The sequence below is a fragment of the Centropristis striata genome, chromosome 11 (genome assembly GCF_030273125.1).
Source record: "Centropristis striata isolate RG_2023a ecotype Rhode Island chromosome 11, C.striata_1.0, whole genome shotgun sequence".
Taxonomy (NCBI): domain Eukaryota; kingdom Metazoa; phylum Chordata; class Actinopteri; order Perciformes; family Serranidae; genus Centropristis; species Centropristis striata.
In genome coordinates, this window is record NC_081527.1 from 3,501,388 (window position 1) to 3,573,476 (window position 72,089).

The following is a 72,089-nucleotide window of genomic DNA, read 5'->3' on the forward strand; positions in this document are numbered from 1 at the left end:
TTTGTCATTTTGTGTCTTTTTTTGGGTGATTTTGTTTCTTTTTTGGGTAATTTTGTGTCTTTTTTGGTAATTTTGTGTCTTTTTGGTCATTTTGTTTCCTTTTTTTGGCCATTTTGTTTCTTTTTTTCAGTGATCTGAACTGTGCGTGTGAGATTGTGTTCAGTGAGTGGGGGTCGCAGACAACATGCATGTTAAATTGGGGGTCGCGACTCAAAAAGGTTGAGAACTACTGCTCTAAGGACAGTGGAGATGATGGTGGACTTCAGGAAGAGCCCAGCCTCACCTGCCCCCATCACCCTGTGGGACTCCCCAGTCACCACTGTGGAGTCATTCTGCTTCCTGGGCTCCATCATCACCAGGACCTGAAGTGGGAGCTCATCAAGAAAGCACAACAGAGGATGTTCTTCCTGCAGCAGTTGAAGAAATTCAACCTGCCAAAGAGGATGATGGAGCACTTCTACGCTGCCATGATGGAGTCCCTCCTCACCTCCTCCATCACCATCTGGTACACTGCTGCCACTGCCAGGGACGAGGGCAGACTGCAGCGTATCGTTCCCTCTGCAGAGAAGGTGATCGCTGCAATCTGCCGTCCCTGCAGGACCTGTACGTCTGCAGGCCAGACTGTAGCCGAGCCCTCCCACCCTGGACACAGACTGTTGGAGGACCAAAACCTCCCGCCATAACAACAGTTTCTTCCCCTCATCAACAAGGCCAGAGACCCCCACTGACTCTCCCCCTGCACCCTCTATATGTTACATTAACGTGGACAGCCACCTGACCTGATATCACACATTGGAGACATGAATTCTGTATACTTGCACGCTCCTATTTACACAGCTCCTTCCCTCATCTAAATAATTCCATAATGGCACATATTACTGTTTATAATTCATTTTTAAAAACATATTTTTAGTTTGTTGACTTTTCTATTCTTCATACTTTCTGTTTAAGTTGCTGAAGTACTTGCCTTAATGTATATCTATATTTTAGTACTTTCTTTGTTTGTTCTTATGCACCAATACATCACAGGAAATTCCTTCTATGCCAAAATCTACTTGGCAACAAAAATGATTCTGATTCCGATTGTGAAACTCATCTCAGCCGCTTGTATCTGTGATCTCATTCTTTCTGTCACGTACAAAGCTCATGAGCAGAGGTGAGGGCTGGAACATAGATGGATGGTAAACCCAGAGCTTTGTCTCCAGGCTATCTTTATATCTTTGCACAGCAAATGGTTGTATGCTGCTGTATTAATGTTGTCAGATGTTGTTTAGGTCACATTTAAGGTTTGGAAAAGATCATGATTTGACTAAAATAAGTACATTTCAGTCAGACAACTCACGTGATGCATAATGTGTTCATTGGACAATGAACATAGATTAGATTTGGCGTCTAGGCTCCGACCTCATCACTCCTCATCAGTTACATGAGGTGTTGAGGAGTGATGGAGTAAATCCCCCGTGGGAGCCTACAGGTGGTGCTGGGTGATGGTTGGGCTGAGAAAGCAAGCAGCAGTACAGATGCAGCAGCAGCATCAGCAGCAGAGGAGAGCTGAGGATTACTCTCATCTTAAATAGAGCTCCAGACTGGATAGAGGGAGTGTTTAGGTGGAGGAAGTATGAGGAGTGGAGCATGCCCTGAGTATGGCAGCACAGCTCCAGGTGCCTGCCTGAACTAGCTCGCAGACATCGCTCCATTTCTTGGTGAGTACAAGCTGGACTCTTGAGGCTCATGTGTGTGTGAGTGGAGTAGATCTGGTTCTGGTCTCTGGTTCTGGATCGAGGCTCTGCTAGGTGGAGTCTTCACCTGCAGCGACTGGATGTAGAACCCCATAATGTAATAAAGTATAACATTAATGGAGGTTATTACATTATCAGGTTAGCCTTCATTTCACAAGTCCTGATAATGTAATAATTCCCCAATATTGTAATAATTTAACAGCAGACCACCCATTACTTGGGTTCAAGTGGTGATACTGTGTATCAACTCTAGCTCAAGAGCTCTAGCGCCACCAACAGGTCAAAGTTGAATGTTTATTCACTTTTGACCCGTTCATCCGTTTTTCACCAACGAGGTATCCATGACAACCGAATGCATTCAACAGCTTCTTGAAATCTAAAGGTGCTTGGTGTTATACTTTATTACATTATTGGTAAAAAGTGTATTACATTATTGGTAAAAAAGTGTATTACATTATTGGGAAGTTATTACATTATCAGGTTTTATTACATTTTCAATGGACTGAAGTGCAGATTTTTATTACATTATCAGGGTTATTACATTATGGGGAATTTATTACATTATCAGGTTCTACAACTGGACGACAGTCGTCATAGAGCTGAGGAAACAAACAAACAAACAAACAAACAAACAGATATCTGAGAGAGAGCACACCTAAAAGTTAGAGTTACAGTTAGACATTGAAGTCATTTTTTTGAGGCGACCAAAGACAGCAGGAGACAGGAAATAAAAAACAGCCTCAAGTGGATTAAACTAAAGTAGTTTGGGCTCTGTTGACATTTTGTTGTGAAAATAGTCACGACTTGAGTTCATTGTTACTGCTTCCATTTTCTGTGAACTCCAAGAACACTATTTGAATTTCTATTTTCCTGTTTTATTTACCAGTTAATACCTCTATTTATCAGTTCTTGTTTCCAGACTTAAATCTGAGTCAATCAGTCAAATAGTATCAAAATATGTTGCAGAGGGGGGGCGGAGGGTGCTTGACCTTTGCTCCTTGATGCCCAAAGTGCCCTTTTGTCAGTGTGGGTTTTTTTTTTTTTTTTTGTATGTGTGTCCGTACAAGTCCGTCTGTGTGGCCCAAAATAATAATAAATGAAACAAAATAGTAATAATTTAGATCTACCTTGTCCGGTCACATGATCCACAATGTGCCCTCACTGCCCTGACGCGCCCAGGCACGCGCCCTGCTGCTAATCGCTAAGTTGCTGGAGACGGCCACTGCGAGTCTCGCGTCAACAACTGGTCCGGTGAGCAAGTTTTGCAGCGGTATTCGTTTGTGCACAGTGTGTTCTTGTAAGATGACTGACGAAGTGAAGTGAGCAATGAGCATCCTCTGTGTCGTACAAATCTGCACACACACCTCTCACAAGTTCTAGCTGCTAGTTAACCACACACAGCGTGCTGTGGGGAAAAAGTACGTCACTCTTGTTGTTGTTGTTGTTTCTGTATGTTTCTCTTGTCATGGGCAAAGTGCATTAGAGAGATATCATGTGTTATTTCACTGTCAAGCTGTTTTCCCCTATGTTTCTAGAGGCAACGAGGCATAGACTATGTTATTTCACTAAAACTATGCAATATGCATATTCACATAATTTTGGACTATTACAGTATAAACACAACAATATTAGAAGAATATGAGTCTTTCTCTGTTTTACAGAGTCATATCACTTAATATAAATAATATTGTTTTAGTATAATTATTAATAATTGTGAAAAAAACTTTTGAACCGTGAGACCCACACAAGTGTTGCTCAGGTTGGAGGCAGATGAAAACCCCAACAGTGTGCACAGCAGCAGATATGAATCTGTTCTCAGTGGTTATTAAGGCTCATAAAACAAACTGTTGGCAGCGAATCAACACTTCCTTTCCTGCAGCAGACGGGCTGTGTGGGTTTCTGCTCTGCAGCCTTTCTCACGTTAATAACACAATGACAGTTACAACCGTCCACTCTGGTTAAATAATCGTTAGAGGAAGTTCAGTTAGATTTCAGCACTCAGTACTCACTGTCTCAGGAACAGGAACTTAATGACAGAAATAAACCATTAATGCTGTATTCCATAACATGGTACAATTACCTCTAAAATAACTGCAAGAGTTTTTATCACACTGTAAAATAAAGTATAGTACCATACTGATATTTATTGTATAATAAATTATGGGACTGAAATCATACAATAATCTATTTTACAATGCTAATCTATAACCTACAGTATATAATATTTTTTTTATTCCTATAAAACACTTTTATTTAACTCCTGATGTAAAGTGACAAAAAGAAAAACACTCAACTGCACAAAAACTGTTGTATTAACACAGTAAACATTAGATTATAATTTCTCGAGTATTAATTGTCACTAATCACAAATGAGATATTTATCACTACAAAGAGTGTGTAACAACAAGAAAAAGACTGAAGGAGATCAGAATTCAATTCACTCTGGAAATACCCTGAAAAACCAGGACCAGAAATAGATCAGAACAGCAAGTGCAAGTTCAACTTGTTCTGGGGGGAATTTCAGTTTTCAGTAGGAGCAGCCCCACATGAGGTCATGGAGGTGGAGCGCACCAAAATTAAAACAATATGACAGATTTGTAACGGGGGAGAAACTGCTAATTTTAGAAAATAATGTTGAGACTAACCAGATAGTAGGAGGGAAGATTAGAGTTATATAAACTGATGCAAAATGTTACATTTATAGTTTATTCTGGTTTAAACTCTTTTAGAATAAACTCTTAACTGTTATCTCAGTGGAACCTCCAACATAATTAGATAATTATCTGTGATTTGAACAATGCAGTAATAATTAGACAGATGAATAATACTTCCATACCACAATATAAACAGACATAAAGCAATAAAGCCAGTAATCTCAGTGGGCATTTGAACTTTTTCCTGGAACTGCATCATTCATTCATTAATTAATTAATTAAATTATGTATTTATTTAATGTTTAAATGTTTATTTATTTCATATATATTTTTTAGATTTAATAAAAAAAGTAAAATTAAATTTCTTTGTACTTGACTATTGAGTACTTTAAGTCTTTATATTTTGCTATTTTACTCCTACTTATCCATAGCTATATAAATGTAGATATATAGATACTTTTTACTTTACTTAACTACAGTGAAACCAAATTTCTTTTTAAAATAATAAAAGAGCTTTGTAACCGGGAAAAAAAGTGATAATTACAAAAAAATTCCCCAGATAGTAGGAGGGAAGACTATAGTTATATAAACTGATGCAAAATGTTCAACTTTTAGTTGATTCCAGAGTAAAGTCTGGTTTAAACTCTTGTTTGAGAATAAACTCTGTTGCCTTCAACTCTGACCGTCTCCAGTGAAGTTCTTGAGGTTTTTTTCCAGACATCAGTAGTAAATCAATTTTTAAAGACTTGTTTCAGAATATACTCTTAAGTATTGTCTCAACGAACTTCTGACATAATTAGATAATTAACTGTGTAATTTGAACAATACTATATATATCCAAGAGATTCTGTTTCTGATTATTTGCTCTGAAGTTAAACTGAAATACATCAAAACAAGGAGGTTTCAAAAACAGACACACCGTGATTTTTCACTTTATTGAGAATGTTTCACTCAAAGAATTTGACAAACTAGATGAAAATTAATCAAAGAAACAGAAAATACTAAACAATAATACGTCTACAAGAAGCTAATGATTGAGAATAAATCTCTATTATTATACAGGTCGCAATTCAAAGTGGAAATTAACTAAAATATCAAAATAACAGCAGACAGAATGTACACTTAGGAACTGCATATTTATACGTGTATATATGTATTTATATTTTTAGGATGACTGTATCTTCCTTTTCCATAATAACCACAACACGTCATCATTGATATTTGTGAATACTAATCAGCGTGATGAATGAGATGAATTGATGAGATTTGATGGTGAGAAAAGGCAGAAAATAGTCAGTCAGCATGTATGCAGTTGGTGGACGGTCCCTTGTTTCTGAGGATCATCAGCAGAAAGATTCCACAGCAGAACACCAGACTCTTCACTATCAGCACTGTGTACAGCAGGCAGAGCAGCATCACCCTGCACTGAATCTGGAAAAAGTTCCCTGGAACCTCTGAAACAGAAAAGGAGTGAAATGTTTGGAGTTGCAGTGAGAAATGTCAGTCCTCTGCTCCTCTGCTCTCTTTGACAGCGTCTCCACATGAAGCTGAATCACTGCTGAACACAGTCAGAGAGCCTTCATTACCTTGTTCTGTTGGGGCCTCCACTTGGCCCCCCTCGTGCTGGACGTAGCAGCGGTATTTATACGTGCTGCTCTCTTGCTGAGGGAGCAGCAAGATGGCGGCGGTGCGTCCCGACTCTCTGAGCTCCAGCTGCTCTCCCTCAGCAGGGGGCAGCTCCTCCAGAGGACCGTTCTCCTTTCGTCTTTTCCAGGAGAAGCGGACCAGAGGAGGAAACATGGCTGAGGCCAGACACAGCAGGGAGCTCTTCCCCTCCAGGTGGGCTCTGGGTGCTGCTGGGTACACGCTCACCACGGGCTTCACTACCTGCTCACCTGAAGTTTGACAGCAGCAACAAGCAGCACAGACACACATTGACACAGTCAACAGCAGCTTACAGCACTGCACTGCATTCAGTGTGATCCTGGAAACTACATGGACTCTGATCACTAAACTACTCATCAATACAGCACAAAGTTCACTACATATACTGTATTCACCTTCATATGAAACACACTCAGCATCTAATGTCAGCATGGATTATATGGGGACACAAGATCACATCTTTCATTTCACATTATTTATCATTCATTTTTCTTACCTGTAGAAATTCATTTCATATAATGATGACTTGTACCTTCATACAATGGAAATGTCTTTTTAAATGTGACACAGTTGAAATATTGAAATATTATTTTCATGTCAGGGAACACAACATATTGAATGTTGACGCTCCAGTCCAGTGTCTAGTTATTGAGAGGCGAGGCTCCCAGTCACTGCTTTTTGTTAGTGTCCTTGAAGGAGCCACAGGATGGCGGCTTTGCTTTAACTCTGTGTTCATTCACTCACATTGACATTACTGATGTTACTGACTGACACACTCCACATTTGGACTGATTTCTTTACTTTATCACAATAAATCTCCTTTAATTTATCATCATTCTTTGTGTCCATTCCCGTTTTTGTCATGGCCCAGGAGTCGGGTTATGACTAAATGGGGGCTCGTCTGGGATATTAACCACATATTTATCACAATAAACCTTTTACAATTCATATAGGAACAAATCAAGACATAAATCATTTTATGACTTTTTTCATTGCATTTTTTCATAACTTCCTGCAAAAATAGTTGATTCTTTCAAATGTGAATGAAAATGTCCACTTAATAAAATAAAATAAAGTACATATGATATTACAATATCATAATTATATAATATATTACAGTATTAATTTAGCATGATGTGCAGAACATATTTCAAAATACATTTACATTAAATTCCAAAATCGCTTTGTCCGATTATCCATTTTAACATTTAATGTATTTTCTTTGTACACTTTTTAATTGAATATGTTTAAGAAATGATCTGAAAATCTCATTCTGTTTCATTTTCAACTTAGAAAATGTCCAAATTTGTCAGTGTCAGGTTTAAAATATATTTTAATAACATAATATAAAATAATGTAATATAGCATAATGTAATATCAAACAATATAATATAATATAATATAATATAATACAATATCATATAATAAAAAGACGGTCTTGATCCTTTAGGATGAAGTCAAATATTATATTATTGTGAAAGTGTAAAACAATTTTTCTTCATCATTTTCTACACATGATTATAACTTACATATTTAATCAAATGCAATTGTCGTTTTATTGATCTCAATAATTTTGCATTTTTAAACTATGAATTCTTACCATTTCTATCTGTTATAAATTTTATTATATTTGGCACAAACTGTTTTCTTGCAATTTAAACTTCCTGCAACAATGTTTGATTCTGTCATATGTGAATAAAAACTGCCACATAATACAATATAATCTAAAATAAAATAAAATATATAATATAACGTAATATATTTTGATGTAATATAATATTTTATATGTTATCATGTAATATAATGCAATATATTATAATAAAATATAATACAATGAAATATAATATAATATAATATAATATCAGCAGGTTGGGGCAGATTACTCTGAAATGGATTCAGCTGCTGAACAGAAATTTCACGGCAGTTTTTGTCATTATAGTAAATTGATCCACTGGATTACAAAAATATGTAATCAGATAACTTTTTAATTGTACTTTATACTATAAAATGGAAACTTTGATACCCAAATAAAATTAACTTTCTGCATCTTCCAAATTGAATAAAAACACTATTGAACATGAAAAAAGGACCCTGAGTTAATCAAAAACTGAATGATCATATAAATAACATATGACAGAAGTAAACATGAGCTCATATAATATAATACAGCAACTAAATTTGTGTTAAAATTATTTACACGTTTTCCGCTGTATACTTTACTCTTGATCTATACTTTCCTAAAGGTTTTAACTTCATGTTTATGTGAAGCATCATATATAATTTATAATTATTTTGTGTTTTGACACAAACAGAAAAGTGTGTACCTTTAGATATCATCCTGTATCACATATAGAAATGACTCATTAGTCTCCATACGTTCTATTTAATTGACATATCATATTCAGTATGATAAATATATCTTTAGGACATGTTTATCATCATATAAAACACAATTGTAGTGATAGTTATAGTGTGTTGTTTAAAAAAAACAAGAGGCGCTGCTGAATTACTGAGAGGATCACATACTGTATATTTGAAACATTTCCAATATCAAACTTTTTCTATATGAATCAGTTTCATCTCCTGCAGAAATAAAGAATCACTTGAGTTGTGCCGTGAGATTTAAACAACTTTTCAGGAATTATGAAGCTTTTTTTATGTAACAATAGCTGCATGGCTGCAAGAATTCTCTACTAATGATGAAAAAAGTCACAAGCAGCAGAAACTCATTAAAACACATTTTCAATAAAGCAACTGAAGGAAAAAGAAAGTTTATTCTTACCTACAAACAGTTTAGTTCCAGAGCCAAAGATGAAGTAGAACCAGCCCTCCTCCCACAGTGAGAAAGACTCGTACAAAAACCTGTCTGCTGCTGAATGTGTCAGCTGAGGTGAACCAGTCCACATTATGAAGCAGTATCATATTTCAGCTCCATGATGTGTTTCTCTAATGTTCATATTAACATGACTGTCTCTTCTTTTATGTCCTTTTTAGACACATTAGCAGAGTGTCTCCGTGGATCGTTGGTTCAGACGTTCATGTTCCTCAGAGGATGAACCCTACTGACTTTGGTCAGTTTTTATCAAACACCATCATCAGCTCACGTCTTTAAATTTTCCATTACTTTGATTTATGACGTGTGTGCGTCCAATGACAGGACGCTGGGCCACACAGCCAGTGTGTGTTGCTCTGTAGTCTTGTTTTGATTTGAAGGAGAAAGAGTTGTGATCCTCCTACTTTTTAAATCAGGTCAACACATGAGACCAGAGTTACCAACTTATCACCGCAATAAAACACTTTGGACTTCTACGACGCCGTCACTACACCCATAGAGGCTCCCGTCCCATCTCTCTGGACCGACTACAGCTGCTGCACTTCCTCATTCTGTCACCACAACAACTCACCACGTCATCAGGAGAACCACCACGTGAATGCCTTCAACCTTCACCCAGTACCCACTTCCTCCATGCAAACTTCAAAACAAAAGCCTCTGAAAAAAGAAAAAGAAAAAAAATCCCTCAACAATAAAAGCCTCATCTTAAATGAATTCATCACTGACAAACAACTAGACTTCCTCTGTCTGACTGAAACCTGGCAAAAACCCATGGAATATTTCACACTAAACCAAACCTTCCCTGCTGGATATTCATACATGGACATCCCTCGCTCTAAGGGCCGAGGAGGAGGAAAACACCACCAAGACCTCAACCCTCGGCCACTCTCCATCATTGCTGCACCATCTTTTGAACATCTGGCATTTAAACTCCCCGGTCCAAAACCTCATCATTGCTATTATCTGCCGTCCACCCAAAACCCAACCCAACCTTTCTGTCAGATTTTTAGAATTCTTCACACAACTGTCTTCAGTCTCCCCATCTGTCCTCCTCCTAGGAGACTTTAACATCCACACTGACTCTCCTGACTGTAAAAGCACAACAGACTTTTTTTTTTAGATTAGATTAGATTGAACTTTATTGTCACTGAACAAAGTAACAGCTACTTGGACAACAAAATGCAAAATATAGGCCACCTACAGTAATGCCAATAAATTAGAATAGGAGTATGAGTTGTTACTGTTTTGCTCGCCACTATTCACTATATATCAATTTATTGTTGTTGTTTTCTCACCTGTTCTTCCTGCGTGCTCTCCCTTTCCCTTTCTCCTTCTCTATCTTTCTCTCTTTCCCTTGGCACTGACAATCATACACAAATATATTGTAGCAGACCATTTCCTACATAAGTAATTTGATACAACATACAGATAGCTGGTTTATATTATCTGTTACTTTAGCTTAACACTCTTCAGAAGAAGAAAAAACAAGACAGAGATCATTATGGACTGTCCCTAGTCTCTCACCTGAATCTGTCTTTTTTCTTTTAAAGAACTGTCGTATGTCCATTGGTCACTGGCAGACCACACACACACACACACACACACACACACACACACACACACACACACAGAGAGAGAGAGAGAGACCGGACAGTAAAAGCTTGTTAAATTAAATAATCTGTGCTCAAAAAATTAAAAAAGTTAATACACCACATATTTTCTGAGTCATTAGTACAAATTTGTAATTTTAAGTTAACAGTACTCGGCCGCTTTCATTTATTTTAGTCACTGTACTCAAATAGTTTGACAGTAAACTTGATGACGTCACGTCACGTGCGCGCGTCCTTCTTCTCCAAGCCTGTCGGAAAGTCCGCCATTACCGCTACTCGCGTCGTCAAGAAAAGCCGAGAACGAAGCAACTTTCTCAGCAGGAGTCGCTAACAGTGAACGCCGTGCTGACCGCCCTCACCGCCCTGACCTCCGTTATTTTCATATTCGCTTTGGGAGCACTAATTTGTTAAGTTAAGAGTTGTTTAAGCGCCATATTTTAACGGTGTGCATTCGGGCTGTCTGCAGTTATTTGTATCTGTCCGTTAAATGTGATTTGGCTAGCTTAATTTGTAAATGCCTCACTTAACTGTTAGCTAATTTACATGCAAAGAGGGATTAGAAAGTGGACTTGTGGGATTTTTATGTCAAAGTGGAAATTTTGTCTTGTGTAGAAAGTTGTCTGGTAAATTTCATAAAGTTGATTTTAGCACACAATGTCGACTGGAACTGCATGTTTCATCGGCATGCATGTCCGGGCATGTCTCGGCTTAACGGTTACTGAATGTTAATGTTTTGTATGGAGGGTTTAACTTTAAAGTTAAGGTCACATCAGTTTCAATTTCACGTTTTACTGGACCATTTCTGTTTTTTTGTAACGCACGTAAACTGGCTTGTAATCAGTGTGGAAAAATAACCGCAGTCCAGCGGTCAAGTGTTCCCAGTCTTTGCATGGTTAAGGTCATTCCGACTGTCAAACAGAAATAAGATTTTATTGAAAACAAATAATAATAAATAAAAAATAGATAATATCTCTCTTCTTAACCTGAGAGTGTAGCAATACCCTTTTATGTCTTGGTTTAGAGATATAAGAACTGTTTAAATTTTCCATTTGTCACAATATCTATAGATTAGCAAGATCTTAAGTCTGAGTAAAGGGAAATATGTTCATAAACCTGTTTTAATAAGTTTGGGATTAAGACATTTCACACTGTGTGAGGTTAATACATTAATCAATGTAATACTTCAAAGATATTGTACATAATGCTTTTGTTGAAAGTGTATTATCTTGCTTAAAAATGTCATTCTTTTTTCTCTGAAGGCTGAAGCAACAGGCCGACATACAGAGTCTTCAACCTGGTATGTTATTGGCAAACATTAAGCTTTTTTCAATATTTGTTTTGCATAGTTGCTGAAATGTAAATTAATGCACCACAATCAAATTAATCTAAAACCTGTTTCACAAGTGTTTTCAATTGATGAGAATATTGTTTTCAATTGATGAGAATATTGTTTAATTTTACCATGGCTTGGCCTACGGCGCAAAGAGGTCATAAATGATGACCTACCTGTTGGAGAGATCCTGGAACGCTGGCCTGCTCTTAAAATAGAGTCACAGGTAAACAATATTTTTTGAAGTAAATCTATCTAGGCACATGTATTCAATTTCATTCTTCAGACTGACTTTGTCAGTGATAAGCTGAAAATATCCATTCAGGTTTGCAGTGAATACCATTGAGTGTGATTTGGTAGTGTAGTGGTATGGATGTTTTCCCCCAAACTTGAAACAGTTCAAGGTCAATGTTTGGCAGTACTGGGCAGTATTCAGGAATGCTTTGTTGCTGTTTATATCTCCTTACAGGGCCACATATACATTACAATCTGACTTAAACATTCATGTACTTTGTACAGGTCTGTGCCGAGTTTCACAGGATTGCAAACATCAACCTGAAGAACCAGTTCTATGCTGAGTTGGACCGACATGCCCCCCGTCTTCAGAGCTTGTTCAGAAAGAGAGCTGCACGCACAGGGAAAGTAGCTGACACTCTGGGTCAGCTCTTTGATGCTTATGACCACCAGGTCAATTGCTTAAGATTGTTGGTGCTTAAAAGTTGTACTATGTCGGTGTATGTGTTTGTGTAGATATATAATAATTCATATCTGTTTAGTTACTGTTATTCTGTTTTGTTCTTACACGCAAGGAACAAGTTGATGTTCACATCAAACGGGCTGCTGTCCTTCGTGCCCTCCCAGCTTATCTTCATGAAGATGACTCTACATTTCTGAAGTTTTGGGATGTAAGTACAATTAAGCATTTGCTCTGCAACAATACAATACAATTACTGGTATTTATTTTTATTTTGTTACATTGTTTAAGTTGCTGCAATGCAGGAAGAAAAAAAAGAATGAAAAAATGAAATAAAAAAATACATATATTTGCTTATGTTTCAACCTATATCACTAGATATGGACCTTGTCTGTGAGAATTTTTTCAGCAAATGTTTCTTCTCTTCTGCTGACCAGATTGCATTCAGGTTCTTGTTGCAGGCAATAAGTAATTCCATAAGTAGTATAGATAATGTAAGGTATACAATGGATGCAAATCATAAAAAAAGGCATATACAACATATAGCATCTTTAATATTTTGCAAAGTGCTGAGTAAATTCCAACTATATTTAATTCATTTCAAGTGCTGAGCATGATTTATTCCTTTGGATGCCTTTGAAATGCAGCTCTTTAGCTTAAAAAATAAAAATAAATGTGTAAGTCTGAATTTTTCATTCCATTTAAAAAAAATATAAATCTCTATTTATTACTATTTTTTTCTTGCAACAATGACAATGGAAAATATTTAGTCAATTGAAGATCAAATTTTTTGTTTATAACATGGTAAAATGAACAAATTTCAGGCTGGGAGACAAAACATTCTGTTCTACATTTTACATAAATAATTTTATATAAATCTGTTCCACGTTTTATATTGACTGTGACCTGCGACTGACCTGAGAAACCATTTGCATTTATGTATTGTGATTATTGTTTTGGATGGTTCTATCTGACTGTTTTCTGTCTTCATTACTGATGAATTGCCTGCAAACAGCTTTGGGAGATAGCTCAGGTTATCTCACATAACAGTTCTCTGTTGTTGTCTTCAGATGGCCAAGTCTGATGAACCAATCACTGAAGATCTACCAGTAGGGATCCTGTTGATCAGTGCAGATTCAACAGATGCAACATTCTTCTGCCCAGAGAAGACTGCAATTGTACTTGAGGGTAACATAGTTATGGAATTTTCCAAAATGGCTGAGGCATTTGTCACACTTTTTGCACTTTTTTATGCCTTGCATCTAAGTTACCCAAACGGCATGTCAAACACGTTTGACTTCATCCAGAAAGTACTTATGGGCCTGGATGATGGGAAGTTGAGGCCTCGGGTGCTGACCCTTAAAAATGACTTGCTGATTGTGGAGGGATCCTAATATGTAAACAAAGTTCACAACATTGCTCAGGCCCGGTTTTAGTTGTGTTATTGAATGTACTATGTACATTTAGGTTGTAACATTTGTACACAAAGTTTTATGGAAATGTCTAAAAGTGTCTGAATAATGTGTAATGTGTGACAGAGGATTTCATTCATATTGTCACAAAGTGATTGTTTTTTGTTTTTTTTTAAAGGCAGTTTTTTAAGTTTTGGAAGATGTAATGGATACATTTTGGATGCCAAAGTTGGATAACGTTTATGGAAGTGTTTAAAGTATTGAAGTAATTAGGGTTCAGCAAAATAAAATAAAAGCAAAATTCAGTTTTTTTTTCATATAAAACACATAAAAAAACAGGTCATAGGACAAACATTGTTTTGAGGTTCTGGACTGTGTTTGAAATAATGCTTGCATTTTTAATGTTACCGTTTGGCAGCTGTTTTTGATAAGTCCTTATGTAACAAAGTGATTAGGAGTCCTCAAGTCTTCTTGCAAGGCCCTTGTACTATTTTTGGAATGTATTCTTCCATTTGCGACACTGTTTAATTGTGGTTACTCAATAAATTTGGTCTGGCATTTCAAATGTTATATATTTTTTTCTATTCAAAACATATGTATTTGGGGCTTTTTAGTTAAAGCTACTTAAAACATTTTTTGAAACTGATTACATAAAATGTTTCAAGGTAAACTAACTTGCAGTTTTGCTTTTAAATTAAGTAATGTTTTTAATTATATAGGAGTTTTTGTGCATTGTTAATTTAACTTAAAACAGTTAAGTACATATTACAGTTTTTCACAACCGCTATGACCCGTTTGTCAGAACCTTAAAAACTTTTTCAAAACTGTTAACGCACATCACACCTGATACACACAATCCCCCAAACAGTTAATTTCATGGTCAAAATCACCCAGTGTAACTAAACACAGACACACACTTCCAAAATACAATAATACACTAACACAATTCACCAAATCTACCAAAGCACCGAAACATTTAGTCAGTCACAGCACAGTGTCATAAAAAACACTGACAACTGATGGAAGAACACAAACCGAATCACTTTGCATGTTTCTTATCTACTTTTTTTCCTTTTTCTTTTACAATCAACAGATTATTGTATTGATCATACATGTAAATTAACCCTCTGGAGTCTCCAAAAGCTCCAAAGCATGACTTCTTCATCATCCAGACTAGAAAACAAAGCAGCGTGGAGCCCTACTGTAAATTTACCTCTAAAGTTCTGGCTGTAAACTCCATGAGGCCAGTTTCAGTTTGATGATGATATACCAAGTAAAACTGGAGACAAGCTCAAATAGATTTAGTATCAAATGATAGAACTGGATGGAACCCTCTTACGTATATGTTGTATTTGCGACCTTTGTTCACATTTGCAACATTTACTGTAAAATTCTTTATTGAGCATGATAGTGTTTTGAAAGTAAAAAAAGATTCAAAATCACATTTTATGTTGGACTGAATGACTAAAAAAGACACAAAATGACTTACAAAGACATGAAAAGACATGAAAATGATTCAAAAATGGACAAAATAGCCCAAGACTCCATAGAGACAATGTTTGTGATGATGTTCTTCATTTTTCATTTGTTGGCCATGAATTTTGGTCCTTTTTTGTACAACACTCAGTACAGAAAGTGAACGAGCCGTGTCAGAGCAGCTTTGCAGAATGTTTAAGTATGAAAGAAGAAGATAGTGAATGACAGGATTTGCAGTAAACACTTTACTGTATTGCAAATTAAAATGACTTACAGTAGAGTAAAGAGGTAAAAAAAAAATCAGCTGTCATTCATTACTGTATTGCCAAATAGACAAAAAGAAAAAGGAGCAGAAGCTGATCAATGTAATCTTCAATTCATTAGTTTTGAACATGAGGTTTTCTGTTTTGACAAACTGTGTGAAAACAATTGAAAATTCACCAGTTAACATCTACTGTTTTGGTCTTGATTGAGCTTGTGTGTAAAAGGAGTTAAAACTCATTTTAAATGTGTAAAATGTGTGTATTTTGTGTCAAAAGAAGAAGAATTGTGTTAATTGTATCGCCCACACAGGCTGATGTTGTGGTAACTGTGTGAAGAGTTTTGAAAAAGCGGTAAAAGTATTGAACAACGGGTCATAGCGGTTGTGAAAAACTGTAAGTGAATAATTTCTTACAGACAACTTAAATTTTTTATGTTAAAGGTAATAAAAATATTTAAGGAAGCCATACTTAATTCTATTCTTACTGTGAAAACAAAATACCAAGTAAAAAGTACTTAAACAAGAATGTTTGTGTAACTTAAAAAATTTAGTTAGTGCCACTGAAAATAATTTAGTTAAAGCTACTTCATTTAAAATGTCAATATAACACACAAAGTTGAGTAAGTGAAATTAGAAAATTTCGATGTAATCAGTTTCACCAATTTTTTTGAGCGATATGAACTTGTCGGGTTTTACAGTGTAGGAGTTATCTTTCACACATCTCATACCTTTGTGTTATAAATAGCCTATATATATAGACCTACTGTGTGTGTGTGTGTGTGTGTGTGTGTGTGTGTGTGTAGTATATACTACTACGTCTGCATGAATGTAATGTGATTATTATTGTTGCAAAGTCTGGTTCAGGTTAAATCCTCTGCAAAACATGAATAAATACAGCAAAGAAAAACATTTAACTATTTTTTATTGTCTACTTTGACAGTAAGACACAACTGAAAAATATCAAATATAAACTAGGAATAAATAACAATTCATTTAAAAAGCCATAGTGAGTGTTTTCACACATACTGGTATTATACAGTGATTATGTCGTTTGTTTTCACTCTGGTCCAAATGCCCTGACAGGGAGTCAAGTTTCCATGACGACGGACCAGAAAAAGACGTGTGTGACGTCAAATTATGTCTCTAAAGTAACGATAAACTTTAACAACAGAGACACGAGTACGCACTTCACAGGTACACAGTTAATTTGTGGCACTGCTCCTTTTGTTTAATAAACGGACCGCTCCAGTTTGACTGTAGCTGCGCTAATGGCGCTAACGAAGCTAACCGGGCTAACTAACTGTAAAACGGTGCCTGGACTCCAGTACTCTCCGATATGGTATCTGAATCTGAACAACTCCAGGTAAAAGGAAAGAATTATGAGACAGAGCTGGAGCAACTTACTTAGTTGATTCCCAACACGACAACTAAAGGATTCTCACTCTGCGTGTGTCGCTGGATGCCGGTCGGCCAGCGGAGCGGTGCAGAGGGAGCGGCTGAGAGGAGGATGATACCATTTGCTAAGCGGGGGTGTTTTCATTTTCATCCTTAACATTTACATTTAAACCACAAACTACGGAGTTTGTTTTGGACATCATTTAAGTTTGTCAAAGACGAACAAAATTTTTAGAATAACAACATTTCTTACTCCAAGTTTTAGGGGTGCTGAGCCCATGATTATTATAATAATAATAATAATAATTATTATTATTATTATTATTATTATTATTATTATTATTATTATTATTATTATCCTCCTACTTTTTAAATCAGGTCAACACATGAGACCAGAGTTACTGTTCACACAAACAAACAGTGAACAACTCAAACTACACTTTAGGACAAATATTGTAAACACTCAAATATTTCTGTTGACCTGAAGGTCAAAAATATAAAGCCAGAATGAACCTTATTGCTTGAAAAGGTTTGTTGCCAAGTGAAATCTAAAAGTGATCTCAGTGTTTGGATGTATGTATATAGGCTTTGACATTAATATCATTATTCTTTGTTTTCAAACCTTCAAATATCTTGTATATTAATATTCTGTCACATACGCTCATGAGACATTTCTCTGTTGATTAGCAGTTAAAATGAGATCTTAAAACTTGTATAAATATGAGGATTCATCCTCTGGGGACCATCAACATCCACTGTAGATGTGATAGAAATCAGGCCAACAGTTCTCTTGTTCTGGATCAAAGTTTTGTTTGGATGTAAAGACGGAGCCAAAGGTCCCACTGCTCACAGAGAAAAACCTTCATTCAATCCAAATACATTTACCAAATCTCTGTTGAGGGGGAACTGTCACAAATCCTACAATTCACTTGTATCATTTACTGAAGTGAAATGATCTGCTCAAATCTGTTCCAACATGTGATGGAAGAAAGCTTTTATTGTGAAGGAGCCACAGGAAGCAGGTCAGCATTGTGAGGAGGAACGGACTTTATTCCTGCAGCAGGTCAAAGCAGAGGATTTTAATCTTTATCAAAATGCTGAAGCTTGTTTTTGTTTCATCATGTTTTTAATGACAAACTGCTTTTCAAACAAGACTTCTTTATGTTTTTTACTCCGTTTATTTGTAATATTCATTTGACTCTTTTCTCTTTCACTTCTTTTATCTTTGTGTCTCTGTGTTGCTAGTTTGTCCTCACTGTGTGGAACAACAATAAACCTGCTGGAATATCTGATAAAAATATGAATAAATATCATATCAAATAAATCCTGACAGCAGTAAAGAAAATAAATCCCTCAGTTCAGTGTGTTTGTGACTCTGGCTGAGATGGAGGTGAAATATGTGAACCTGGGCTGTGGTTTACTGCTCTCTTCCTGTCACAGACACTGTTTGACATCTGTTCATCTGGAGGTTTTTGTACAGGCTGCAGGGATATTTTATCACTGTGGGGAACACTCTTCCAACAGCAGCAGTAGTAGGTGGCTGAATGAGTTAGTTTAACGCTCTGGATCTGCAACTCAGAGCCGTTCTGTTTATTCACAGCTGAGAAATCATCTTCCTGAGGATGATTGAAAACTTTATATGTGGTACCATCATTCCTGTCAATAGCAAGAATCAGTGTGAATGTTTCTGTGTCTCTCTTCTGGTACCAGTCTACAGCATCGCTAGAACACTGTCCAGTGCCTAGACAGCTGAAGGAGACTCTTTCACCAACTCTCCTCCATGTTAAATCCTCCTGAAGCAGCTGTGTTGCCATGGCAGCCAGCGCTGTGTGGAGACAGACAGGTAGATGAAGGTGAGTGTGACAGTGTTTGTTAAAGGTGGAGTTTGTTGGCTCCTGATTGGCTGGAAACACTCACCTGAGCACAGACAGCACAGAGCAGCAGCTGGGAGGAAAAGCATTTTGTGCAGCGGTGTTTCCTCTGGTGAACCTGGGGAGAAGTGGCGCTCTGATGCAGCTGAGGCCAAACAAGGAGGAGCTGCGAGATCAGACGAGGGCCACGTGGTTTCTAACAGGTCCTCAGACCTCCCATCAGCCCCTGTGGTGGAGAGATAAGGCTGCTTCAAAGCACCTCACTTTCCTGTGTCTTCACACTAATATTAAACAGAGTCTTCAGCTGTTTTAAAGTCTCTGCATTAGCTGCCTGTTTGCTTCACAATTGATTTTAAAGTCCTTTTGATTGTTTATAAAGCTCTTCATGTTTTATGTCCTATTTATTTCTCAGAGTTGCTTTTAGCGTATGAACCCTGTAGAACCCTCAGGCCTTCTGCTCGTGGCCTTTTAATAATAACATTTTTTTGATTATTCATTTATTTATTGTCTTTTATTGTTTTAGTGTGGCTTTTAATAGAGCTCCATTTATTTGTTTGCAGTCTAATTATTTACTGTATTTCATTTTTTAATTAAATTTAATTATTTTATATTTGTCATTTTTTTCGTATAGTTTTTAAATAGATTTTATTTATAGTAAAAATAATAATGACGATAATAATAATAATATAATTGTTATTATAATTTGGATTATTTTTTTTATCATTTTTATTGTTGTTATTTATAATCATTATTTATATTTTTTAAATTACTATTTTTCTATTTTTTTATTTTCATCATTAATATCCATTTGTCGATCAAAATATCAATCTATTTAACTTTTTATTATATTCTATTGTTTGAGCTCATCTATATAATTTGATCAATAAAATGAAAATAAGTCAAATAGCAGTTTATTTTAAGAATAAATACTTTGTGAATTTTTTTTTGCCAGTTTTCCCTTTAAATGTATTTCATTTCTTTTATATTTGGCTTGTTTTTAATCAGGTTTTATAATGGTAATTATAATTATTGTTATGATAATTATTTTTATTTTTATTATTACTGATGTTATTTTGTATAATTACTATTACTATTTTTTGTAATTATTATTATCAATTTATTTATTTATTTTCATTACTAGTATCCATTTTGTTATTCACCTATTTTATCTATTTACTTTTTTTATTGTATTCTGTTGTTTGAGTTTATTTAAATAATTTGATCAATAAAATGAAAATAAGTCAAACAGCAGCTTATTTTATGATGAAATACTTTGTGAACATTCTTTGTCAGTTTCCCTTTAAATGGAATAACACTGTGAGACAAATGTCAGTCTGTTCCTTTAAGACGTTGAGGGAACAGTCATGATACATTTCATATTATTTCCACAGATTTTTCTTCTATTACGTAGGGTATAATTCTGAACAGTTGGATCATTTTCAACGTGAAAACATATTGCATCACATGTGTGACATCACATGTCTCTCTACGGTGTTAGAAATTATAGTACAGTAGACATTATAGTACAGTATGTAAATGTTGACAGCAATTACTGTAAGACATACTATATACTGTACCACAGTATACTGTAAGTAAATATATGTGTCAGTACATCACTGTACCAATGTACTGTAGTATTGTAATGGAGGGTTCGTCTGTTTGTAGGCCCAGTATTTCATGTATATATTTTGCAACATGCATTTAGTCTACAATGAACAATGAACATTTATTTCTATTTTTCTATGTAGTGTTTAGTGACTGCTCAGTAGTGTTTTTAATAATTTTGATTGACTTGATTGACTCGGGGCACGATTTGACAACATAGTTCAGTTTTGAGCACAGATTGAACTCTACTGAGGTGAAAGTTTGGTTTTGCAAGAAGAATCTGAGGTTTTGTGAATGTAGCTTGAAAATTGAGTTTTGTGTTCACAGTTTATAGAAAATGAGAGCAGCTTTCAAGAAATGTGTCTTAGCAATCGAGAAAAACTGTAAAAACTTTTTCAAAACTGTTAACGCACATCACACCTGAAACACACAATTCCCCAAACAGTTAATTTCATGCTCAAAATCACACAGTGTAACTAAACACAGACACACACTTCCAAAATACAATAATACACTAAGACAGTTCACCAAATCTACCAAAGCACCGACACATTTAGTCAGTCACAGCACAGTGTCATAAAAAACACTGACAACTGATGGAAGAACACAAACTGAATCACTTTGCATGTGTCAAATCTACTTTTTTTCCTTTTTCTTTTACAATCAACAGATTATTGTATTGATCATACATGTAAATTAATGTTTGGGATGATGTTCTTCATTTTTCATTTGTTGGCCATAAATTTTGTTCTTTTTTTTTGTACAACACTCAGTACAAAAAGTGAACGAGCCATGTCAGAGCAGCTTTACAGAATGTTTATGAAAGAAGAAGACAGTAAATGAGGATTTGCAGTAAAAACTTTACTGTATTGCAAATGAAAATGACTTACAGTAGAGTAAAGAGGAAAAAAACAGCATTTAGCTGTCATTGATTACTTATTAGCAAAAGCTGTGATCAATGTAATCTTCAATCCATTAGTTTTGAACATGAGGTTTTCTGTTTTGACAAACCGTGTGAAAGAAATTTGAAAATTCACCAGTTAACATCTACTGTTTTGGTCTTGATTGAGCTTGTGTGTAAAAGGAGTTAAAAGTAATTTTAAACGTGTAAAATGTGTGTATTTTGTGTCAAAAGAAGAAGAATTGTGGCTGATGTTGTGGTAACTGTGTGAAGAGTTTTGAAAAAGTGTTAAAATTATCGAACAACGAGTCATAGCGGTTGTAAAAAACTGTATTTATGGCTGTTTGATACAAACTGAACTCTATCACAGACAGAGAGCGCCACCCTGTGGTTAGTCACAGGAAGTGCAGGTACCCACATGATGATGATGATGATGATGATGATCACACACACACACACACACACACAGAGTCACATTTAATCCACGTTTTCAGTGCAGGACTTTTACTTTTTCCAGGGTATTTACTGTCCAACAAATCCTTCACTCTGCTTCCCTCTTGTGTCTGCAACAACTCAATAATTCACACAAAAGGCCTCGACACCTACTTCTGCTACTATAACTACTATTACATTAAAAAGTCAGACAAAGAAAAAAAAGGTCATTCTCCATATCAATGAATTATTAAAATAATCTGCTAAAATATTCTCCATAACACTGATTTCTTCACGCTGTACCTCTGTTATATATTTTCTTAAATCATCCTCTTTCACAAAGTGTCTTTCAGTAACTGGGGTTTCTGTTATTTTGTCCACCCCATGTTAATCATAACTAATATAAATCCAGTTATTCCACTACTCTTGTTCAGTAAAATGTATTAACACTTTACCTGTTTATTTCTGTCAGTTTTACACAAAATCTAATCTAACAGATTATTTACAGTGTGAAATTGAGAGCATGTGATGTTTATGCTGGCGTTTATCTTCTCAGCCTTCCTAAACGTCTCCTTCGACTCTTTACAGCTGTTCCTGTCTCCACTCCTGAATGCTTCCTCCTGTTCCAACTGTAACTGTGTGAGTGTGGCTGTGATCCAGGGTTTGTCATGTTATAACTCTCCCTGCTGGATGTCTGATGTGACCTCATCCAGACTGTTGGTAGAGCTGAAAACGTCCCAGTCAGTACAGTCCAAACATGCCTGAAGACCCTCCACAGCGGCGCTGGTCCACTCCTCTGATGTCCTCACAACAGGCTGACAGAGCTTTAGTTTCTGCCTGTATGCAGGAATCAGGTGGACCATGTGGTGGTCAGAGTGTCCCGAGTGGGAACGGCATGATAGGAACCGTGACTGTAGTGTTACAGTCATCCAAAATATCCCCCTCTCTGCTTTGGACATTTTAACAGCTGCTTGTATTTGGGGATTTCTTGGTGGAGGTTTCCATGTGATGTTTATGCCGCGCACCGACATTACGAGGACCTAAGTGTATTATGCGGACTGTGCCGATAGTTTGTTAGCGTCTAACTAAAATATTTCCTCATTTTGGGCGTCAGTCCTTATGAACCACTCGACCTGATTTTGAGTGTATTCCAGTGTATTACACAGCGCCACCTGCTTCTTGTGGGGTACTGCAGTTTGATACACATTTCTGATACACACATCTGGCCCTCTGCCTTGTGATTGGCTGTTTTTCCCGGTCAATTCCAAGGTCCGTCCTATTGGCTGGTTTACGGATGTGGGCGTGGTTAAACCCCAGTCGGTCCAGACTCCTGCCATTTACTGATTAAACGACAACGTTATGGATAATGGAGTCTGTGGGCTTTTAAAAGAAGAGTTTCTGGGAGAAAAGGTAAGAATATTTGAAATTACACCTTATTTCTGCTTGAATATTAAGTTGCTCTGTATATTATAGAAAAATTCCACACAGTGAGATAGCACTTGTCTTTCTGGAAAGAGAAGCAAGGTGAGATGAAGTTCTGATGGCATACCTTTTTATTTTATTGCCATTGTCAAGCCAGAGTTGCTTGTTTATAGTCCATGTGGTGAGCTAGCTAGATGCTAACAGGCTGCCCTGCTGCCGGCTGTTAACGAGCTCGTTAAGGAGCTCTGTGCTTGTTTTTACTCCATGTATGAAGAGAGAGATTGTGCAGTGGTAAAGTTATTTAGTTTATTTCATTAAACTAACTGAGGCATTAAAGCTAATGGAGCATCATGTTGATATGAAGGCTTAAACAACTGTACACAGATCAGACTATGATTTCTTGTTGAATTGGTTGATTCATTTCTTGACTGAAAAGGCTGTGATGGAGTTTTCTCCTTTATTTCACCTTTTTTTTTTAATCAGTCTGACTTGGCCTAATTAGTTGCTTGTTATAATAAAATAACTATAAAACAATAAAAAAAAACTAATCTTATGTCAGAATCAAAACCCTGATAATATCCCAAAACAATGTGACCATTACTGTCACATTACACAGTAAATATTCAAGTAGGCTAATGTTGGTAACCTGCTATAGTTAAGTTTCACATATATTAAAGTTTCTGGCTGTTTCAAAACATTTATTTAATTATTTATTCATTTTATTTCCCACATAAAGCACTCACATGACAAACCACAGAAAAGGGGAAAAAATAAACAAATAGCACAGTACGCAGACAAGAAACACACCAAAATAAATAAAAAATAAAAGATAAAAAAATAAAATAAAATAAAAAAAATAAAGTAAAAATAGTAAGGTATTACCTATACATCTTTCATTTACTGTCAGTCATTCAGTCAGAATCTGCAAAACATTTATTTTTTACTTTATTATATTGTTCTCATGCTTGTTGTAAAAAATCTTCAGAATTCTGGAGTAAATCCCTGAGAGAAGCAGAATGTCGAGGAGCCAGAGACGTCTATGTGCACCCAGAAGGCACCAAGACGTCGACAGCAAAAAAACACATCTGCATGTGCATCAACCACCCAAAAGCTTTGGAAAGGGAACTTTAATGTGCTGTTTCATGATTTTATAAAGTGGAGACTCTTTAAAAGGGTGAAAGAAACAAGTAGAACAAATATTCTCTGTAATGTTCCATTACCACTACCTGTCTGTTTACTGTCTCGATGCTCTGTGTTTTACCTGCTGCAGATGATGACAGAGACAAACAAGACTGAGAGACCCAAACAATGGAGATTTGGTCACTGGACCTCCCACCATGGGTGGAAAGGTACATTCAGTCTAAAATGCTGCTTATTGACATGAATTTGTTTCCAAACCTACACTGCAAAAAGGTTTGTCAAAAAACCAGATAAAAACACTAAATCAGAGGGAAATTATCTTGCTGCATGGACAGATAATTTACCTTGACAAGATTTCTTAAATAAGGATAGTTAAATCTACAAATAAACTGATAGTGTAAAGTTGAATGCTTAAGATAAGAAATTAACTCTTAAAACAAGTTAAAAAATCTAACACTTCTAAATCTAAAGTTTTTTTTATCTTGGTAAGAAACAAATGATCATCAGGTCACTCTGCTCGGGCCAGTTCATCACTGCTGGCAGCTTTAATTTATCTTGTTTTAAAAGTTAATTTCTTATTTTAAGTGTTCAACATGCTAATTTCTATATTTAATAATCTTAGTTTAAGAAATCTTGTCAAGTGAAATTATCCGTCCATGCAGCAAGATCATTTCCCTCAGATTCAGTGTTTTTATCTTGTTTTTAGACCTTTTTTACAGTGTAAAGTCTACAAGCATGTTTCATTTATGCTGTGATTGTATGAGAGGACACCCAAGTGTGATATGAGGTCATTCTCTTTAAATGCTTTTTTAAATCAGGATTCAAACAGTATTTATATTAGATTTAGGTTTACTTTAGCATGAAATGAGAAGATAATGATGTGAATCTTGCTTTTATTCTTTTTATTCAACTTTTATGCAAAAACTCAGCAACAAATGACTGTTAGAAGCAAATTTAAAATGAGATGAGATGAAACTTTCTCAGCCCTCAGAGAGTGAATTCACATTAAAGCAGTAAAAGAAACAGTCTGAGGAGGAAACAGATAAAGAGACATTTAAAATAATAAATCATTCACAAACTATATGTTATAAACATTACAATGCTTTGGACAGCAACGTGACATGAGAAGTAGAAACAGGGAAAGTCACAAACTATCATGTGAGGAAAAAAAGTGTGAAAAAGAGCTTCCAGAGGATGAAATGTAAAGAAGAAAGCAGAATGTAATCTCTGTGTGAGTAATAATGTTTGTCAGCTCCAACAGAAGCTGAAGGACCAGGGGCTGAATGACGACGTCACACTGAGCTGGAGGAAGCAGGCAGATGGAAAAGTCTTCCACAAGGAGAAGAAGAAGACCAGCTTTCATTGAGATTTGCTGTAAATCAGAGAAAAGTGTGTTTCTTTCCTCAGAGTCCTCGTGTGATGTGTGAGAATAGAGCTGCAACAATTAGCAGATTAATCCACTCGTTGCAGCTGTTTTTACAATCAAATCATCATTTTAGTCATTTTACAAGCTCAAATGTCAAATATCTGCTGGTTCCAGCTTCTCCTATTTAAAGACTTCATGCTTTTATTGGTCATATATGGTCATAAACTTATATTTACTCATATTTAAACATATACAGACTCTTGGTTTATTAAGTTTGAATTGATGTGTTTGGGCTGTGAGAAATTATAACGGGCAATGTTTTATTATTTTTCACATTTTATAGGTAAGATAATATAAATGAGATTTGACTGGAATCAACTCCAGTGAAAATCCACCTTTAAACTTTAATGTTGTGTTGAATCATTCAAATCTACTTTAATGAGTCAAAACATCTTTCTTCATTTGAGTTAATATATCGCATCAAAACATGCCAAACACTTCTGGCTTTTCAAATATGAATATTTAATGCTTTTCTTTGTCATATATGGTCATAATCTTATATTTACTTATATTTAAAGGTGTTGGTTTATTAAAACAAGACATTTGAATTCATGTGTTTGTGCTGTGGGGATTTATAACAGAGATTTTTTTTGCTATTTTCTGACATTTCATTGATAAGATTAATAATATTAGATTACACATATTCTTTATGATGAGATTAGATATTTGGTTCCTTCGAATGGTTTTGGTTTAGAAATTAAAGTCTCACTGCTATGAGATTTTATTTAGTTTATAATGAAATAAAGTAATATCCAACAAAGTAATGTTGTGAAAATGTTTGATGAAATAACATAATAATGTCTGCAATGAATTTAATACATTTCTTTAATTATTTCACAAATTGTTGCTTTATTTATATTTGTCACAATCGACTTGTGTGATGATTTATTTGGTGTTTTATAATAGAGATAAGGAACAGTCAGTCAACTATTATAACCCTTAATGAAGCCTAAAAACATCTCAGAGATGATGAAACTTTATAAAAAGATTATAGATCACAGAGGACATTTATTGTTATAAATCAGCAGTATTATGGAAAGTCTTCTCTATTATCTCTATTATAAAATACCAAATAAATCATCACACAATGGAAAAATGGAAAAATCATATAATAAATCTGGAATATGTTGTAATAATAATAATGTAATGAACTCAAAAACCTTTTTTGTCCAGTTTACACATTTCAGTTACATTCAAAACTGAGTGTGTGTGTGTGTGTGTGTGTGTGTGTGTGTGTGTGTGTGTGTGTGATCATCATCATCATCATCATCATGTGGGTACCTGCACTTCCTGTGACTAACCACAGGGTGGCGCTCTCTGTCTGTGATAAAGTTCAGTTTGTATCACACAGCCATGTTGTTAGAGCTTATTTATGGCTGTGACTCCTTTCTAACACCGTAAAGAGACATGTGATGTCACACATGTGATGCAATATGTTTTCACGTTGAAAATGATCCAACTGTTCAGAATTATACCCTACGTAATAGAAGAACAATCTGTGGAAATAATATGAAATGTATCATGACTGTTCCCTCAACGTCTTAAAGGAACAGACTGACATTTGTCTCACAGTGTTATTCCATTTAAAGGGAAACTGACAAAGAATGTTCACAAAGTATTTCATCATAAAATAAGCTGCTGTTTGACTTATTTTCATTTAATTGATCAAATTATATAGATGAGATCAAACAATAGAATATAATAAATAGTAAATAGATAAAATAGGTGAATAACAAAATGGATACTAATAATGAAAATGAATAAATTAATTGATAATAATAATTACAAAAAATAGTAATAGTAATTATACAAAATAACAACAGTAATAATGAAAATAAAAATAATTATAATAACAATAAGTATCATTATCATTATAAAACCTGATTAAATGTAATTCATTTCTTTTATATTTGGCTTGTTTTTAAAGAGAAAACTGGCAAAAAAATTTCACAAAGTATTTCATCATAAAATAAGCTGCTATTTGACTTATTTTCATTTTATTGATCAAATTACATAGATGAGCTCAAACAATAGAATATAATAAATAGATGAATATAATATAAAAGATTGATATTTTGATCGACAAATGGATGTTAATGATGAAAATAAAAATAGAAAATAGCATTTAAAAAATTATAAATAATGTTTATAAACAACAATAAAAATGAAAATAATACAAATTATAATAATTATTATCATTATTATTATTATCATTATTAATATTATTATTAATAATATCATTACCATCGAAAAACTAATTAAAAACTGAATGGAAAAAAATTAAAAATATAAAATAATTCAATTTAATGAAAAAATGAAATACTGTAAAAAATTAGACTGCAAACAAATAAATTGAGCTCTATTAAAAGCCAGACTAAAAGAATAAAAGACAATAAATAAATGAATAAATAAATGAATAAATATATAAATAGATGAAACTGGATTATTGATTATTTATTATTGGGATCATTAAAAGGCCACGAGCAGAAGACCTGAGGGTTCTACAGGGTTCATACGCTAAAAGCAACTCTGAGAAATAAATAGGACATAAAACATGAAGAGCTTTATAAACAATCAAAAGGACTTTAAAATCAATTGTGAAGCAAACAGGCAGCTAATGCAGAGACTTTAAAACAGCTGAAGACTCTGTTTAATATTAGTGTGAAGACACAGGAAAGTGAGGTGCTTTGAAGCAGCCTTATCTCTCCACCACAGGGGCTGATGGGAGGTCTGAGGACCTGTTAGAAACCACGTGGCCCTCGTCTGATCTCGCAGCTCCTCCTTGTTTGGCCTCAGCTGCATCAGAGCGCCACTTCTCCCCAGGTTCACCAGAGGAAACACCGCTGCACAAAATGCTTTTCCTCCCAGCTGCTGCTCTGTGCTGTCTGTGCTCAGGTGAGTGTTTCCAGCCAATCAGGAGCCAACAAACTCCACCTTTAACAAACACTGTCACACTCACCTTCATCTACCTGTCTGTCTCCACACAGCGCTGGCTGCCATGGCAACACAGCTGCTTCAGGAGGATTTAACATGGACCAGGAGAGTTGGTGAAAGAGTCTCCTTCAGCTGTCGAGGCACTGAACAGTGTGATAGCAGGAGGCCTTATGTATGGTGGTACCAGAAGAGAGACACAGAAACATTCACAGTGATTCTCGATATTAACAGGAATGATGGTGAAATAGATAGAGATTTCAATCATCCTCAGGAAGATGATTTCTCAGCTGTGAATAAACAGAACGGCTGTGAGTTGCAGATCCAGAGCGTTAAACTAAATCATTCAGCCACCTACTACTGCTTCTGTCAGAAGCGTGCTCCCCACAGTGATAAAATATCCCTGCAGCCTGTACAAAAACCTCCAGATGAACAGATGTCAAACAGTGTCTGTGACAGGAAGAGAGCAGTAAACCACAGCCCAGGTTCACATATTTCACCTCCATCTCAGCCAGAGTCACAAACACACTGAACTGAGGGATTTATTTTCTTTACTGCTGTCAGGATTTATTTGATATGATATTTATTCATATTTTTATCAGATATTCCAGCAGGTTTATTGTTGTTCCACACAGTGAGGACAAACTAGCAACACAGAGACACAAAGATAAAAGAAGTGAAAGAGAAAAGAGTCAAATGAATATTACAAATAAACTGAGTCAAAAACATCAAGAAGTCTTGTTTGAAAAGCAGTTTGTCATTAAAAACATGATGAAACAAAAACAAGCTTCAGCATTTTGATAAAGATTAAAATCCTCTGCTTTGACCTGCTGCAGGAATAAAGTCCGTTCCTCCTCACAATGCTGACCTGCTTCCTGTGGCTCCTTCACAATAAAAGCTTTCTTCCATCACATGTTGGAACAGATTTGAGCAGATCATTTCACTTCAGTAAATGATACAAGTGAATTGTAGGATTTGTGACAGTTCCCCCTCAACAGAGATTTGGTAAATGTATTTGGATTGAATGAAGGTTTTTCTCTGTGAGCAGTGCGACCTTTGGCTCCGTCTTTACATCCAAACAAAACTTTGATCCAGAACAAGAGAACTGTTGGCCTGATTTATATCACATCTACAGTGGATGTTGATGGTCCCCAGAGGATGAATCCTCATATTTATACAAGTTTTAAGATCTCATTTTAACTGCTAATCAACAGAGAAATGTCTCATGAGCGTATGTGACAGAATATTAATATACAAGATATTTGAAGGTTTGAAAACAAAGACTAATGATATTAATGTCAAAGCCTATATACATACATCCAAACACTGAGATCACTTTTAGATTTCACTTGGCAACAAACCTTTTCAAGCAATAAGGTTCATTCTGGCTTCATATTTTTGACCTTCAGGTCAACAGAAATATTTGAGTGTTTACAATATTTGTCCTAAAGTGTAGTTTGAGTTGTTCACTGTTTGTTTGTGTGAACAGTAACTCTGGTCTCATGTGTTGACCTGATTTAAAAAGTAGGAGGATAATAATAATAATAATAATAATAATAATAATAATAATAATCATGGGCTCAGCACCCCTAAAACTTGGAGTAAGAAATGTTGTTATTCTAAAATTTTTGTTCGTCTTTGACAAACTTAAATGACGTCCAAAACAAACTCTGTAGTTTGTGGTTTAAATGTTAAGGATGAAAATGAAAACACCCCCGCTTAGCAAATGGTATCATCCTCCTCTCAGCCGCTCCCTCTGCACCGCTCCGCTGGCCGACCGGCATCCAGCGACACACGCAGAGTGAGAATCCTTTAGTTGTCGTGTTGGGAATCAACTAAGTAAGTTGCTCCAGCTCTGTCTCATACTTCTTTCCTTTTACCTGGAGTTGTTCAGATTCAGAGACCATATCGGAGAGTACTGGAGTCCAGGCACCGTTTTCCAGTTAGTTAGCCCGGTTAGCTTCGTTAGCGCCATTAGCGCAGCTACAGTCAAACTGGAGCGGTCCGTTTATTAAACAAAAGGAGCAGTGCCACAAATTAACTGTGTACCTGTGAAGTGCGTACTTGTGTCTCTGTTGTTAAAGTTTATCGTTACTTTAGAGACATAATTTGACGTCACACGCGTCTTTTTCTGGTCCGTCGTCATGGAAACATGACTCCCTGTCAGGGCATTTGGACCAGAGTGAAAACAAACGACATAATCACTGTATAATACCAGTATGTGTGAAAACACTCACTGTGGCTTTTTAAATGAATTGTTATTTATTCCTAGTTCATATTTGATATTTTTCAGTTGTGTCTTACTGTCAAAGTAGACAATAAAAAATAGTTAAATGTTTTTCTTTGCTGTATTTATTCATGTTTTGCAGAGGATTTAACCTGAACCAGACTTTGCAACAATAATAATCACATTACATTCATGCAGACGTAGTAGTATATACTACACACACACACACACACACAGTAGGTCTATATATATAGGCTATTTATAACACAAAGGTATGAGATGTGTGAAAGATAACTCCTACACTGTAAAACCCGACAAGTTCATATATCTCCAAAAAATTGGTGAAACTGATTACATCGAAATTTTCTAGTTTCACTTACTCAACTTTGTGTGTTATATTGACATTTTAAATTAAGTAGCTTTAACTATTTAACTATAAATTAAAAACATTACTTAATTTAAAAGCAAAACTGCAAGTTAGTTTACCTTGAAACATTTTATGTAATCAGTTTCAAAAAATGTTTTAAGTAGCTTTAACTAAAAAGCCCCAAATACATATGTTTTGAATAGAAAAAAATATATAACATTTGAAATGCCAGACCAAATTTATTGAGTAACCACAATTAAACAGTGTCGCAAATGGAGGAATACATTCCAAAAATAGTACAAGGGCCTTGCAAGAAGACTTGAGGACTCCTAATCACTTTGTTACATAAGGACTTATCAAAAACAGCTGCCAAACGGTAACATTAAAAATGCAAGCATTATTTAAAACACAGTCCAGAACCTCAAAACAATGTTTGTCCTATGACCTGTTTTTTTATGTGTTTTATATGGAAAAAAAACCTTTTTATTTTCCATGCTCAACTCTTAATATTTTGCTGAACCCTAATTACTTCAATACTTTAAACACTTCCATAAACGTTATCCAACTTTGGCATCCAAAATGTATCCATTACATCTTCCAAAACTTAAAAAACTGCCTTTAAAAAAACCCAAAAAACAATCACTTTGTGACAATATGAATGAAATCCTCTGTCACACATTACCAACCTGGTCTCACAGAAATCCGTGAAATAGTCACGGATTTCGCTTAACTCAAAATCCGTGGAATAGCCACGGAATCGCTCAAATTTCCGTGAAACTGACACGGATTTCGCTACAATGCAAGTTAATGACAGTCATATCCCGTGGCCATTGGTTTGTTCCAAGTCACGTGACTTTGAAGGTCCCAGCGGTCAGAACAAAAAACATGGCGGACAGTTCTATCATTTTTAGTGAAAAATCAATATTTTGACTTAGTTTCTGCATAAAAATGGATTTTGATCACATTTGTAGCGAGAAATATATGTTTTATTTTCTAAATATTCACTCAGTGAATGTACATAATCACTTTGTATGTTGGAATAGCCACGGGATATGACTATGTCATTAACTTGCATTGTAGCGAAATCCGTGTCAGTTTCACGGAAATTTGAGCGAATCCGTGGCTATTCCACGGATTTTGAGTTAAGCGAAATCCGTGGCTATTTCACGGATTTCTGTGAGATCATGTTGCACATTACACATTATTCAGACACTTTTAGACATTTCCATAAAACTTTGTGTACAAATGTTACAACCTAAATGTACATAGTACATTCAATAACACAACTAAAACCGGGCCTGAGCAATGTTGTGAACTTTGTTTACATATTAGGATCCCTCCACAATCAGCAAGTCATTTTTAAGGGTCAGCACCCGAGGCCTCAACTTCCCATCATCCAGGCCCATAAGTACTTTCTGGATGAAGTCAAACGTGTTTGACATGCCGTTTGGGTAACTTAGATGCAAGGCATAAAAAAGTGCAAAAAGTGTGACAAATGCCTCAGCCATTTTGGAAAATTCCATAACTATGTTACCCTCAAGTACAATTGCAGTCTTCTCTGGGCAGAAGAATGTTGCATCTGTTGAATCTGCACTGATCAACAGGATCCCTACTGGTAGATCTTCAGTGATTGGTTCATCAGACTTGGCCATCTGAAGACAACAACAGAGAACTGTTATGTGAGATAACCTGAGCTATCTCCCAAAGCTGTTTGCAGGCAATTCATCAGTAATGAAGACAGAAAACAGTCAGATAGAACCATCCAAAACAATAATCACAATACATAAATGCAAATGGTTTCTCAGGTCAGTCGCAGGTCACAGTCAATATAAAACGTGGAACAGATTTATATAAAATTATTTATGTAAAATGTAGAACAGAATGTTTTGTCTCCCAGCCTGAAATTTGTTCATTTTACCATGTTATAAACAAAAAATTTGATCTTCAATTGACTAAATATTTTCCATTGTCATTGTTGCAAGAAAAAAATGAAAAAAATAGTAATAAATAGAGACTTTTAAATATTTTTAAATGGAATGAAAAATTCAGACTTACACATTTATTTTTATTTTTTAAGCTAAAGAGCTGCATTTCAAAGGCATCCAAAGGAATAAATCATGCTCAGCACTTGAAATGAATTAAATATAGTTGGAATTTACTCAGCACTTCGCACAATATTAAAGATGCTATATGTTGTATATGCCTTTTTTTATGATTTGCATCCATTGTATACCTTACATTATCTATACTACTTATGGAATTACTTATTGCCTGCAACAAGAACCTGAATGCAATCTGGTCAGCAGAAGAGAAGAAACATTTGCTGAAAAAATTCTCACAGACAAGGTCCATATCTAGTGATATAGGTTGAAACATAAGCAAATATATGTATTTTTTTATTTCATTTTTTCATTCTTTTTTTTCTTCCTGCATTGCAGCAACTTAAACAATGTAACAAAATAAAAATAAATACCAGTAATTGTATTGTATTGTTGCAGAGCAAATGCTTAATTGTACTTACATCCCAAAACTTCAGAAATGTAGAGTCATCTTCATGAAGATAAGCTGGGAGGGCACGAAGGACAGCAGCCCGTTTGATGTGAACATCAACTTGTTCCTTGCGTGTAAGAACAAAACAGAATAACAGTAACTAAACAGATATGAATTATTATATATCTACACAAACACATACACCGACATAGTACAACTTTTAAGCACCAACAATCTTAAGCAATTGACCTGGTGGTCATAAGCATCAAAGAGCTGACCCAGAGTGTCAGCTACTTTCCCTGTGCGTGCAGCTCTCTTTCTGAACAAGCTCTGAAGACGGGGGGCATGTCGGTCCAACTCAGCATAGAACTGGTTCTTCAGGTTGATGTTTGCAATCCTGTGAAACTCGGCACAGACCTGTACAAAGTACATGAATGTTTAAGTCAGATTGTAATGTATATGTGGCCCTGTAAGGAGATATAAACAGCAACAAAGCATTCCTGAATGCTGCCCAGTACTGCCAAACATTGGCCTTGAACTGTTTCAAGTTTGGGGGAAAACATCCATACCACTACACTACCAAATCACACTCAATGGTATTCACTGCAAACCTGAATGGATATTTTCAGCTTATCACTGACAAAGTCAGTCTGAAGAATGAAATTGAATACATGTGCCTAGATAGATTTACTTAAAAAAATATTGTTTACCTGTGACTCTATTTTAAGAGCAGGCCAGCGTTGCAGGATCTCTCCAACAGGTAGGTCATCATTTATGACCTCTTTGCGCCGTAGGCCAAGCCATGGTAAAATTAAACAATATTCTCAATAATTGAAAACAATATTCTCATCAATTGAAAACAATATTCTCATGAATTGAAAACACTTGTGAAACAGGTTTTAGATGAATTTGATTGTGGTGCATTAATTTACATTTCAGCAACTATGCAAAACAAACATGGAAAAAAGCTTAATGTTTGCCAATAACATACCAGGTTGAAGACTCTGTATGTCGGCCTGTTGCTTCAGCCTTCAGAGAAAAAAGAATGACATTTTAAGCAAGATAATACACTTTCAACAAAAGCATTATGTACAATATCTTTGAAGTATTACATTGATTAATGTATTAACCTCACACAGTGTGAAATGTCTTAATCCCAAACTTATTAAAATAGGTTTATGAACATATTTCACTTTACTCAGACTTAAGATCTTGCTAATCTATAGATATTGCAACAAATGGATGATGTATGTAAAAATGTAAATAGTTCTTATATCTCTTAACCAAGACATAAAAGGGTATTGCTACACTCTCTGGTTAAGAAGAGAGATAGTATCTATTTTTTATTTATTATTATTTGTTTTCAATAAAATCTTATTTCTGTTTGACAGTCGGAATGACCTTAACCATGCAAAGACTGGGAACACTTGACCGCTGGACTGCGGTTATTTTTCCACACTGATTACAAGCCAGTTTACGTGCGTTACAAAAAAACAGAAATAGTCCGGTAAAACGTGAAATTGAAACTGATGTGACCTTAACTTTAAAGTTAAACCCTCCATACAAAACATTAACATTCAGTAACCGTTAAGCCGAGACATGCCCGGACATGCATGCCGATGAAACATGCAGTTCCAGTCGACATTGTGTGGTAAAATCAACTTTATGAAATTTACCAGACAACTTTCTACACAAGACAAAATTTCCACTTTGACATAAAAATCCCACAAGTCCACTTTCTAATCCCTCTTTACATGTAAATTAGCTAGCAGTTAAGTGAGGCATTTACAAGTTAAGCTAGCCAAATCACATTTAACGGACAGATACAAATAACTGCAGACAGCCCGAATGCACACCGTTAAAATATGGCGCTTAAACAACTCTTAACTTACCAAATTAGTGCTCCCAAAGCGAATATGAAAATAACGGAGGTCAGGGCGGTGAGGGCGGTCAGCACGGCGTTCACTGTTAGCGACTCCTGCTGAGAAAGTTGCTTCGTTCTCGGCTTTTCTTGACGACGCGAGTAGCGGTAATGGCGGACTTTCCGACAGGCTTGGAGAAGAAGGACGCGCTCACGTGACGTGACGTCATCAAGTTTACTGTCAAACTGTTTGAGTACAATGACTAAAATAAATGAAAGCGGTCGAATACTGTTAACTTAAAATTACAAATTTGTACTAATGACTCAGAAAATATGTGGTGTATTAACTTTTTTAATTTTTGAGCACATATTATTTAATTTAACAAGCTTTTACTGTCCGGTCTCTCTGTGTGTGTGTGTGTGTGTGTGTGTGTGTGTGTGTGTGTGGTCTGCCAGTGACCAATGGACATACGACTGTTCTTTAAAAGAAAAAAGACAGATTCAGGTGAGAGACTAGGGACAGTCCATAATGATCTCTGTCTTGTTTTTTTTCTTCTGAAGAGTGTTAAGCTAAAGTAACAGATAATATAAACCAGCTATCTGTATGTTGTATCAAATTACTTATGTAGGAGATGGTCTGCTACAATATATTTGTGTATGATTGTCTCTGCCAAGGGAAAGAGAGAAAGATAGAGAAGGAGAAAGGGAAAGGGAGAGCACGCAGGAAGAACCAGGTGAGAAAACAACAACAATAAATTGATATATAGTGAATAGTGGCGAGCAAAACAGTAACAACTCATACTCCTATTCTAATTTATTGGCATTACTGTAGGTGGCCTATATTTAGCATTTTGTTGTCCAAGTAGCTGTTACTTTGTTCAGTGACAATAAAGTTCAATCTAATCTAATCTAAACAAAAAAAAGTCTGTTGTGCTTTTACAGTCAGGAGAGTCAGTGTGGATGTTAAAGTCTCCTAGGAGGAGGACAGATGGGGAGACTGAAGACAGTTGTGTGAAGAATTCTAAAAATCTGACAGAAAGGTTGGGTTGGGTTTGGGTGGACGGCAGATAATAGCAATGATGAGGTTTTGGACCGGGGAGTTTAAATGCCAGATGTTCAAAAGATGGTGCAGCAATGATGGAGAGTGGCCGAGGGTTGAGGTCTTGGTGGTGTTTTCCTCCTCCTCGGCCCTTAGAGCGAGGGATGTCCATGTATGAATATCCAGCAGGGAAGGTTTGGTTTAGTGTGAAATATTCCATGGGTTTTTGCCAGGTTTCAGTCAGACAGAGGAAGTCTAGTTGTTTGTTACTGATGAGTTCATTTAAGATGAGGCTTTTATTGTTGAGGGATCTTGTGTTGAACAGGACTTTTTTCAGAGGCTTTTGTTTTGAAGTTTGCATGGAGGAAGTGGGTACTGGGTGAAGGTTGAAGGCATTCACGTGGTGGTTCTCCTGATGACGTGGTGAGTTGTTGTGGTGACAGAATGAGGAAGTGCAGCAGCTGTAGTCGGTCCAGAGAGATGGGACGGGAGCCTCTATGGGTGTAGTGACGGCGTCGTAGAAGTCCAAAGTGTTTTATTGCGGTGATAAGTTGGTAACTCTGGTCTCATGTGTTGACCTGATTTAAAAAGTAGGAGGATCACAACTCTTTCTCCTTCAAATCAAAACAAGACTACAGTGCAACACACACTGGCTGTGTGGCCCAGCGTCCTGTCATTGGATGCACACACGTCATAAATCAAAGTAATGGACAATTTAAAGATGTGAGCTGATGATGGTGTTTGATAAAAACTGACCAAAGTCAGTAGGGTTCATCCTCTGAGGAACATGAACGTCTGAACCAACGATCCACGGAGACACTCTGCTAATGTGTCTAAAAAGGACATAAAAGAAGAGACAGTCATGTTAATATGAACATTAGAGAAACACATGATGGAGCTGAAATATGATACTGCTTCATAATGTGGACTGGTTCACCTCAGCTGACACATTCAGCAGCAGACAGGTTTTTGTACCAGTCTTTCTCACTGTGCCAGGCGGATCGTACTACATGTTTGGCTCTGGAACTAAACTGTTTGTAGGTAAGAATAAACTTTCTTTTTCCTTCAGTTGTTTCATTGAAAATGTTTTCTAATGAGTTTCTGCTGCTTGTGACCTTTTTCATCATTAGTAGAGAATTATTGCAGCCATGCAGCTATTGTTACATAAAAAAAGCTTCATAATTCCTGAAAAGATGTTTAAATCTCACGGCACAACTAAAGTTATTCTTTGTTTCTGCAGGAGATGAAACTGATTCATAAAGAAAAAGATTGATTTTGGAAATGTTACAAATATACAGTATTTGATCCTCTCAGTAATTCAGCAGCACCTCTTGTATTATTTTTAACAACTCACTATAACTATCACTACAATTGTGTTTTATATGATGATAAACATGTCCTAAAGATATATTTATCATACTGAATATGATGTGTCGATTAAATAGAACGTATAGAGACTAATGAGTCATTTCTATCTGTGATACAGGACGATATCTAAAGAAACACACTTTTCTGTTTGTGTCAGAACACAAAATAATCATAAATTATATATAATAACCTATAAAACCTTTAGTAAAGTATAGATCAATATTATGTTTCTTTTTATGTATTATTATTATTAATTAATTTTTTGATGTGTTTATTTAGCATATAGAGTAAAGTATACAGCGGGAAACTTGTAAATAATTTTAACACAAATGTAGTTGCTGTATTATATTTCATGAGCTCATGTTTAATTCTGTCATATGTTATTTATATGGTCATTTCATTTTTATTTTATTTTTTTAACTCAGGGTCCTTTTTTCATGTTCAATAGTGTTTTTATTCAATTTGGATGATTCAAACATTTAATTTAATTTGGATATCAATGTTTAAATTTTATAGTATAAAGTGCAATTAAAAAGTAATCTCATTACATTTTTCTGTAATCCAGTGGATCAAGTTACTATAATGACAAAAACTGCCGTGAAGTTTCTGTTCAGCAGCTGAATCAATTTCAGAGTAATCTGCCCCAACCTGCTGATGTTATATTTTATTCTATTAAATGTCATTGTTTTCTATTTTCTTATAATATATTGCATCATATTACATTATATTATATTATAACATATGAAATATTATATTATATCAAAATATATTACGTCATATTATATATTTTATTTAATTTTAGATTATATTGTATTATGTGGCAATTTTCATTCACATTTGACAGAATCAAACTTTGGCGCAAGTAGTTAAAATTGCAAGAAAATTTTTGTGTCAAATATAATAAGATATATAACAGATAGAAATGGTAAGAATTCATTGTTTAAAAATACAAAATTATTGAGATCATTAAAATGACAATTGCATTTTATAGAATATGTAAGTTATAATCATATGTGTAGAAAATGATGAAGAAAAACTGTTTTAAACTTTCACAATAATATAATACTTGACTCCATCCTAAAGGATGAAGACCGTCTCTTTATTATATTATATTATATTATATTGTTTTATATTACATTATGCTATATTACATTATTTTATATTATGTTATTATAATATATTAAAATGTATTTTAAACCTGACACTGAAAAATGTGGACATTTTCTAAGTTGAAAAAAAACAGAATGAGATCATTTTCAGATCCTTTCTGAAATATATTCATATTTAATGTTCAAATATGTATACAGACAAAGTGATTTTGGAATTTGATAAAAATGTATTTTTAATTATGTTTTACACATGCAAACTTTATATTAAATTATATTATTATGATATTATAATATATTATATTATTATGATATAATATCATATTTACTTTATTTATTTTATTAAGTGGACATTTTTATTCACAATCGACAGAATCAAACATTTTTGCAGGAAGTTAAAATTGCAATGAAAAAAGTCATAAAATGATTAATGTCTTGATTTGTTCCTATAGAAATTGTAAAAGGTTTATTGTGGTAAATATGTGGTTAATATCCCGGACGAGCCCCATTTAGTCATAACCCGACTCCTGGGCCATGACAAAAACGGGAATGGACACAAAGAATGATGATAAATTAAAGGAGATTTATTGTGATAAAGTAAAGAAATCAGTCCAAATGTGGAGTGTGTCAGTCAGTAACATCAGTAATGTCAATGTGAGTGAATGAACACAGAGTTAAAGCAAAGCCGCCATCCTGTGGCTCCTTCAAGGACACTAACAAAAAGCAGTAACTGGGAGCCTCGCCTCTCAATAACTAGACACTGGACTGGAGCGTCAACATTCAATATATTGTGTTCCCTAACATGAAAATAATATTTGACATGAAGGTAAATATGTGCTTTATTTAAAATGTGTGATATATAAAAATACATTTCCATTGTATGAAGGTACACGTCATCATTATATGAAATGAATTTCTATAGGTAAGAAAAATGAATGATAAATAATGTGAAATGAAAGATGTGATCTTGTGTCCCCATATAACCCATGCTGACATTAGATGCTGAGTGTGTTTCATATGAAGGTGAATACAGTATATGTAGTGAACTTTGTGCTGTATTGATGAGTAGTTTAGTGATCAGAGTCCATGTAGTTTCCAGGATCACACTGAATGCAGTGCAGTGCTGTAAGCTGCTGTTGACTGTGTCAATGTGTGTCTGTGCTGCTTGTTGCTGCTGTCAAACTTCAGGTGAGCAGGTAGTGAAGCCCGTGGTGAGCGTGTCCCCAGCAGCACCCAGAGCCCACCTGGAGGGGAAGAGCTCCCTGCTGTGTCTGGTCTCAGCCATGTTTCCTCCTCTGGTCCGCATCTCCTGGAAAAGACGAAAGGAGAACGGTCCTCTGGAGGAGCTGCCCCCTGCTGAGGGAGAGCAGCTGGAGCTCAGAGAGTCGGGATGCACCGCCGCCATCTTGCTGCTCCGTCAGCAAGAGAGCAGCACGTATAAATACCACTGCTACGTATTTATAGTGGAGGCCCCAACAGAACAAGGTAATGAAGGCTCGCTGACTGTGTTCAGCAGTGATTCAGCTTCATGTGGAGACGCTGTCAAAGAGAGCAGAGCAGCAGAGGACTGACATTTCTCACTGCAACTCCAAACATTTCACTCCTTTTCTGTTTCAGAGGTTCCAGCTCCAGCAGCCTCCTGTCCTCCAGAGAGAGAGCCAGCAGACCTGCCAGCTCTGCAGCAAGCTGACTGTAAGATCACCTGCTGCCTCTCCTTCAATCACAATCTTTCCTTTTTCACTTTGCTTTTCAATGCCAACATTTAAAGTCTCTGTCCTGGCTCCGTATAGCTCAAAAGCTGGCTGGGGCCCTGACTTGTTGTCTTCAATAAGGACCTTTGAGCTTTCATTCAAAGTGTAGCCGACCCCTGTCTTCATGTAAAGCTGCTTGTCCCGTCTGGAAAAGTCCAAGTTATACTGGTGAAAATCTGATGATGTTCCGATGACATTTACACACTGTGTGACTGTGTGTGTGTGTGTGTGTGTGTGTGTGTGTGTGTGTGTGTCAGGGTCCTTCCAGTCTCAGTGCAGGGTGAAGCTGCTCTGCCTGCTGTACACAGTGCTGATAGTGAAGAGTCTGGTGTTCTGCTGTGGAATCGTTCTGCTGATGATCATCAGAAACAAGGGACCGTCCACCAACTGCACACATGCTGACTGACTGTTTTCTGCTTGTTCTCACCATCAAATCTTATCAATTCATCTCATTCATCACACTGATCAGTATTCACAAATATCAATGATGACGTGTTTTGGTTGTTCTGTTAAAGGAAGATACAGTCATCCTAAAAATATAAATACATATATACACGTATATATCTGCAGTTACTAAGTGTACATTTTGTCTGGTGTTATTTTTATATTTTCGTTTATTTCCACTTTGAGTTGCGACCTGTATAATAATAGAGATTTATTCTCAATCATTAGCTTCTTGTAGACATGTTATTGTTTCTTATTTTCTGTTTCTTTCATTCATTTTAATCAAGTTTGTCAAATTCTTTGAGTGAAACATTCTCAATAAAGTGAAAAATCACAGTCCGTCTGTTTTTTGAAACCTCCTTGTTTTGATGTATTTCAGTTTAACTTCAGAGCAAATAATCAGAAACAGAATCTCTTGGATATATATAGTACTGTTCAAATTAGACAGTTAATTATCTAATTATGTCAGAGGTTCGTCGAGACAATAGTTAAGAGTTTATTCTCAAACAAGTCTTTAAAAAATGATTTACTACTGATGTCTGGAAAAAAAACTCAAGAACTTAACTGGAGACGGTCAGAATTGAAGGCAACAGAGTTTATTCTCAAACAAGAGTTTAAACCAGACTTTACTCTGGAATCAACTAAAAGTTGAAGATTTTGCATCAGTTTATATAACTATAATCTTCCCTCCTACTATCTGGGGAATTATTTTAAAAATTATCACTTTTACCCCTGTTAGAAAGCTCTTTAATATTTAAAAATAAATTTGTTTTCACTGTAGTTAAGTAAAGTAAAACGTATCTATATATCTACATGTATATAGCTATGGATAAGTAGTAGTAAAATAGCAAAATATAAAGACTTAAAAAAGTACTCAATAGTCAAGTTCAAAATTTCATATTACTTCTTTTATTAAATGAAAAAAAACTATATGAAATAAATAAACATTGAAACATTCAGTAAGTACATAATTTAATTTAATTAATTAATTAATTAATTAATGAGGCAGTTCCAGGAAAAAGCTCAAAACTCACTTGTTAAATTCAATATTTCCAAATGTATGAATATGAATGAAACAGTACGGCCCACTGAGATTACTGGCTTTATTGCTTTATGTCTGTTTAAATTGTGGTATGGAATTATTATTCATCTGTCTAATTATTACTGCGTTGTTGAAATTACACAGTTAATTATCTAATTATGTTGGAGGTTCCACTGAGATAACAGTTACAAGTTTATTCTCAAAGAGTTTAAACCAGAATAAACTATAAATGTAACATTTTGCATCAGTTTATATAACTCTAATCTTCTATCTGGTTAGTCTCAACATTATTTTCTAAAATTAGCAGTTTCTCCCCCGTTACAAATCTGTCATATTGTTTTAATTTTGGTGCGCTCCACCTCCATGACCTCATGTGGGGCTGCTCCTACTGAAAACTGAAATTCCCCCCAGAACAAGTTGAACTTGCACTTGCTGTTCTGATCTATTTCTGGTCCTGGTTTTTCAGGGGATTTCCAGAGTGAATCGAACTCTGATCTCCTTCAGTCTTTTTCTTGTTGTTACACACTCTTTGTAGTGATAAATATGTCATTTGTGATTAGTGACGATTAATACTCCAGAAATTATAATCTAGTGTTTACTGTGTTAATACAACAGTTTTTGTGCATTTCAGTGTTTTTCTTCTCGTCACTTTATATCAGGAGTTAAATAAAAGTGTTTCATTGGAATAAAAAAAATATGATATACTGTAGGTTATAGATTAGCATTGTAAAATAGATTATTGTATGATTTCAGTCCCATAATTTATTATACAATAAATATCAGTATGCTACTGTACTTTATTTTACAGTGTGATAAAAACTCTTGCAGTTATTTTAGAGGTAATTGTACCATGTTATGGAATACAGCATTAATGGTTTATTTCTGTCATTAAGTTCCTGTTCCTGAGACAGTGAGTACTGAGTGCTGAAATCTAACTGAACTTCCTCTAACGATTATTTAACCAGAGTGGACGGTTGTAACTGTCATTGTGTTATTAACGTGAGAAAGGCTGCAGAGCAGAAACCCACACAGCCCGTCTGCTGCAGGAAAGGAAGTGTTGATTCGATGCCAACAGTTTGTTTTATGAGCCTTAATAACCACTGAGAACAGATTCATATCTGCTGCTGTGCACACTGTTGGGGTTTTCATCTGCCTCCAACCTGAGCAACACTTGTGTGGGTCTCACGGTTCAAAAGTGCTTTTCAGAATTATTAATAATTATACAAAAAAATTATTATTTATATTAAATGATATGACTCTGTAAAACAGAGAAAAGAGCTAATTTAACTCGATCATTCTCATAAAGTTACTAAATTATCAATGTGGAACTCTGAGTGATAATTAAGTTAATAATTATCACCAAATTACCATATTAATATTTAATATATTTTAATAGAAGTGGTTGGCATATCACTCATAGATAAACAACATTAAATAGACAGCATGTATATTAAAATAGTGATTCTTAAAAAGTAAAGCAAAACACACAATGAAAATTAATTACAGTGTGAAATGTGTGTGTGTGTGTGTGTTTGTGTCTGTGTCTGTATTTGTGAGTGTGTGTGTGTGCGTGTGTGTGTGTGTGTGTGTGTGTGTGTGTGTGTGTGTGTGGTCAGAATAGTCACATGTCTTTAGTCAAAGAGTCTTGAATTCCTCTTCAAAGCTGTATGTCATGTGATGTGCCATTTTAAATTGAAGTCAGTTTTTATTGATGCATATTGACAACATCAGTATTGGGTATGTTTTTTCTGTCTGTTATCATGTGGTGCTACTGATTCCTCAGATTTCAGCTGATCGGGAAGAAGCCTGTGAACCAATCCCAAACCACATAATACAAAAATATGAACACAAGTGCTTTCACAATGATGAAAAATCCCTCTTAATTATAATGAACATGTCTCTTCCATTAGAAGCAGACACTGTAAAAAAAAAAAAATATTTTAAGGAGTTTTTCCTGCTTTTTCTACATTAATTGCAAATATTAACCATAAAATAAAAGTTGGAATCTGGAAATTAATATAATGGGATTTATTATATTTTCTTCACACCATTGTTAAATTGCTTAATGGTCTTGAATGTTTAATTACAGGGAACAACAACAACAACAACAACAACAACAATAATTGTTATTATAATTTGGATTATTTTTATTGTTGTTTTTTGAATGACTATTTTCTATATTTTTTATTTTCATCATTAATATCCATTTGCCGATCAAAATATCAATCTATTTAACTATTTATTGTATTCTATTGTTTGAGTTTATTTAAATAATTTGATCAATTAAATGAAAATAAGTCAAACAGCAGCTTATTTTATGATGAAATACTTTGTGAACATTCTTTGTCAGTTTCCCTTTAAATGGAATAACACTGTGAGACAAATGTCAGTCTGTTCCTTTAAGACGTTGAGGGAACAGTCATGATACATTTCATATTATTTTCACAGATTGTTCTTCTATTACGTAGGGTATAATTCTGAACAGTTGGATCATTTTCAACGTGAAAACATATTGCATCACATGTGTGACATCACATGTCTCTTTATGGTGTTAGAAAGGAGTCACAGCCATAAATAAGCTCTAACAACATGGCTGTGTGATACAAACTGAACTTTATCACAGACAGAGAGCGCCACCCTGTGGTTAGTCACAGGAAGTGCAGGTACCCACATGATGATGATCACACACACACACACACACACAGAAAGAGAGTTTTGAATGTAACTGGAATGTGTAAACTGGACAAAAAAGGTTTTTGAGTTCACTACATTATTATTATTACAACATATTCCAGATGTATTATATTTATTTGATGGAGAAAAGTTTCTTATTAAAAGTTACATAAAGGAATAGAGGTTGTCTCGTGCTTATTTTGAATTTGTCGACTGTTTTAACATTTAACATCAGCACAAGATCACAAACCAGACTCCATTCAGAAATCTCTTGTGTTGTGATTTCTTCACGCTGTACTAGCAGAGCATGGTCAACAGTATCAAATGCTTTTAATAAATCTACAAAGAGGGCGGCACAATCATTTCCTTTGTCCATGGCACATATAATATTGTTTGTAACAGATGTAATAGCAGTAAGTGTACTATGTTTTGATGTGAAACCAGATTGTAGGGGACTCAGCACATCATTTAGTGAGAGGAATGTTTGGAGCTGATTGTTGACCAGAGATTCTAGAACCTTAGTGAGACAGGGCAGTTTGGAAACTGGTGGATAGTTGTTGAGGTTTGATTTATCACCACTCTTATGTAGTGGGACAACATGTGCTGATTTCCATACCTGAGGGATAACAGCAGAAGAAATGGACAGATTAAACAGGTATGTCATTTGGTCTGCTATATGAGGAGCAGCAAGCTTTAAAAAATAAGGATCTATTTTATCCTCACCTGTTGATTTCTTGCAGTCTAAACCCTGAAGTGCTTTGATAACAGCATGAGACGTAAAAGGTTGCAGTGTGAACAGGGAGGTGTGGTTTGAACAGTGGTGGTTTGGAGACACATGAGGCAGCAGCTGACCAGTAAGACCAGGATATAATATATCAAAATGGTTTCCAGCAGCAACAAAATGTGCATTGAAAGCATCACAGATGTCAGCTGGTTTATCTATTATACAGTTATCTGATGTGATAGAAGGAGGAATAGATGCACATGATTTGTTTTTCTCTATGTTAACTGCTCTCCAAAATGTTGATGGGTTTGTAAAAGAGCTGGAGATGAAGTCAATGTGATAATTAGCTTTAGCTTTTCTTAAGGCGGAAGTGCATTTGTTCCTTAGTTTTCTGAATGTGAGCCAGTGAGCTGCCTCATCACTGAGCCTTGCTGTGGCCCACGCTTTGTCTCTTGCTTTGAACATCAGTGCTAGTTCAGTGGTGAACCAGGGGCTTGTTCTATTTTTAACTCTATGTTTCTTATATGGTGCGTGTTTATTGATCAGTGACAGAAAGGAATTTGTAAAATAATCCAGAGCTGAATCTATATTTGGTATTTTATGCGTGTGGTGAATGTTACTTGCAACAAGGTGACAGAGAAAAGCCTCCTCGTTGAAGTGTTTGAAGTTTCTTCTGAGTATAATTTTGGAGCATGATTTTTCCATTTTTCCATTTCTGACACAGGCTACAGGGCAGTGGTCACTGATGCCAAGGGCAAAAACAGCAGAAACAGTGATTGTGTTTCTCCTGTTAGACAGAATGAAATCTATCAGTGAGGAGTTTTTGGGGTTCTTCAGGTTAGGTCTGGTTGGCTCTTTAATCAACTGTGTCAGATTTAGATGATCACATATGTCTTTTAAATGATCTGAGTCAGATGTCAAGCAGTTTAAATGAAAGTCACCCAGGACCAGCGTCTCTGATTTGTTGTACTGAGCGATGAGGTGGGCTAATGAATTGATTGCACTGGGGATGGCTGAGGGTGGTCTGTATGCACCAACAACATGGATGAAATGATTACTGGATAGGTTGATTTAAGAGCCATAAATTCAAAGGAATGAGGTATGCTGACATTCTGTAGTACAGTAACAGATAAACATGATTTGACGTATACAGCCACACCACCCCCTTTCCTTCCAGCTCTGTCTCTTCTGGATAGATTGTAGTTATGCAGGGAAACTTCTGAATCATGTATGTTGTCTTTGAGCCAGGTTTCTGTTAGGACCAGGATGTCTGGCTCAGTCTGTGATAGTAGAATTTCCACTTGGTCTAATTTAAATTGATTGCACAGACTTCTCATATTCAGATGCATCAAACCAGGCCACGTCTTGATTTAAACAGCTGTGGGTTAAAGAACTCTTCCCTGGAGTCATCACAGAAGTTAGTTTTATATTTATATTTATTTTGGAAGGTTTTATAGTGATGAAATGTTTTGGCCTGTGAATTCTATTGTGAATAGACAGACAGTGTTTTTGATGAGCATTTGTAATAAGAACAGGGATCCTGAAGGCAGCAGCAGAGACAGAGAGTGGAGGACAGGGTGTGTTTTGGATCTCATCAATATATTTAAACATGTTGGTTTATTAAAACAAGAAATTTGAATTCATGTGTTTGTGCTGTGGGGATTTATAACAGAGATGTTTCACTATTTTCTGACATTTCATTGATAAAATTAATAAAATTTGACATATTCTTTATGATGAGAAATGACAAAGAAAAGCATTAAATATTCATATTTGAAAAGCCAGAAGTGTTTGGCATATTTTGATGCGATATATCAACTCAAATGAAGAAAGACATTTTGACTCATTAAAGTAGATTTGAATGTGTCGTAGCCATCCAATGACAAGATCTCCAGCACACAAGAAAAAGACACTAAGAACAACCACAGCAACTACAACAGAGAAAGACTTGGACTATTATGACACATATGACGACAACCCAGGACTAGATGACGTAATTACAGACAGAGACCAGTGGAGATTAGTTAAACCAAGACACAGAAAAATACAACCTATAGCAGATGAATTGTGGGAAATAGCTAGCCAAAACGAATGGTATAAATGGGCAATGTATTCAATTAAAGACATGACATATAATGAATATATAATGTGTGCAGAATCTCCACTGTCTATTCCTACTGCTATGCCTGAAAAACACACTTTTGAGGAATGTGCCCGAGTCCAAAGTCAATTATGCAAGGAAGGGAAATTTACATCACGAGAGGGAGTACCAATTATTTTTAGATATCCTATGTGTGGAATTCAATGCAGACTGTTACTTTCCTGTAACATACATACTTTCCTGTTATGACAATCATTTGATATGCGAGTACACTTGGGAGATTATGTTCTTATTCTAATGTTACCGTATTAACCAGAGCATCCGCTCAGGATGCGCTATGCTGACTTTCGTCCAAGAAGTTTTCCTTTCCAATGATCTGATATTTCACCTGTGTACTTAGGTTACATTTCAATGTGGATTCATCTATGGATTTATCCTACATATGATTCAACACAACATTAAAGTTTAAAGGTGGATTTTCACTGGAGTTGATTCCAGTCAAATCTAATTTATATTATCTTACCTATAAAATGTGAAAAATAATAAAACATTGCCTGTTATAATTTCCCACAGCCCAAACACATCAATTCAAACTTAATAAACCAAGAGTCTGTTTATGTTTAAATATGAGTAAATATAAGTTTATGACCATATATGACCAATAAAAGCATGAACTCTTTAAATAGGAGAAGCTGGAACCAGCAGATATTTGACATTTGAGCTTGTAAAATGACTAAAATGATGATTTGATTGTAAAAACAGCTGCAACGAGTGGATTAATCTGCTAATTGTTGCAGCTCTATTCTCACACATCACACGAGGACTCTGAGGAAAGAAACACACTTTTCTCTGATTTACAGCAAATCTCAATGAAAGCTGGTCTTCTTCTTCTCCTTGTGGAAGACTTTTCCATCTGCCTGCTTCCTCCAGCTCAGTGTGACGTCGTCATTCAGCCCCTGGTCCTTCAGCTTCTGTTGGAGCTGACAAACATTATTACTCACACAGAGATTACATTCTGCTTTCTTCTTTACATTTCATCCTCTGGAAGCTCTTTTTCACACTTTTTTTCCTCACATGATAGTTTGTGACTTTCCCTGTTTCTACTTCTCATGTCACGTTGCTGTCCAAAGCATTGTAATGTTTATAACATATAGTTTGTGAATGATTTATTATTTTAAATGTCTCTTTATCTGTTTCCTCCTCAGACTGTTTCTTTTACTGCTTTAATGTGAATTCACTCTCTGAGGGCTGATAAAGTTTCATCTCATCTCATTTTAAATTTGCTTCTAACAGTCATTTGTTGCTCAGTTTTTGCATCAAAGTTGAATCAAAAGAATGAAAAGAAGATTCACCTGCTTCAGCATTCCCTCAATCACAGCAGATACAGTCACACTCATCCTCAATCTCTTCACTTTCTTCAAAGACGCTTTAAAAAAACAATCAAACATGATGAGTTGAGAGATTTCTGCTCTGATAATAATCAGCATCCTGTTGATATAAAGTGTCCTCAGTTAGTTTTGTCCTGCCTGTGGTCAGTTTAGAGCTATACTGCAGGCCGCCACCAGGGGGCGTTCAGGGCTTTATCAGTCAGTTAGAAGCAGTTACTTCCTCCATCTGTTGATATTCTCACATTGAAGTCAACACAAACTGATTATCTGCAGTTGGTCACTGCACGCTAACATCAGCATCCTGAGTGTTCACATTTATTGTCCAGAAATGTTTTTGATCTTCTCATTTCATGCTAAAGTAAAGCTAAATCTAATATAAATACTGTTTGAATCAGGGGTTCCCACTCAGATGGAGCGGAGCAGATGAATGGATACTTCTTGTCACAGGTCACATCCCCCCATCCTCCAGAGGAGCTGAAATCTGCTGCTGTACAAGCCTCCTCCCCCAGTTATCAGGTTGCCCTGACTTCCAGTGTCTGAACGAGGAGCTGCTTCCATCCCACCACTTCCAGGAGTCTCTGAAAAGGCCGATCCAGACATATCTTCCTGCTGGAAGCAGCTCCTGGACCTTCTGCTTCTCTGTCTTGTTTCTCACACTGGCCAGGTCTGTGTGGTGTTCTCTGCAGCAGCTCTGGGCCTCAGTCCAGCTCATGGAGTCAGTGAGGACAAATGTCACATCCAGCCCTGAAAATAGAGCAGAGAGAAACAACACTGATGCAAACTTTATATCTGAGTTTCTCTGCGTCTGAATATTTTTCTCAGCAGTTTGATGTTTCTTAATGAATGTGAGCATGAAGCTGAAGTCACCGTGGAGCTGTGTGCATATCAACTCCTTCTCTTGCAGCCCTGTTGACTGAGACAGTGAGGTGGGATAAAGCTGTTAATGATGGAGCTCTTTATAGAAACCTTTATATATTTATATCAATGAAGGCAGGACTCACAAAGTCCATCTGCTTTAAATGAGCTTCATGTAAGTGAAGACAGAGAGGCAAAGAGCAGCAGAGAAGGGGAGAGGTCAACAAGCTCAACTGCTCTGTTTTACCTTCACTCATCAATATTCTCCCCTCTGACATCACAGCAGACCGCCTGTTTCTTCTCTGTGCATCTGACATCGTACCATGGTCCATTCTTATTCAGCACTGTGCACTGTTGATCACCTCCTACATTGTCTGCTTGTCCACGACTCCATCCTCTGAACTCCTCCTCTCCGTCTTTGGAGAAACTTGTGTCTGACAGTGACCACTTCCAGCTCATGACATCGTCATCGTACAGCCCGATCCAGGCCAGCTGAAACACATATTTGCATTAATAATAATATTCATGTGTCCATATGAACAGTGAAACAGCTTCTGCTTCCTGTAATAATTGCTGCTGTTTATACTGGACATTAAGAGATCTCTTATAATACACGTTCAATGGAACTAAATCCTTCGTCCTCCTTCAGAGTAAAAAAAACATGAAAAAGTTCCTCTGAAGTATCACGGCTCAGACTGTAAAACTTTAAACCCACGTGTCACTGACATGATGTCAAAAACAGCTTTGAAAGGAGAGAAAGAGGAAAGTGAAGTCACAGAGGAAACTCCTGCTGTTTCTGCCGTTGTGTTCAGGGTCTCCACATCCTCCATGCTGTCTACAGTGGCCAGGTCTGTGTATTTCTCTCTGCAGTAACTTTGTGCTTCAGTAAAGTTCTTCTCTTCATAAAAGACATGGTACTGACGTCCAGCACACAGGCCTGTAGAGACACATGCATACTGATCACATTCATGCTATTAATAACTCTTCATACATGTTTTATACCTGTTTAATTAGTGCAGGTATAAAGTGATGCCCAGCAGTAAAAAACAGAGACTGAGCACATTTTAACTGATTTATCTCTAATACATTTTTTAACACAAGTTAGAGTTGTGACTGATTCCTGCTTTTTTAAGTTCATTGTGTGTTTAGTTAAAAGTCACTCTGACAGAGATCAGAGGACTCAGTTTATAAATGACATCCTCAAACATGGAGGTGACTTTCTTTAACCTTTTCTTACTCCCACTGCTGCCTGAGATCAACCTGTGCACCATAATTAAAAGGATTGTTCAAAGATTTTTGTTACTATTTTTTTTAGTTAAAATACACCTGTGACACTCTATACTGAGCTCTACTGTTTTGTCCCCCTGATGATGGCAAACATATTTTGATACTATTTAACTGATTGACTCAGATTTAAGTCTGGAAACAAGAACTGATAAATAGAGGTATTAACAGGTAAATAAAACAGTAAAATAGAAATTAAAATAGTGTTTTTGGAGTTCACAGAAAATGGAAGCAGTAACAATGAACTCAAGTCGTGACTATTTTCACAACAAAATGTCAACAGAGCCCAAACTACTTTAGTTTAATCCACTTGAGGCTGTTTTTTATTTCCTGTCTCCTGCTGTCTTTGGTCGCCTCAAAAAAATGACTTCAATGTCAAACTGTAACTCTAACTTTTAGGTGTGCTCTCTCTCAGATATCTGTTTGTTTGTTTGTTTGTTTGTTTCCTCAGCTCTATGACGACTGTGGTCCAGTTGTAGAACCTGATAATGTAATAACCCTGATCATGTAATAACCCTGATAATGTAGTAAAAATCTGCACTTGAGTCCATTGAAAATGTAATGAAACCTGATAATGTAATAAAACCTGATAATGTAATAAAGTGCATTTCCCCATAATGTAATACACTTTCTACCAATAATGTAATAAAGTATAACACCAAGCACCTTTAGATTTCAAGAAGCTGTTGAATGCATTCGGTTGTCATGGATACCTCGTTTGTGAAAAACGGATGAACGGGTCAAAAGTGAATAAACATTCAACTTTGACCTGTTGGTGGCGCTAGAGCTCTTGAGCTAGAGTTGATACACAGTATCACCACTTGAACCCAAGTAATGGGTGGTCTGCTGTTAAATTATTACAATATTGGGGAATTATTACATTATCAGGACTTGTGAAATGAAGGCTAACCTGATAATGTAATAACCTCCATTAATGTTATACTTTATCATATTATGGGGTTCTACATCCAGTCGCTGCAGGTGAAGACTCCACCTAGCAGAGCCTCGATCCAGAACCAGAGACCAGAACCAGATCTACTCCACTCACACACACATGAGCCTCAAGAGTCCAGCTTGTACTCACCAAGAAATGGAGCGATGTCTGCGAGCTAGTTCAGGCAGCACCTCGAGCTGTGCTGCCATACTCAGGGCATGCTCCACTCCTCATACTTCCTCCACCTAAACACTCCCTCTATCCAGTCTGGAGCTCTATTTAAGATGAGAGTAATCCTCAGCTCTCCTCTGCTGCTGATGCTGCTGCTGCATCTGTACTGCTGCTTGCTTTCTCAGCCCAACCACCACCCAGCACCACCTGTAGGCTCCCACGGGGGATTTACTCCATCACTCTTCAACACCTCATGTAACTGATGAGGAGTGATGAGGTCGGAGCCTAGACGCCAAATCTAATCTATGTTCATTGTCCAATGAACACATTATGCATCACGTGAGTTGTCTGACTGAAATGTACTTATTTTAGTCAAATCATGATCTTTTCCAAACCTTAAATGTGTCAATTTTTTGTCAAAATTCATGTCTCCAATGTGTGATATCAGGTCAGGTGGCTGTCCACGTTAATGTAACATATAGAGGGTGCAGGGGGAGAGTCAGTGGGGGTCTCTGGCCTTGTTGATGAGGGGAAGAAACTGTTGTTATGGCGGGAGGTTTTGGTCCTCCAACAGTCTGTGTCCAGGGTGGGAGGGCTCGGCTACAGTCTTGCCTGCAGACGTACAGGTCCTGCAGGGACGGCAGATTGCAGCGATCACCTTCTCTGCACCTTTTTGAGTCGCGACCCCCAATTTAACATGCATGTTGTCCGCGACCCCCGCTCACTGAACACAATCTCACACGCACAGTTCAGATCACCGAAAAAAAGAAACAAAATGGCCAAAAAAAGGAAACAAAATGACCAAAAAGACACAAAATTACCAAAAAAGACACAAAATTACCCAAAAAAGAAACAAAATCACCCAAAAAAAGACACAAAATGACAAAAAAAAGGCACAAAATGACCAAAGAAAGGAAACAAAATGACCAAAAAAGACACAAATTGACCACAAAATGACCAAAAAAAGACATTAAGTGACCAAAAAGACTAAAACACATTAACACTTTAACACAGTGGAGACAGAGCTGACTTCCAAAATGATGTGGAGACCCCCAGAAATCATCTCGCGACCCCAATTGGGGTCCCGACCCCAAGGTTGAGAATAGCTGCCTTAGAGCACGGAGCTCCAAGTTGTTCTCACTGCACCAGGTCACCAGATGGTGGATCTCCCACCTGTAGGCCCACTCATCCCCACCACAGATGAGTCCAATGAGGGTGGTGTCGTCCGCCAACTTCAGCAGCTTGATGGATGGTGAGTGGAGGTGCAGCTGTTGGTGTACAGGGAGAAGAGCAGAGGAGAAAGAACGCAGCCTTGAGGGGATCCAGTGCTGATGGTCCAGGAATCAGAGACAAGTTTCCCCAGACTCACATGCCTCCTGTCAGACAGGAAGTCTGTCATCCACCTGCAGGTGGAGTCAGGAGTCAGCTGTGTGTGCTTGTGTGTGTGTGTGTGTGTGTGTGTGTGTGTGTGTGTGTGTGTGTGTGTTTGTGGGGGGGTTAAGTGTTGCATCTCTGTTTTTATATTCTGTACAGCACTTTGTGTTGCATTCATTGTATGAAAAGTGCTTTATAAATAAAGTTTGATTTGATTTGATTTGACACAACCCCCTCTGATGTTTACAGAGCCATGCCATTTGAGAATGAATGTTTGTCTTGCTTGCACAGAAACCAGGCCATTACTAACTAACACATTAATTTAGGGTCGACTACAAGAACTCACATACAGTTTACTTGAAACTGACCTTTTAACAGACACACAGAATCAAAGTCAGCATGGTCATTTAGTTCTCCCGAGACAGCACACACACACACACACACACACACACACACACACACAAGCATAAACATCACATGGTCTCAATTTCACACTGTAAATAATCTGTTAGATGAGATTTTGTGTAAACCTGACAGAAATAAACAGGTAAAGTGTTAATACATTTTACTGAACAAGAGTAGTGGAATAACTGGATTTATATTAGTTATGATTAACATGGGGTGGACAAAATAACAGAAACCCCAGTTACTGAAAGACACTTTGTGAAAGAGGATGATTTAAGAAAATATATAACAGAGGTACAGCGTGAAGAAATCAGTGTTATGGAGAATATTTTAACAGATTATTTTAATAATTCATTGATATGGAGAATGACCCTTTTTTTTTCTTTGTCTGACTTTTTAATGTAATAGTAGTTATAGTAGCAGAAGTAGGTGTCGAGGCCTTTTGAGTGAATTATTGAGTTGTTGCAGACACAACAGGGAAGCAGAGTGAAGGATTTGTTGTACAGTAAATACCCTGGAAAAAGTAAAAGTCCTGCACTGAAAACGTGGATTAAATGTGATACTAAATAATAAATGTGGAGCTATAGAAACAAAACTGAATTAAGAAATAAAATAACTAATGATTTATTGTGTTTCAGCTTGTCTTAACACAAGAGATTTCTGAATGGAGTCTGGTTTGTGATCTTGTGCTGATGTTAAATGTTAAAACAGTCGACAAATTCAAAATAAGCACGAGACAACCTCTATTCCTTTATGTAACTATTATTAAGAAACTTTTCTCAATCAAATGAATATAATACATCTGGAATATGTTGTAGTGTGTGAAATCATCGTCATCATCATCATCATCATGTGGGTACCTGCACTTCCTGTGACTAACCACAGGGTGGCGCTCTCTGTCTGTGGTAAAGTTCTAGTCGGTTCAATAAACATCAGAAGTGGATGAGCGTCTCTGCGTGTGATTATTATAATGTGTGTCGGCTCCTCTGCAACCTAACCTGAGCTGCTAAAAGGAGAAAAAGGATTAGCCACTTCAATTACTTTCTTATAACTATGACATTTTAGCTGGAGGCTTTAAATAAGCCCATGTGGGTTTTCTGCCTCTCCCTGCACTTTACACTATATGTTATCTTTGTCATTTTATGTAATTGTAACTGTGCAGATAAATCAACCTAAACCTAATGTCTCCTCCTGTGCAGTCCCCTTTAGAGGTGAAGAAAGAGAATGAGGAAGTTGGAGTCTAGTTTTTATAACGGCTCCTTTGTTGTCAGAGTTTCTTCCTGATAAATGACGTTGTCACACAGCGGTTAGGCTCATAAACGCCAGGCATCATGTGGAGGAGACTTTCCTGGCTGTGTCCTTCCAGGAAAAAAAGGGACCCCAGATGCCATTTTGAGAGGCTCATGAGAAATGCTGCTTTATTTTCATTCACGTCAGTTCAAATCCACAAATGAACCAAAGTCCACATGTGGCATGATCCCAACAACTGGGACTCTATACACAGGAGAGATGAGAGCAAGATAAATGTTTTTGGAACTGATGGCTGCAAAACTGTCTGGCATGGTAAAGGTGAGGAGTCCAAAGAAAATGCATGGAGCCTCTAGTGAGAGATGGTGTTGGCAGTGTCATTATGTGGGGCTGCATGAGTGCTGCTGGTGCATTTCATTGATGCTATCATGAGTTCACAGAGGTCCTGTTCTATAGTGAAAGAGAAGATGCTACCATCACTCAGTCACCTTGGTTGTCGTGCACTTTTCCAACATGACAATGATCCAAACATACATGTAAGGCCACTGTTGCATTTCTGAAGAAGAGCAAGGTGAAAGTGATTCAGAGCCAATTATATCTCCTGATCTGACACCTACGGGGAATTCTGAAGAGACAAGTGAAGCATCACTCTCCATCCAGCATGCAGCCTCTAAAAGAGCTCCTTCTTGAAGAATGGAAGAAGATAGATGTTGCAATATGTACTTGTTCATTCTGTGCCTGGAAGACTTGGTACTGTCCTTAAAAATCATGGAGGTCACACAAAACACTAGATGTAGTAGTTTTTGTTGTGGGGTGTTTTCATTTCTTCATCAACTGATTTGAGTAAAACTGAAGATTTGGTCATCTAATTTATAGTTTATATATATAGAGCATACAAAAATACATTTCTTGGTTTGATATTCTTGGTTTTTGACTAAATCTGCTGTAAACCACATATAAACCATGTGAGAGCAAAGTTGGCAAAGTTGATTGCAGTTTTGGGGAAAACACGTCATATTCTGCATCAAACATGATGATTCACTCTGTACTGCTCACTGTTCTACTGGATCTAATTTACTGTGTGGAGGTTTGGGGTCACGCCTTCAAAAGCTCCCTACAGCCATGATGCATACTACAAAAAAGAGCCATAAGGAGAATTAACAATGGATATGGAGAACACACTAACTCACTGTTTATAAAATCATCATCATCATCATCATCATCAGCATCATCATCATGTGGGTACCTGCACTTCCTGTGACTAACCACAGGGTGGCGCTCTCTGTCTGTGATAAAGTTCAGTTTGTATCACACAGCCATGTTGTTAGAGCTTATTTATGGCTGTGACTCCTTTCTAACACCGTAAAGAGACATGTGATGTCACACATGTGATGCAATATGTTTTCACGTTGAAAATGATCCAACTGTTCAGAATTATACCCTACGTAATAGAAGAAAAATCTGTGAAAATAATATGAAATGTATCATGACTGTTCCCTCAACGTCTTAAAGGAACAGACTGACATTTGTCTCACAGTGTTATTCCATTTAAAGGGAAACTGACAAAGAATGTTCACAAAGTATTTCATCATAAAATAAGCTGCTGTTTGACTTATTTTCATTTAATTGATCAAATTATTTAAATAAACTCAAACAATAGAATATAACTAGAAATTTATAAAACTAGAAACTTTAAATAAAACTAGAAATTTTGAAAGGGCCACGGGGGCTACTGCCGTTGTGTGTACACTATGATGAGATTCTTCAGAGATTTCAAACAATTAATACTAGTAATGTTATGATACTATTCCTCTTCAAGTATTTATTTATACAGCAACCTATGCCCTTTAACCTTAAAATGTGTGTGTGTGAAACATTTGTATCTGGAGGAGTGTGCGCGCTTACGCGCGCATATGTGTGTGTGTGTGTGTGTGTGTGTGTGTGCGCGTGTACTTTTAACTGTTATTACATTAAATGACCAGTGTGTGTGTGTGCGTGCTTGGAACTTTAACTGTTATTACATTAAATGACCAGTGTGTGTGTGTGTGTGCGTGTATCTTTAACTGTTATTACATTAAATGACCAGTGTGTGTGTGTGTGTGTGTGTGTGTGTGTGTGTGCGTGTATCTTTAACTGTTATTACATTAAATGACCAGTGTGTGTGTGTGCGTGCTTGGAACTTTAACTGTTATTACATTAAATGACCAGTGTGTGTGTGTGTGTGCGTGTATCTTTAACTGTTATTACATTAAATGACCAGTGTGTGTGTGTGTGTGTGTGCGTGCGTGTATCTGTAACTGTAATCACATCAAAGCATCAAAGCGTTGGGGTCGACCAATCAGAGCAGAGCAATCAACGGAATTAACAGCTGTGGAATCTTCTGGCAGAGTGAAAGCAGCCAGAGGTGGGCAGAGTGAAATTTCTGGCCTCGAACAGAAAGCATTTTTGGCAAAACCATAATACCTATCATTGATCCGACTTCACTTTGAGCGTCCTGAGTTCTTCCTGAACCTCTACATATGTTTTTTTTTTTAAGAAAAATGAAAAAATAGCTTTGTTAGAGCGATCTAAAAAAACAGTTAAATCTCACTTTTTCCGAAATCTTCCTGCGTTTTTAATATGGGACCCAATGAGGCTGTTGGTGGTTTTGGTGGCGCATCTTTGCGTCGTACGCCCAAATTATAACTCTGACAGCTTTACCAGAGGATTGTGAGTGAGAAGACAAGTTTTCCTACATTTCTATGTATAAATAATTTCTGTAGAGTGGAATTTGCGGCCTGGAGTGCAGTTTTCAAATTTATTTTTTGACAGTTTTACCTCTCCCTCTACACTCTGAGCGATGACATCACACACTCTGACACGAACATTCCGTGCAATACACACCCATTATAATCTCAGAATTTCTCCAAAAATGATCATGGTCATTGAACAGGGATTGATAAAAAACTATATGACCTATCGAAACGCAAAGTAATACACCAATACACAAGATTTGTGTCTACTGTTTAAAGTTTAAATGGAGTCTCTAGGTGAAATTATGCTGGAGAAGTAGACGTCTGAAAATCTTCAATTAATGTTCTTTTTTGCTCATTTTCTTTCGGCCGTCCCATTCATTTCAATGCAAAATTTTGGGCATTCATATTCCGTAGAGAAAAGTAATAGCACACCGATCCCGATCAAACCGCACGTTTTGATATATAATTTGTCCTGCAACTCCTTGAGTTGCAGGACTAGTAGCGGGACGAAATTGCGTCCGGAAGAGGAATAAGAAGAAATCTACTGTATAACAGTATAACTGGTCCCTACAGCTATTGCTGTATGGGACCAGTGCTCGGTGCGATTGCCCCGAGGCCCTAATAAATAGATAAATAGATTGATATTTTGATCGGCAAATGGATATTAATGATGAAAATGAAAAAATAGACAATAGTAATTCCAAAAATATAAATAATGATTATAAATAACAACAATAAAAATAAACCAAATTATAATAACAATTATTGTTGTTGTTGTTGTTGTTGTTGTTATATATATATATATATATATATATATATATATATATATATATATATATATATATATTCGTACAGAGTTCCCTGTAATTAAACATTCAAGACCGTTAAGCAATTTAACAATCCTCTGAAGAAAATATAATGAATCCCATTATATTAATTTCCAGATTTCAACTTTTACTTTATGGTTAATATTTGCAATTAATGTAGAAAAAGCAGGAAAAACTCCCTAAAATAACTTTTTTTTTTTTTTTTTACAGTGTCTGCTTCTAATGGAAGAGACCTGTTCATTATAATTAAGAGGGATTTTTTTATCATTGTGAAAGCACTTGTGTTCATATTTTTGTATTATGTGGTTTGGGATTGGTTCACAGGCTTCTTCCCGATCAGCTGAAATCTGAGGAATCAGTAGCACCACATGATAACAGACAGAAAAAACATACCCAATACTGATGTTGTCAATATGCATCAATAAAAACTGACTTCAATTTAAAATGGCACATCACATGACATACATTGAAGAGGAATTCAAGACTCTTTGACTAAAGATATGAGACTATTCTGAACACACACACACACACACACACACACACACACACACACACACACACACACACCACACACACACACGCACACACACACTCACAAACACAGACACAGACACACACACACACAAACACACACACATTTCACACTGTAATTATTTTTTTAAGAATAACTATTTTAATATACATGCTGTCTATTTAATGTTGTACATCTACGAGTGATATGCCAACCACTTCTATTAAAATAGATTAAATATTAATATGGTAATTTGTTGATAATTATTAACTAAATTATCACTCAGAGTTCTACATTGATAGTTTAATATTTATGAGAATGATTGAGTTGAATTGGCTCTTTTCTCTGTTTTATAGAGTCATATCATTTCATATAAATAATATTTTTTAGTATAATTATTAATAATTGTGAAAAACACGTTTGAACCGTGAGACCCACACAAGTGTTGCTCAGGTTGGAGGCAGATGAAAACCCCAACAGTGTGCACAGCAGCAGATATGAATCTGTTCTCAGTGGTTATTAAGGCTCATAAAACAAACTGTTGGCAGCGAATCAACACTTCCTTTCCTGCAGCAGACGGGCTGTGTGGGTTTCTGCTCTGCAGCCTTTCTCACGTTAATAACACAATGACAGTTACAACCGTCCACTCTGGTTAAATAATCGTTAGAGGAAGTTCAGTTAGATTTCAGCACTCAGTACTCACTGTCTCAGGAACAGGAACTTAATGACAGAAATAAACCATTAATGCTGTATTCCATAACATGGTACAATTACCTCTAAAATAACTGCAAGAGTTTTTATCACACTTTAAAATAAAGTATAGTAGCATACTGATATTTATTGTATAATAAATTATGGGACTGAAATCATACAATAATTTATTTTACAATGCTAATCTATAACCTACAGTATATCATATTTTTTTTATTCCAATAAAACACTTTTATTTAACTCCTGATGTAAAGTGACGAGAAGAAAAATACTCAACTGCACAAAAACTGTTGTATTAACACAGTAAACATTAGATTATAATTTCTCGAGTATTATTCTTCACTAATCACAAATGACATATTTATCACTGCAAAGAGTGTGTAACAACAAGAAAAAGACTGAAGGAGATCAGAGTTCGATTCACTCTGGAAATCCCCTGAAAAACCAGGACCAGAAATAGATCAGAACAGCAAGTGCAAGTTTAACTTGTTCTGTGGGGAATTTTAGTTTTCAGTAGGAGCAGCCCCACATGAGGTCATGGAGGTGGAGCGCACCAAAATTAAAACAATATGACAGATCTGTAACGGGGGAGAAACTGCTAATTTTAGAAAATAATGTTGAGACTAACCAGATAGTAGGAGGGAAGATTAGAGTCATTTAAACTGATGCTAAATGTTACATTTATAGTTTATTCTGGTTTAACCTCTTTGAGAATAAACTTGTAACTGTTATCTCAGTGGAACCTCCAACATAATTAGATAATTAACTGTGTAATTTGAACAACGCAGTAATAATTAGACAGATGAATAATACTTCCATACCACAATATAAACAGACGTAAAGCAATAAAGCCAGTAATCTCAGTGGGCCGTACTGTTTCATTCATATTCATACATTTGGAAATATTGAATTTAACAAGTGACTTTTGAGCTTTTTCCTGGAACTGCCTTACTAATTAATTAATTAATTAAATTATGTATTTATTGAATGTTTAAATGTTTATTTATTTCATGTAGTTTTTTTTAGATTTAATAAAAAAAGTAATATGAAATTTTGAACTTGACTATTGAGTACTTTTTTAAGTCTTTATATTTTGCTATTTTACTACTACTTATGCAAAGCTATATACATGTAGATATATAGATATGTTTTACTTTACTTAACTACAGTGGAAACAAATTTATTTTTAAAATATTAAAGAGCTTTGTAACAGGGGTAAAAGTGATAATTTTTAAAATAATTCCCCAGATAGTAGGAGGGAAGATTATAGTTATATAAACTGATGCAAAATGTTCAACTTTTAGTTGATACCAGAGTAAAGTCTGGTTTAAACTCTTGTTTGAGAATAAACTCTGTTGCCTTCAACTCTGACCGTCTCCAGTGAAGTTCTTGAGTTTTTTTTCCAGACATCAGTAGTAAATCATTTTTTAAAGACTTGCTGAGAATAAACTCTTAACTATTGTCTCGACGAACCTCTGACATAATTAGATAATTAACTGTCTAATTTGAGCAATACTATATATATCCAAGAGATTCTGTTTCTGATTATTTGCTCTGAAGTTAAACTGAAATACATCAAAACAAGGAGGTTTCAAAAAACAGACGGACTGTGATTTTTCACTTTATTGAGAATGTTTCACTCAAAGAATTTGACAAACTTGATTAAAATGAATGAAAGAAACAGAAAATACGAAACAATAACATGTCTACAAGAAGCTAATGATTGAGAATAAATCTCTATTATTATACAGGTCGCAATTCAAAGTGGAAATAAACAAAAATATAAAAATAACACCAGACAAAATGTACACTTAGTAACTGCAGATATATACGTGTATATATGTATTTATATTTTCAGGATGACTGTATCTTCCTTTAACAGAACAACCACAACACGTCATCATTGATATTTGTGAATACTGATCAACGTGATGAATGAGATGAATTGATGAGATTTGATGGTGAGAAAAGGCAGAAAACAGTCAGTCAGCATGTGTGCAGTTGGTGGACGGTCCCTTGTTTCTGATGATCATCAGCAAAACGATTCCACAGCAGAACACCAGACTCTTCACTATCAGCACTGTGTACAGCAGGCAGAGCAGCTTCACCCTGCACTGAGACTGGAAGGACCCTGACACACACACACACACACACACACACACAGAGTCACACAGTGTGTAAATGTCATCAGAACATCATCAGATTTTCATCAGTATAACTTGGACTTTTCCAGACGGGACAAGCAGCTTTACATGAAGACAGGGGTCGGCTACACTTTGAATGAAAGCTCAAAGGTCCTTATTGAAGACAACAAGTCAGGGCCCCAGCCAGCTTTTGAGCTATACGGAGCCAGGACAGAGACTTTAAATGTTGCCATTGAAAAGCAAAGTGAAAAAGGAAAGATTGTGATTGAAGGAGAGGCAGCAGGTGATCTTACAGTCAGCTTGCTGCAGAGCTAGCAGGTCTGCTGGCTCTCTCTCTGGAGGAAAGACGGCTGCTGGAGCTGGAACCTCTGAAACAGAAAAGGAGTAAAATGTTTGGAGTTGCAGTGAGAAATGTCAGTCCTCTGCTCCTCTGCTCTCTTTGACAGCGTCTCCACATGAAGCTGAATCACTACTGAACACAGTCAGCGAGCCTTCATTACCTTGTTCTGTTGGGGCCTCCACTTGGCCCCCCTCGTGCTGGACGTAGCAGTGGTATTTATACGTGCTGCTCTCTTGCTGACGGAGCAGCAAGATGGCGGCGGTGCGTCCCGACTCTCTGAGCTCCAGCTGCTCTCCCTCAGCAGGGGGCAGCTCCTCCAGAGGACCGTTCTCCTTTCGTCTTTTCCAGGAGAAGCGGACCAGAGGAGGAAACATGGCTGAGGCCAGACACAGCAGGGAGCTCTTCCCCTCCAGGTGGGCTCTGGGTGCTGCTGGGTACACGCTCACCACGGGCTTCACTACCTGCTCACCTGAAGTTTGACAGCAGCAACAAGCAGCACAGACACACATTGACACAGTCAACAGCAGCTTACAGCACTGCACTGCATTCAGTGTGATCCTGGAAACTACATGGACTCTGATCACTAAACTACTCATCAATACAGCACAAAGTTCACTACATATACTGTATTCACCTTCATATGAAACACACTCAGCATCTAATGTCAGCATGGATTATATGGGGACACAAGATCACATCTTTCATTTCACATTATTTATCATTCATTTTTCTTACCTGTAGAAATTCATTTCATATCACGATGACTTGTACCTTCATACAATGGAAATGTCTTTTTATATATCACACATTTTAAATAAAGCACATGTTATTATTTTCATGTTAGGGAACACAATATATTGAATGTTGACGCTCCAGTCCAGTGTCTAGTTATTGAGAGGCGAGGCTCCCAGTTACTGCTTTTTGTTAGTGTCCTTGAAGGAGCCACAGGATGGCGGCTTTGCTTTAACTCTGTGTTCATTCACTCACATTGACATTACTGATGTTATTGACTGACACACTCCACATTTGGACTGATTTCTTTACTTTATCACAATAAATCTCCTTTAATTTATCATCATTCTTTGTGTCCATTCCCATTTTTGTCATGGCCCAGGAGTCGGGTTATGACTAAATGGGGGCTCGTCTGGGATATTAACCACATATTTACCACAATAAACCTTTTACAATTTATATAGGAACAAATCAAGACATAAATCATTTTATGACTTTTTTCAATGCAATTTTAACTTCCAGCAAAAATGTTTGATTCTGTCAAATGTGAATAAAAATCTCCATTTAATAAAATAAATAAAGTAAATATAATATTACAATATCATGATATATTATAATATGAAGTTTGCATGATGTGTAAAACATAATTAAAAATGCATTTTTATCAAATTCCAAAATCACTTTGTCCGTATATCCATTTGAACATTAAATATATTTTCTCTGGCCAGTTTTTAATTGAATATATTTCAGAAAGGATCTGAAAATGATCTCATTCTGTTTTATTTTCATTTTAGAAAATGTCCAAATTTGTCAGTGTCAGGTTTAAAATATATTTTAATATAAAAAACATATTATAATAAAATAATAAAAAATAATGTAATATCAAAAAATATAATATAATATAATATAATAAAAAGACGGTCTTGGTCCTTTAGGATGAAATCAAATATTATATTATTGTGAAAGTGTAAACCAGTTTTTCTTCATAATTTTCTACACATATGATAATAACTTACATGTTTCGTCAAATGCAATTGTCGTTTTAATGATCTCAATATTTTTGTATTTTTAAACTATGAATTCTTACCATTACTATCTGTTATATATTTTATTATATTTGGCACAAACTGTTTTCTTGCAATTTTAACTTCCTTCGCCAATGTTTGATTCCGTCAAATGTGAATAAAAACTGCCAAATAATACAATATAATCTAAAAGTAAATAAAATATATAATATGACGTAATATATTTTGATATAATATAATATTTTATATGTTATAAAATAATATGATGTAATATATTTTAATATCATATGATATAAAATAACATCAGCAGGTTGCGGCAGATTACTCTGAAATGGATTCAGCTGCTGAACAGAAATTTCACAGCAGTTTTTGTCATTATAGTAACTTGATCCACAGGATTACAAAAATATGTAATCAGATTACTTTTTAATTGGACTTTATACTATAAAACGTAAACTTTGATACCCAAATAAAATTACATTTCTGCATCTTCCAAACTGAATTGAATAAAAAATTAAATGACCATTTAAATAACATATGACAGAATTTAACATGAGCTCATAAAATATAATACAGCAACTAAATTTGTGTTAAAATTATTTACACGTTTTCCGCTGTATACTTTAATTAGTATATGCTAAATAAACACATCAAAATAAATAATAATAATAAATAATAATAATAATATATAAAAAGTAAAACAACACATAATATTGATCTATACTTCCCTAAAGGTTTTTACTTTGTTTATGTCAAGCATCATGTATAATTTATAATTATTTTGTGTTCTGACACAAACAGAAAAGTGTGTGCCTTTAGATATCATCCTGTATCACATATAGAAATGACTCATTAGTCTCCATATGTTCTATTTAATTGACATATCATATTCAGTATGATAAATATATCTTTAGGACATGTTTATCATCATATAAAACACAATTGTAGTGATAGTTATAGTGTGTTGTTTAATAAAAACAAGAGGCGCTGCTGAATTACTGAGAGGATCAAATACTGTATATTTGTAACATTTCCAATATTAAACTTTTTCTATATGAATCAGTTTCATCTCCTGCAGAAATAAAGAATAACTTGAGTTGTGCCGTGAGATTTAAACATCTTTTCAGGAATTATGAAGCTTTTTTTATGTAACAATAGCTGCATGGCTGCAAGAATTCTCTAGTAATGATGAAAAAAGTCACAAGCAGCAGAAACTCATGAAACACATTTTCAATAAAACTGCTGAAGGAAAAAGAAAGTTTATTCTTACCTACAAACAGTTTAGTTCCAGAGCCAAAGATCCAGTACAATCCGCCTGGCACAGTGAGAAAGACTGGTACAAAAACCTGTCTGCTGCTGAATGTGTCAGCTGAGGTGAACCAGTCCACATTATGAAGCAGTATCATATTTCAGCTCCATGATGTGTTTCTCTAATGTTCATATTAACATGACTGTCTCTTCTTTTATGTCCTTTTTAGACACATTAGCAGAGTGTCTCCGTGGATCGTTGGTTCAGACGTTCATGTTCCTCAGAGGATGAACCCTACTGACTTTGGTCAGTTTTTATCAAACGCCATCATCAGCTCACGTCTTTAAATTGTCCATTACTTTGATTTATGACGTGTGTGCGTCCAATGACAGGACGCTGGGCCACACAGCCAGTGTGTGTTGCTCTGTAGTCTTGTTTTGATTTGAAGGAGAAAGAGTTGTGATCCTCCTACTTTTTAAATCAGGTCAACACATGAGACCAGAGTTACCAACTTATCACCGCAATAAAACACTTTGGACTTCTAGGACGCCGTCACTACACCCATAGAGGCTCCCGTCCCATCTCTCTGGACCGACTACAGCTGCTGCACTTCCTCATTCTGTCACCACAACAACTCACCACGTCATCAGGAGAACCACCACGTGAATGCCTTCAACCTTCGCCCAGTACCCACTTCCTCCATGCAAACTTCAAAACAAAAGCCTCTGAAAAAAGTCCTGTTCAACACAAGATCCCTCAACAATAAAAGCCTCATCTTAAATGAACTCATCAGTAACAAACAACTAGACTTCCTCTGTCTGACTGAAACCTGGCAAAAACCCATGGAATATTTCACACTAAACCAAACCTTCCCTGCTGGATATTCATACATGGACATCCCTCGCTCTAAGGGCCGAGGAGGAGGAAAACACCACCAAGACCTCAACCCTCGGCCACTCTCCATCATTGCTGCACCATCTTTTGAACATCTGGCATTTAAACTCCCCGGTCCAAAACCTCATCATTGCTATTATCTGCCGTCCACCCAAACCCAACCCAACCTTTCTGTCAGATTTTTAGAATTCTTCACACAACTGTCTTCAGTCTCCCCATCTGTCCTCCTCCTAGGAGACTTTAACATCCACACTGACTCTCCTGACTGTAACAGCACAACAGACTTTTTTTTTAGATTAGATTAGATTGAACTTTATTGTCACTGAACAAAGTAACAGCTACTTGGACAACAAAATGCAAAATATAGGCCACCTACAGTAATGCCAATAAATTAGAATAGGAGTATGAGTTGTTACTGTTTTGCTCGCCACCATTCACTATATATCAATTTATTGTTGTTGTTTTCTCACCTGGTTCTTCCTGCGTGCTCTCCCTTTCCCTTTCTCCTTCTCTATCTTTCTCTCTTTCCCTTGGCACTGACAATCATACACAAATATATTGTAGCAGACCATTTCCTACATAAGTAATTTGATACAACATACAGATAGCTGGTTTATATTATCTGTTACTTTAGCTTAACACTCTTCAGAAGAAGAAAAATCAAGACAGAGATCATTCTGGACTGTCCCTAGTCTCTCACCTGAATCTGTCTTTTTTCTTTTAAAGAACTGTCGTATGTCCATTGGTCACTGGCAGACCACACACACACACACACACACACACACACACACACACACACACACATACAGAGAGAGAGACCGGACAGTAAAAGCTTGTTAAATTAAATAATCTGTGCTAACTCAAAAAATTAAAAAAGTTAATACACCACATATTTTCTGAATCATTAGTACAAATTTGTAATTTTAAGATAACAGTACTCGACTGCTTTCATTTATTTTAGTCACTGTACTCAAATAGTTTGACAGTAAACTTGATGACGTCACGTCACGTCACGTGCGCGCGTCCTTCTTCTCCAAGCCTGTCGGAAAGTCCGCCATTACCGCTACTCGCGTCGTCAAGAAAAGCCGAGAACGAAGCAACTTTCTCAGCAGGAATCGCTAACAGTGAACGCCGTGCTGACCGCCCTCACCGCCCTGACCTCCGTTATTTTCATATTCGCTTTGGGAGCACTAATTTGTTAAGTTAAGAGTTGTTTAAGCGCCATATTTTAACGGTGTGCATTCGGGCTGTCTGCAGTTATTTGTATCTGTCCGTTAAATGTGATTTGGCTAGCTTAATTTGTAAATGCCTCACTTAACTGTTAGCTAATTTACATGTAAAGAGGGATTAGAAAGTGGACTTGTGGGATTTTTATGTCAAAGTGGAAATTTTGTCTTGTGTAGAAAGTTGTCTGGTAAACTTCATAAAGTTGATTTTACCACACAATGTCGACTGGAACTGCATGTTTCATCGGCATGCATGTCCGGGCATGTCTCGGCTTAACGGTTACTGAATGTTAATGTTTTGTATGGAGGGTTTAACTTTAAAGTTAAGGTCACAGCAGTTTCAATTTCACGTTTTACCGGACCATTCCTGTTTTTTTGTAACGCACGTAAACTGGCTTGTAATCAGTGTGGAAAAATAATCGCAGTCCAGCGGTCAAGTGTTCCCAGTCTTTGCATGGTTAAGGTCATTCCGACTGTCAAACAGAAATAAGATTTTATTGAAAACAAATAATAATAAATAAAAAATAGATAATATCTCTCTTCTTAACCTGAGAGTGTAGCAATACCCTTTTATGTCTTGGTTTAGAGATATAAGAACTTTTTAAATTTTCCATTTGTCACAATATCTATAGATTAGCCAGAACTTAAGTCTGAGTAAAGTGAAATATGTTCATAAACCTGTTTTAATAAGTTTGGGATTAAGACATTTCACACTGTCTGTGAGGTTAATACATTAATCAATGTAATACTTCAAAGATATTGTAGATAATGCTTTTGTTGAAAGTGTATTATCTTGCTTAAAATGTCATTCTTTTTTCTCTGAAGGCTGAAGCAACAGGCCGACATACAGAGTCTTCAACCTGGTATGTTATTGGCAAACATTAAGCTTTTTTCGATATTTGTTTTGCATAGTTGCTGAAATGTAAATTAATGCACCACAATCAAATTAATTTAAAACCTGTTTCACAAGTGTTTTCAATTGATGAGAATATTGTTTAATTTTACCATGGCTTGGCCTACGGCGCAAAGAGGTCATAAATGATGACCTACCTGTTGGAGAGATCCTGGAACGCTGGCCTGCTCTTAAAATAGAGTCACAGGTAAACAATATTTTTTTAAGTAAATCTATCTAGGCACATGTATTCAATTTCATTCTTCAGACTGACGTTGTCAGTGATAAGCTGAAAATATCCATTCAGGTTTGCAGTGAATACCATTGAGTGTGATTTGGTAGTGTAGTGGTATGGATGTTTTCCCCCAAACTTGAAACAGTTCAAGGTCAATGTTTGGCAGTACTGGGCAGTATTCAGGAATGCTTTGTTGCTGTTTATATCTCCTTACAGGGCCACATATACATTACAATCTGACTTAAACATTCATGTACTTTGTACAGGTCTGTGCCGAGTTTCACAGGATTGCAAACATCAACCTGAAGAACCAGTTCTATGCTGAGTTGGACCGACATGCCCCCCGTCTTCAGAGCTTGTTCAGAAAGAGAGCTGCACGCACAGGGAAAGTAGCTGACACTCTGGGTCAGCTCTTTGATGCTTATGACCACCAGGTCAATTGCTTAAGATTGTTGGTGCTTAAAAGTTGTACTATGTCGGTGTATGTGTTTGTGTAGATATATAATAATTCATATCTGTTTAGTTACTGTTATTCTGTTTTGTTCTTACACGCAAGGAACAAGTTGATGTTCACATCAAACGGGCTGCTGTCCTTCGTGCCCTCCCAGCTTATCTTCATGAAGATGACTCTACATTTCTGAAGTTTTGGGATGTAAGTACAATTAAGCATTTGCTCTGCAACAATACAATACAATTACTGGTATTTATTTTTATTTTGTTACATTGTTTAAGTTGCTGCAATGCAGGAAGAAAAAAAATAATTAAAAAATGAAATAAAAAAAGACATATATTTGCTTATGTTTCAACCTATATCACTAGATATGGACCTTGTCTGTGAGAATTTTTTCAGCAAATGTTTCTTCTCTTCTGCTGACCAGATTGCATTCAGGTTCTTGTTGCAGGCAATAAGTAATTCCATAAGTAGTATAGATAATGTAAGGTATACAATGGATGCAAATCATAAAAAAAGGCATATACAACATATAGCATCTTTAATATTGTGGGAAGTGCTGAGTAAATTCCAACTATATTTAATTCATTTCAAGTGCTGAGCATGATTTATTCCTTTGGATGCCTTTGAAATGCAGCTCTTTAGCTTAAAAAATAAAAATAAATGTGTAAGTCTGAATTTTTCATTCTATTTTTAAAAAATTAGAATCTCTATTTATTACTATTTTTTTCTTGCAACAATGACAATGGAAAATATTTAGTCAATTGAAGATCAAATTTTTTGTTTATAACATGGTAAAATGAACAAATTTCAGGCTGGGAGACAAAACATTCTGTTCTACATTTTACATAAATAATTTTATATAAATCTGTTCCACATTTTATATTGACTGTGACCTGCGACTGATCTGAGAAACCATTTGCATTTATGTATTGTGATGATTGTTTTGGATGGTTCTATCTGACTGTTTTCTGTCTTCATTACTGATGAATTGCCTGCAAACAGCTTTGGGAGATAGCTCAGGTTATCTCACATAACAGTTCTCTGTTGTTGTCTTCAGATGGCGAAGTCTGATGAACCAATCACTGAAGATCTACCAGTAGGGATCCTGTTGATCAGTGCAGATTCAACAGATGCAACATTCTTCTGCCCAGAGAAGACTGCAATTGTACTTGAGGGTAACATAGTTATGGAATTTTCCAAAATGGCTGAGGCATTTGTCACACTTTTTGCACTTTTTTATGCCTTGCATCTAAGTTACCCAAACGGCATGTCAAACACGTTTGACTTCATCCAGAAAGTACTTATGGGCCTGGATGATGGGAAGTTGAGGCCTCGGGTGCTGACCCTTAAAAATGACTCGCTGATTGTGGAGGGATCCTAATATGTAAACAAAGTTCACAACATTGCTCAGGCCCGGTTTTAGTTGTGTTATTGAATGTACTATGTACATTTAGGTTGTAACATTTGTACACAAAGTTTTATAGAAATGTCTAAAAGTGTCTGAATAATGTGTAATGTGTGACAGAGGATTTCATTCATATTGTCACAAAGTGATTGTTTTTTGTTTTTTTTTAAAGGCAGTTTTTTAAGTTTTGGAAGATGTAATGGATACATTTTGGATGCCAAAGTTGGATAACGTTTATGGAAGTGTTTAAAGTATTGAAGTAATTAGGGTTCAGCAAAATATTAAGAGTTGAGCATGGAAAATGAAAAGGGTTTTTTTTCCATATAAAACACATAAAAAAACAGGTCATAGGACAAACATTGTTTTGAGGTTCTGGACTGTGTTTTAAATAATGCTTGCATTTTTAATGTTACCGTTTGGCAGCTGTTTTTGATAAGTCCTTATGTAACAAAGTGATTAGGAGTCCTCAAGTCTTCTTGCAAGGCCCTTGTACTATTTTTGGAATGTATTCTTCCATTTGCGACACTGTTTAATTGTGGTTACTCAATAAATTTGGTCTGGCATTTCAAATGTTATATATTTTTTTCTATTCAAAACATATGTATTTGGGGCTTTTTAGTTAAAGCTACTTAAAACATTTTTTGAAACTGATTACATAAAATGTTTCAAGGTAAACTAACTTGCAGTTTTGCTTTTAAATTAAGTAATGTTTTTAATAATATAGGAGTTTTTGTGCATTGATAATTTAACTTAAAACAGTTAAGTACATATTAAGTGAATAATTTCTTACAGACAATTTACATTTTTTATGTTAAAGGTAATAAAAATATTTAAGGAAGCCATACTTAATTCTATTCTTACTGTGAAAACAAAATACCAAGTAAAAAGTACTTAAACAAGAATGTTTGTGTAACTTAAAAAATTTAGTTAGTGCCACTTAAAATAATTTAGTTAAAGCTACTTAATTGAAAATGTCAATATAACACACAAAGTTGAGTAAGTGAAACTAGAAAATTTCGATGTAATCAGTTTCACCAATTTTTTTGAGTTATATGAACT

The 72,089-nt window shown here is 35.9% G+C and overlaps 2 protein-coding genes across 2 annotated transcripts in view; one reads left to right on the top strand and one right to left on the bottom strand.

Annotated features, from left to right (window-relative positions):
• The first annotated feature begins 28,358 nt into the window (after window positions 1–28,358).
• LOC131980754 (immunoglobulin lambda-1 light chain-like) lies at window positions 28,359–41,413 on the top strand. The gene is made up of 7 exons (XM_059345055.1): window positions 28,359–28,762; window positions 28,855–29,175; window positions 37,779–37,823; window positions 38,716–38,723; window positions 40,450–40,741; window positions 40,874–40,948; window positions 41,265–41,413. Exons 1-7 carry the CDS (start codon window positions 28,720–28,722, stop codon window positions 41,411–41,413), a joined length of 933 nt encoding a protein of 310 aa, XP_059201038.1. The 5' UTR covers window positions 28,359–28,719.
• Window positions 41,414–62,416: 21,003 nt separating this feature from the next.
• The window catches only part of LOC131980795 (immunoglobulin kappa light chain-like), a 12,557-nt gene continuing 2,884 nt past the window's right edge, over window positions 62,417–72,089 (bottom strand). The window contains exons 3-6 of the mRNA XM_059345097.1: window positions 65,946–65,990; window positions 63,079–63,387; window positions 62,872–62,946; window positions 62,417–62,565 (exon numbers count right to left, since the gene is read on the bottom strand). Coding sequence (XP_059201080.1) covers window positions 62,417–62,565; window positions 62,872–62,946; window positions 63,079–63,387; window positions 65,946–65,990 — 578 coding nt within the window. The remainder of the gene's footprint in view (window positions 62,566–62,871; window positions 62,947–63,078; window positions 63,388–65,945; window positions 65,991–72,089) is intronic.

What these genes read in the sequence shown, in the direction of transcription:
- LOC131980754 (XM_059345055.1), top strand. Translation starts at nt 28,720, where the DNA reads ATGCTTTTCCTCCCAGCTGCTGCTCTGTGCTGTCTGTGCTCAG. An exon ending in CTACTGCTTCTGTCAGAAGC is followed by an intron (nt 29,176 to 37,778) that starts GTGCTCCCCACA and finishes TCACTGTGCCAG; the next exon opens with GCGGATCGTACTACATGTTT. An exon ending in AGCTCTGCAGCAAGCTGACT is followed by an intron (nt 40,949 to 41,264) that starts GTAAGATCACCT and finishes TGTGTGTGTCAG; the next exon opens with GGTCCTTCCAGTCTCAGTGC.